The following is a 72,089-nucleotide window of genomic DNA, read 5'->3' on the forward strand; positions in this document are numbered from 1 at the left end:
GTTCCATCTATGAGTCCTGACCCTATGTCCTGTTCCCAAGGAGAGGACCCTGTTCTGTGTTCCTGTGCTCAAGCCCAAGGCTCTGTGTTCCTGTGCTCCTGTGTTCCAAGACCAAGTCCAGGTGCAGTGTTCCAGCCCTGTCCTAATCTGAGCTTCATGTCCTCATCCATTTCTGGTTCCTTGCCCAGCCCAGGAGTTCCTCATCCTGGTGCTGGATCATCCCCATCTGAATCCTAGGCAGTTTACCTCGGCAGTTCCCTCGGCAAGTATCCTCGGCAGTCATCCTGGCCCTGCGTCCTAGAAAGCGTCCCAGCCCTGCGTCCTAGAAAGGGTCCTGGCCCTGAGCTCCAAGGAGGAGTCCTGGCTCCATACCCAAGAGCCTAACCAAGCCGAGTCCAAGAGCCACGTTCCTGCCCTGGAGTCCCTCGTCCTGCCCAAGCCACGTCCAAGAACCTTGTCCAGTCCCAGTCCAGGCTTCATATTCCCAGTACTATCTAGTGTCTAGTCTGTTCCTAGCCCTGAGTCCTCGCCTGGATCTGGGTTCCGAGCCAGAGTCAAGACCCATGTTCCGGGTCCCTGTCCAGTCTCTGGCTTGGAGTCCTAGTCCAGGATCCTAATTCCTAGTTCCTCGTCCAGGTCCCGCTCTCCTAGTCTTAGTCCTAGCCCAGCTCCGGAGTCCTTGTCTCGTCCAGGGCCTGTGTCCATGTCCAGTGCCGTTCCTTCCCTTGCTTTCTTGACAAACCTAGTCCAGTTCCTAGAACTTCAGTGTCTGTGTCTTGCATTTGGGTCTGCTCCCAGCGTGCTGCCCACCCCCCTTGTAACAGCAACATTTTCTGCATGTTCATGATTGCACCCAGACAAACTTGTCTCTTCATTGTCATTGCTGTTTCAATGGTGCAGAGATCACTCAAATACTATAACTTCTAACTGGACTTGCCAACTCCAAGTTGTTTTTGAGGCATGGGGGAATCTGTGTTCCATTCTTACATGGAATGTGCAATTTAGGGCAAACATTAAAGGACTTCTTTTCAACTTCTGCAGCAAAGTAGCCCTTATGTTATGATTTTGGACACCCACTAGAAAGAGAGCAAGTCAAGATTGAGCAAAGTGGTCATTACTACACCATGACAACCAGTCATCATTTAAGTCCAGTTTTCTGCTGTGATCATAGTTGTGTTCAGAATATCCTGGAGAATGAGAATGTAGCTTCCAATGATACATGTGCAGTATTGCACGAAGTGTATTGTAGATAATATGAATTTCAAACTTATCCCATTAAAACTAATTATTTTGTTTATTATCCAAAAATTTGAATTTATTATCTTTTGTCTTTCATTAATTTTAAATTGATTGATCAAAACTAGTAAGAGAAAAAATTTCAATAGGAATAGCAATGTATTTTCTTCTCTGTATTATTTGCATCCACAGTTAATTTCAAATTAATTTGTGCTTAAAAGAGAAATGAGAACAACCAACACAAACAAGAGAAAATCTGCAGGTGCTGAAAATCCAAGTAACACATACAAAATGCTGGAGGAACTCAGCAGGCCAGGCAGCATCTATGGGGAAAAAAGCACAGTCAACATTTCGGACCAAAATCCTTTGGCAGGACTGGAGGGAAAAAAAAGCTGAGGAGTAGATTTGAAAGGTGGGGGAGGGGAGAGAGAAACACCAGGCAAAAGGTGAAACTTGGAGGGGGAGGGACGTAGCAAAGAGCTAGGATTCCATTCTACCATTCAGGGCTACAAACAGTCCTTCCAGGTGAGGCGACGCTTCATATGTGTCCTTCATATCGTCTGTTGGGGTCATATGGTGTGTTTGGTGCTCCCGGTGTGGCCTCCTGTATATCAGTGAGACCCGATGTAGATTGGGACACCACTTTGCCGAGCACCTACGCTCCATCCACCACAACAAGCGGGATCTCCCAGCGGCCACCCATTTTAATTCCACTTCCCATTCCAATTCCGATATGTCCATCCATGGCCTCCTCCACTATTGTGATAAGGCCATACTTAGGTTGGAGGAACAACCCCTTGTATTCCGTTCAGGTAGCCTGCAACCTGATGGCATGAACATCGATTTCTCAAACTTCCATTAATGCCTCCCCCCGCCTTCACCGTTTCCCATCCCCTTTTCCCTCTTTCATGTTATCTCCTTCCCCAACCATCACCTCCCTCTAGTGCCCCTCATCTCTTTTTTTCTTTCTTCCACGGCCTTCGGTCTCTTTTATCAATCAACTTCCTAGCTCTTTGCTTCATCCCTCCCCCCTCCAAGTTTTACCTATCATCTGTGTTTCTCTCTCCCCTCCCCTCACCTTTCACATTTACTCCTCAGCTTTTTTTTTCTCCTGTCCTGCCAAAGGGTTCTGGCCCGATACATCGACTGTACTTTTCTCCATAGATGCTGCCTGGCCTGCTGAGTTCCTCCAGCATTTTGTGTGTGTTGCTGAGAACAACTAAAGCAGCATAACAACATATATATGGAGTTAGGCTATGGTCTCTGAGAACTACAAATACACAACTCCATTTCATTTCTGAGCAGATCATCATTAAACAGGGCTGCTCATCAGATTGTCCTAGCGCATGTAATTTTACTTGTATTTTACTTACCATATGCAGTTAGTCATAAAGAATGAGAAATTATAACATACTTCCAGTAGCTGAGTTAACAAAGTGGCCTCAGATAATTTCTAGTGGTTTACCCTAGTGCCTCCACCACAACTTAGCTAAAAAAAAATCAGATCCTGATAATATTTCATAATGAACCATCTTGAAATTTATTTTCAAACAGTGGAGGTTTCTGAGTGAAGAGGCACAAATATTACTTGCCACTTATCAATCTACACCTGAATGTTGTCTGGGTCTTGCAGGTGCAGACTGCTTTATTTGCAAGTCAGAAACGGAATTGAATGTTGTGGAATTATCAGCAAACCACCACGTGTACGCGTCTAAAATGGAAGGAGGCTCATTGATAAAGCAGTTGAAGATGGTTGGGCTTAGAGCACTGTCCTATGGATCCTCCTGCAGTAATATCATGGGCAAAAATTATCGATCTCCCATAGTTACAGCTTTCTTCCTATGTCTGATATATGATTCCAACTATTGGAGTGGCTTTCTCTTGCTGTCCATTGATTTCAAGATTGCCAGTGCTCCTTGATGCTACATTTGGGTTAATTCAACCTTGATGTCAAGGCCACCTGAAATTTGGAGCCAAGTGATCCTGGCAATTGCCATACTGAGCACTGGTGAGTAATTCTCGAGGCACTAATGGGAGAAGTGACTTACTGCAAGGTCCTTATGTAGAGAAAATCCTGTTTTCACATCAAGAACATTGTCCTGCCTGTTATTCTCAGCAAGCCCCTTCTTTCCTCATTCAACAACACCCGATTATGGCAACTAAGAGGTTATGACTGTGGTGCTGTTCCTGCTGCTGTTGACGTTCCAATGGTGCCTTCTGCATGTGCATGTTTGAGCTGTCAAATCTGTTCATCCTGCTTATGCAATGGTTTGGGGTTTGCTGATCGTGAAGTTCTAAACTTAAACGAAGACTTTAAGCCCTGTCTGAGCATTAGTAGCCACCTACTCTTCAAAGGCTAGTTCACTTCCCTGTTTATCCTCCACAGCAAGGCTAGCTGCTAATTCCCACTATCTGAGTGGTGGGTCCCCCCTCCATACCAAGAAGGCGATGCTTCCAGCTAACAAAGTAGTTGAAACACAGTTCATTTGTTTTTAGTGATAACAGGTTTAAATTTAGATAAAATTCTTAAAATACATTTAAAACTCTTAGAGGATGTCTATCTTATAAAAGGTTTCAAATTACAAACAGTTTCTAAAACACAAAGGATTTTCAAAACACAGGTACAATTCCTATAAGCTAATAAGACATGCCAACAAATTACAGACAAATGAATCATTTGTTGCAGAAAAGGAAGGCAGAGGAATGGATTCTAGTTTACCTTGGTCTTTCTGTCATTCTTCCTGAGGAATGGATTCTAGTTTACCTTGTCTTTCTGTCATTCTTCCTGACCATTCCTAATAAGTCTGACTGCTCTCTCACATTTATGCTGTGTTTTTGCCACATAGGTGACTTCACACACATGACATTTTTTCAGGTATCTTTTCATGCAGGTGGTCTAAATACTTCTGGGTGCAGAGTTCCCAAGCACCCACAATTAATGTTGTGAAGCTGACTCTTTAAATACAAAATACACACCTCACTTCACTTCTACCATTCATTGTATGTGACAGGACTGCACCTAAACAATAAGATGAGGTATCACAGGCAAGCTTCACTGGACAATCTCAATTATAATGTCTGCCATCACCATTTTCTTTGCCATTTGGAAAGGCACCTCATACTGCTTTGTCCATTGCCAATTCTTCCTGCTTTGTAGTAGTAAGTTCAAGGAGTGGAGTACATTAACTAAGTTTGGCAGGAACATATTATAGTAATTGACAAATCCTAAAAAGGACCATGACTTTTGGTCTTGGGGGATCCACCAATGCTTGAATTTTCTCAGCATAATTGCGTGAATCCTTGTGCATTGATAGTGTGACCACAGTAATTGATGCTTGGCTTAAAGCTTTCACACTTGTGTCCTGCTCTGAGCCCACAATCTTCTAATCTTTTTCACACTGTTTTGAGATATTGCAGATGTTCCTTGTTATCCTCACCAGTAAAAGTGATGTCATCCAGGTAACACTGAGTGCCTGGGAAGGCTTGAAACACCTGGTCTGTAGCTTTCTGTGCATGTACAGATGCTACTCCAAAAATAAGTCTATTATAGCGATAAAGCCCTTTGTGAGTGTGTATGGTGAGAAACACTTTGGACTCTTCTTCCATCTCCATCTGTAGATAGGCCTCAGCTGTCCACTTTAATGAATTGTTTCCCTCCAGAAAGGTTTGCAAAGATATCCTTCATCCTAGGCAGAGGGTATTGATCTACTTTCAGTACTGTGTTGATGGTTACCTTAAAATCACCACAGATCCTCACAGACCCATCCTTCTTTGCTACTGGGATCACCGGCATTGCCCATGGGCTCCACTCAGCCTTGGAAATAGTTCCTTCAGCCTCCATGCGAACTAACTCACTGGTTATTTTATCATAGATGGTATAAGGAACTGGACAGGCATTGTAAAACTTGGGTGTGGTATTCTCATTTAACATAATTTTATCCTTGATATATTTGAGTTTTCCAATGCTATCCCTGAATGCTGTTGTGGCATCATCCAGTACCTTTCTTAATTTGCTTTCAATTGACTCTTTTGCAGGGATTGTGACATGCAAATGGTGGATGGATTTCCAATTGACTCAGCCAATCATGGCTCCACAAATGCTGGCCCTCCTGTTTCTACCACATACAAGCCCAATGTGGCCTTTTGATTGTTATATTGCACTGTTACGAATGCCATTCCCACAGGAGTTATCTTTTCTCCAGTATAAGCCCTGGAGAAAATAAATTTAATGCACAAGGAAGAGAAAAAGATATCAGCATTACATCCTTGCTTTAAATTTTAGTCTTCTTGAGATGAATGTTACATTACATTTGCCTTCCTTACCACAAAATCAACCTGCAAGTTAACCTCTAGGGAACCCTGAATGAGGACTCCCAAGTCCCTTTGACCCTCTGCTTTCTGAACTTTCTCCACATTTATAAAATATTCCACACCTTTATTCCTTCCACCAAAGTGCATGACCATACATTTGCTTATGCTATATTCCATCTTCCACTTCTTTGCCCATTCTCCTAATCTATCTAAGTCCTGCAGTAGATTTCCTGCTTCCACAACACTACCTGCCCCTCCACCTATCTTCATATCATCCGCAAACTTGGCCATGAAGGCATCAATTCCATTATCCAAATCATTAGCATATAAAGTGAAAAGAAGCAGTCCCAACACTGGATCCCTGTGGAACACCACTAGTCATTGGCAGCCAACAAGAAAAGACCCCCTTTAAGTTCAAATTTAATTATCCTCAACCATACATGGATAGAAATGTTCACAGACAAACAAAACAGTGCTACTCTGGGGCTAAGGTGCAAAACACAGTACCAACAGTCATACACAGACTCCAACATCTCCAGCTCTCCTGGGCGGCTGTCAACAGGTGACACTGCAGCTTGAGGCCTAGTTCTCACTACGCAGCTTCCCCACTGTTCGTCAATAAATCAGTGAATCAGACTTGCAGCATTCCACATTAACAATGTCTAGCAGTGTCTTGCAATCACAAGAAATGTGACTAAGATGATCACTTGCTGTTGGACTGCTCACCGCCTTTGCACACCGACTCCTTTGACACCCCTCTAGCACCAAGTCCAATTCCTTCAGTTTCTCCACCAACGAGCAACTCAGTGATGGGGTAGACCTGCAGTGATTTAAGTTCTTAATGTCCACCAGGATCTCGCAATCATAAAAATGTTTTAAAAAGTCAATAGCAATACATATTAATAGCATTACAATAACATCTTTACTCTCACTCTTTGCCTTCTGCCAGTGGCCTAATCTTTTATCTATGCTAGTATCTTTCATGTAATGCCATAGGTTCTAATTTTGTTTAACAGCCTCATGTGCAGCACCTTGTCAAAGACCTACTGAAAATCCAAGTAAACAACATCCACTGACTCTTCTTTGTCGGTCCTGCCTGTTATTTCCTCAAAAAAATTCCAACAGATTTGTCAGACAAGATTTCCCTTGAAGGAAATCAGGCTGGCTTTGGCGTATTTTGTGGTGTGCTACCTAGTACCCTGAAAGCTCATCCTTAATCATGGACTCCAACATCTTGCCAACCACTGAAGTCAGGCTAAACGGCTGATAACTTCCAGTCTTCTGCCTCCCTCCCTTCTTGAAGAGTGCAGTGACATTTGCATATTTTCCATTTCTCTGGAACCATTCCAGAATCTAGTGATTCTTGAAAAATCATTAATGATGCCTCCACAATCTCTTCAGCCACCACCTTCAGGAACCTGGGGGGTAGTCCATTTGGTCCAGGTGACTTATCTTCAGACCTGTCAGTCTCCCAAGCACCTTCTTGGTAATAGCAAAGACACTTAATTTTGACTCCTGACACTCTTGAATTTCTGGCATACTGCTGGTGGTCTTCCACAGTGAAGACCAGCATAAAGTACTTACTGCCATTTCTTTGTCCTGCATTACTACTTTTCAGCATCATTTCCCAGCTGTCCAGATGGTGCTTCTCTTTTATTCTTTATATATCTTTATAATATAGGTAGACAGAGTGAATGGAAGAAATCTTGACAAATGAAGTTTAAGGTGGGAAAGTGAAAGGTTATGCCCTATGGTGAGAGGAATCAAAAGGCAGATTATTATTTAAATAGAGATTGAAAAATGAGTAAAGTGCAGTGGGATCTACTCCAAATTTTGATTATAAATCACAAAACATCATCAGGCAAGTGCAGCAAGCAGTTAAGTCAAATGATACTTTGGACCTTATAATAAAGGAGGTGGAGTTTAGAAATTGGGATATCGTGATGGTGAGGCCATGTCTGGAGGATTGCACTCAGGTTTGGTCCCCATGCCTAAGAAACAATTTAGTAGCAGTGAAAAGATTCACTAAGCTAATTCCGAGATAAGAGGATTATCCTATCAAAGAGGGTAATCAGGTTTGGTCTGTATTCATTGAAATGTGTGCAGTTCAGGTCCCAATGTTGAAGTGACTGTTGTCACCAGTAAAAAAATAAAATAATGAAAATAATGGCCAATATTTATATTTAATATTTAATACACATACACTCTTACCTCTCAAGCATTCCTTTTATTTTACTTGTGCACAAGAAGAACAGATGGACACTATAGGAAGGATGTGAATGCACTGGACAGTACGGAGGACATATACCAGGATGTTGTCTGGGATGAAACGCTTCCATGAATGGGAAAGGCTGAATAGACTGTGCTTAGTTACCTAGGAGCAGAAGAGGCTGAGAGGGTACACAACAGAGAAATGAAAAATTATGAGAGGCATAGTTAGGATGATAGTGTTAAGCTTTTCTCCATCATGGAAGTATCTAAAACCGGGGGCATGGATTTAGGGTGAGAAGTAAGTGGGTTGAAATGGATCTGAAGATCCATTTCAGTCAGAAACCCATTCAATCTGGAACTGTCTGAGAAGATGGTGGAGGATAGTACTTCCACGGAGTTTAAGAACTATCTGTATGATCTCTTGAATCACTAAGGGACAGAAAGCTGTATATCAAGTACTATTAAATGATGGTCAACTTGGATATTGATGGCCAGCATGAAGATGTGGGCCAAAGGCCCTATTTCTATGCTGTACATTATAACATTGTGACTGCATGTCAAATGACGTGGTGCTAAGGAAGAGAGAAGAATACTGACCCAGTCTTATGGATAGATGACCTGAAATTGTAGCATTCAGTCTCCAGATCAAAAAGCTTCAATGTGCCCAGGCATTTAGTTTCAGACTTCCAACATCTGCAGTTCTTTGATTTGCAACTAACATTTATGGGTTATTTCACATCATTTTTTAAATTCTTCTGGTACAATTTGCCAAGATTCACTTTTTAAATCAATCAGGTGCATAGCAAGGAAATGAAGAGTTGAACTTGGGAGACCAGTCTTTATGCACTTCCAGAATAAATGTGAAGCACAAGGGCCAGTGACCTTTTAGGTATGTGAGTTGGCCAGTCAGAAGTTTGGAGCCCAGACTTCATGGTCCTGCCATTGGCAAGTCTGGAGTACGAGGTCTAGCATTCAGGGGCCTATCATCAGCGAGTGCTGAGGCTGATACCAAAGATTGATGCTTGAAGTCGATCTGATGTCCGCAAGCTGAGGTCCAGTGGCTGAAGCTCTGGCTCTGTGAGTCTGAGTTCACTGGGGAAGTCGGAGAAGGCCTGATACCTGCAAGCCCGTGAACCCAATGGAGGTTGGAGACCCAGGGTGGCCTGACCTGGGGTTTGAGGACTGTCTGTCTGTGTGAGTGTGTGGGTAGGTGAGTGGATGGGAGGGAGGAAGGAGTTTCGTTTTGCTGCTGTTCTACTGAACACTATGAGGATGCTAGATTGGTGCTGGAATGTGTGACAACACTTGCAGACTGCACACAGCACATTGTTAGATTGTGTTGGCTGTCAATCCAAACAACGCATTTCATAGAACATAGAACATAGAATAGTACAGCACAATACAGGCCCTTCGGCCCACAATGTTGTGCCGACCCTCAAACCCTGCCTCCCATATAAGCCCCCACCTTAGATTCCTCCATATACCTGTCTAGTAGTCTCTTAAACTTCACTAGTGTATCTGCCTCCACCACTGACTCAGGCAGTGCATTCCACGCACCAACCACTCTCTGAGTAAAAAACCTTCCTCTAATATCCCCCTTGAACTTCCCACCCCTTACCTTAACGCCATGTCCTCTTGTATTGAGCAGTGGTGCCCTGGGGAAGAGGCACTGGCTATCCACTCTATCTATTCCTCTTATTATCTTGTACACCTCTATCATGTCTTCTCTCATCCTCCTTCTCTCCAAAGAGTAAAGCCCTAGCTCCCTTAATCTCTGATCATAATGCATACTTTCTAAACCAGGCAGTATCCTGGTAAATCTCCTCTGTACCCTTTCCAATGCTTCCACATCCTTCCTATAGGGAGGTGACCAGAACTGGACACAGTACTCCAAGTGTGGCCTAACCAGAGTTTTATAGAGCTGCATCATTACATCGTGACTCTTAAACTCTATCCCTCGACTTATGAAAGCTAACACCCCATAAGCTTTCTTAACTACCCTATCCACCTGTATGTTGTGATGTGTGTGTATATCTGCTTGATAGATGAATCTGAATCTAAGACTGCAGCTTAACCTGTCAGGAACTTAATACATGCTTGCCCTTCCCATTCCTGAATTTAAACTACCCACCAAAATTCCCCAAACTGCGGGCAGCAGTCCAACCCACCTTCACCCACCACCTCACTAGGCATAACTTTTTGGCCTTCAATTGCACCGAATCCCAGACTCTGATCTGATTTCCCCATTGCATCCCGCAGCTGGAGAGGCTGCCCTTCCATTCACCTTAGCTTTAGTTCACCTTTTGTTGCCATTTTCCCTTTACGTTTGAGGGGCGAGAAACTTGTTAACAGTTTTGCCAGATTTACTGAAATTTAAACTGCTGTGTTTCATTGAAGTTGTTAATTGTCATCGTTGGTTTGTGTAAAGTAATCAAAATTTATATTTATAGAAAATGACAACTTAATAATCAAACAGCATCTCTAAAAATACAATGAAGAAAATACCAATTGTTAAATGAAAAATGCAATGAAAATCCATCAGTGAGATCTTTTGTTTTGTTTTGTTCAATTTTGTTTTAATTGTTTATTGAAGATATAAAAGATACAAAACTAATAAATCTGAGAGCAGTTACCTTGTAAGATGGTGATCAAAAGAAAATCACAAGCAATCTAAGTCACCAGACAACACCAAAAACAATATAAGGGAGGGTACACCTTCTCTTGGGTGGGAAGATGGAAAATTAATACAGTATTTATAAATTTTCATCAAGTAATGCTCCCCAACCCCACACCCCCAATACTTCTTTGGTAAAACTTTAGTGCAAAAGTGTACTAGGACCTTTAACTCCGAAGATAATAAAGTAAATAATTTACTTTAAACTTCAAATTCCACGCGAAACATGCTATTCTTCCATCGCAGATCTGTTTTTCTCAGTCACTTGTATGTAACCATTATAAAGTTATGCAGTCCCCAAAAATAGGAAGGATAATGAGAGATATTTTGAAAGTAGCAAGTTGGTGCATTCAGGAATCCACTAGCTGAAAAGCTAGTAGGAGCATTCGGAGGAACTTGTGCAAGTACATAAATAATGTTATGAGTATTGGGATAGCGAGGTAATAATTTCCTGCAAGGAACTAGAATGGGCATAGTGAGTTGGAAGGCTTCCTGTTGGCTTTAAAAATATTTTTGTATTTTCTTGGTATCGTATTAACCACACAGAATCCTGTTACCAAAATGACATAGAACATAGAAAACCTACAGCACAATACAGGTCCTTCAGCCCACAAAGCTGTGCCAAACACGTCCTTACCCTAGAAATTACCTAGGGTTACCCACAGCCCTCTATTTTTCTAAGCTCCATGTACCTATCCAGGAGTCTCTTAAAATACCCTATCATATCCGCCTCCACCACAGTCGCCGGCAGCCCATTCCACGCACTCTCCACTCTCTGCGTAAAAATAACTTACCCCTAACACCTCCTCTGTACCTTCTTCCAAGCACATTAAAACTGTGCCCTCTCGTGCTAACCATTTCAGCCCTAGGAAAAAGCCTCTGACTATCCACACAATCAATGCCTCTCATCATCTTATACACCTTTATCAGGTTACCTCTCATCCTTCGTCGCTCCAAGGAGAAAAGGCCAAGATCACTCAATCTATTATCATAAGGCATGCTCCCCAATCTAGGCAACATCCTTGTAAATTCCTTGACATCCACGTTCCTTCATGCCTTCTGCAAGCTCACTCTGTCCATGATAATCATTCCCAAATCGTATAACTCTATTTTCAATCATATTGCTTTCTTCCTTTTTTTTTGATGTTGAAATGATTCTGTTTTATAAGATGCTTTTCACTCCATTCTAACAAAACGCTGAATCCTCGTTTGTTCCAACATATCATCTAGCCTCCAACCATCCTTTAATTCAAAAATTCATGACTCTCATTATTGTTCCCCAAATCTAAGCTCAGTTTCCTCATATTCTTTCCAATCATCCCTGATCTAGCACAGAGATGGCCCAAGTTTTAGGACATGAGTGATTATGACTATTTGCATTGTTTCTCGTTGCTTCTCCTGCTGCCTTTAACACAATGACCCATTATCACGCTTTTAATGTGCCATTGATTAATTCAGTTGATTTTCTTTAGACAGCAAAGCAGACCATCAGCGCAGAGAGTCCCCTATCACCTCCTGTGGCAGTTACCCATAGAGTCCAAAAGTTGTATCGTTGGTCTCTTCATCTCGATGATATCATCCTCAACACGTGGTCAGTGTGTGCATGTAAAACGAAGACACATCTTTTCATCAGTATCAGATCTCCTTACATTTCCACTACGAATGTTGTCAGACAAGATGCAATTTCCTGAGCTAATTATGATTATTTTAAATGTATCCTAATTATTTAGATATGGCTTTGCATGGCAAAATTTCCAAAGTTAAGGATGACACAAAGCTTAAAAGTGGTAAAAATAGTGAAAAGAATGTTAATAATAGACTGCAGGGAACAAAAGTAGTGTGGAGCCTGTGTAAAAATAGTTGTTAGGCCACACCTAGAGAATCGCATCCAATTCTAGTCTTCATACTTTAAGGAGGACGTGTAAATCTGAAAGAAATAGATTCGCTAGACTGGTTGACTGATGTGGAATTTCAGGTCTTGGTATTAGTCTATGTTACATATGTGTGGAACAAGAACCACAATAAAGCCGTAGAATTAAACACTATTTTTGAGTTATGTTGGCCACTATACATGCTGGGCAACTTACAGCGCAGGAGTGACACACCGGGGCCGCCAAAACAAAAGCATGCAGACTTGGAAGCCTGCACGGAAAAAGAGAACCTTCCACATGTAGGAGGTCCAATCGATTCACCGCGCAATCAAAAGGTCCCGTGCACAATTGTCGCATTCTCACAATCGATCCAATACAGCTCAGGTTAAAAGAGCTGTGGCTGACCTTTTTGAAACAACAAATGTTAAGGGAAGATTTGATAGCAAATAGTAACATAATAAGGAGTTTAGAAAGAGTTGAAAGAGGGAAACTATACTGTGATGGTATTGGGTTTGCTGACTGCAGAGTTCTAAACTCAGGTGAAGACCTTAAGCCCCATCAGATATAAATAGCCAAGAAGTTATACTGTAACTACCTTCAAAGACTAGTTCACTTCCCAGTTTTCCCTCCATGGTGAGTTTAGCTGCCAACATCCACTATCTGAGCAGTGTGTCACTCTCATTCCTTACTGAGAAGATACTTCCAGCTAACAAAGTAGTTTCAAACACGGTTCATTTATTTTCAGTGACACATGTTTAAACCCAAACAACATTTTTAAAACACATTTAAATCACACAGAAATTTTCTATTTTATAAAGGACTTACAAATTACAAACCATTTCTAATATACAAACGATTTCCAAGCACAGGTACCATTCCTATAAACCACAAAGACATACCCCCGAGTTGCAGATGAACCAGAAATCGAAGGCAGAGGAATGGACTCTGGTTCAACCATGTTTCTTTCATGTTTCTTGATATTCCTTGCCCATTCTTAATAAGCCTGAACTCTTTATGTTTATACAGTTTCTTTGCTGCTTGGGTTACTTCACATATATTTGATATTCTTTTAAATAGCTTTTCACACAAACAGTCTAAAAGCTTCTTCGGGACACAGATCCCAGCTAGCCACAATTAATGCTGTAAAGTTAACTTCAGCAAGTATATAAATCTTCCAACATTAAAAAAAGTCAATTATTGATGAGATTGTCTCCAAATGGCCTGCAAACTTCCAGCATTGCCTATTTCTAAACAAACCAAATTAAATAACCCATTGTCTTATACTGCACTTCTTCAGCAATAAGACAGGTGCTATGGCATGGAAGTCTGTTCTGTAGACATAGATTGTTTGCAAAGCTGTGATTTCAAACTTCAAACTGATTACTGCTTCTCATTTATATTTTAAGAAATGAAGACTGGAACCTGCTAATGACCAGCACATAAACAATGATTATTAGTTGGAAGTTCAAATTACAGCTGTTTGATCTTTACAAGTGTCAGCTGCTGTGTTCAGAAAGCTAAGATTGAAAAAAACAACCATAAGGTCCCCTGGCCCAGGAAGCAAGTATCTATAACAATGCCCATTAGCAAAACAGGTCAAGATCCAGATGGCATAGCTTCAAATTTTTGGGCATAAGGGATGAGGTTTGGTTTTTTAAAATTTTTTTCTCCCTTCTCTCCGGGCATAAGGGATGTAAGAAATAATAATGTGATAAGTTATGGTTTGAAATTTATTGCCTGCAGAAGGGAACTGGATGGGCACTTGAGAAGAATAGTCTGGAGAAAGAATAGGGCTGGTAAAATTGCTCTGCAAGGTGGCAACAAGGTCTCGATAGGCAGAACGATCTGCTGATTCCAAATACTGTGATCTTTTTGCAAAATGTTTACCCTTAAAGTTAACTTAAATACCTCCAGTCTTTTAATCTGGTTCAGACTGCTTGATAACATTATATTCTACCTCAATTTAAATTTCAAACCTCACATTCTTCCACAATGGTCAACTACTTCCATTCATTTTACCTCAATTCATCTACAACTAAATGGATAAGAGAGTTCATGGATTATTTACTTTTAATTGAGTAAATGCATCTAAGGACTTTCTGGATAAGTTTTAAGGAAGAAAGGAACAGTTAATATCAATGGTGGCTCAGTTGACAGTAGTTTCAGATTCATCACATGTACATAGAAACATACAGGGAAAGGCAATGTGTGCATGAACAAACAATGCACTGATGTTTATGCTGGGGGCAGCCTGCAAGGGTCGCCACACATTCTGGCGCTAGCATAGAATCCCACCAGACGTGACACAACAACACAGAACAGAACCTGCCAAGTGACAAAGCAACAACAGCAAAACAAGCCACAAACAAGAGAAAATCTGCAGATGCTGGAAATCTGAGCAACACACACAAAATGGTGGAGCAACTCAGCAGGCAAGGCAGCATCTATGGAAAAAAATACAGTCGGCGTTTCGGGCCGAGACCCTTCAGCAGGACTGGAGAAAAAAAAGCTGATGAATAGATTTTAAAGGTGGGGGGAGGGGGGAGAGAACCACCAGGTGATAGGTGATACCTGGAGGGGGAGGGATGAAGTAAAGAACTGGGAAGTGATTGGTGCGATGAGGTGAGAGAGGGAAGAGGGGATGGGAAATGGAGAAGGAATAGGGGTGGGGTGTTGGGGGACATTACTGGAAGTTTGAGAAATTGATGTTCATGCCATCAGGTTGGGGGCTACCCAAACGGAATACAAGATGTTGCTCCTCCAACCTAAGTGTGGCTTTATCACAACAGTGGAGGAGGCCATGGATGGACATATCGGAATAGGAATGGGAATGGGAAATCCTGCTTGTTCTGATGGATGCAGCACAGATGCTCGGCAAAGCGGTCTCCCAATCTACATCAGGTCTCACCAATATACAGGCCACACTGGCAGCACCGAACACAGTAAATGATCCCACCAGACTCACAGGTGAAGTGTCGCCTCACCTGGAAGGACTGTTTAAGGCCCTGGATAGTAGTGAGGGAGGAGCTGTAGGGGCAGGTGTATCACTTGTTCTGCTTGCAAGGATAAGTGACAGAAGGGAGATCAGTGGGGAGGGATGAATGGACAAGGGAGTCGTGTAGGGAGCAATCCCTGCGGAAAGCAGAAAATGGTGGGGGAGGGAAAGATGTGCTTGGTGGTGGGATACTGTTGGAGGTGGTGGAAGTTTCAGAGAATTATTACCTGCTGTTTCTACCTCCTACCAAGATCCACAAACCCACTTGTCCAGGTAGACCCATTGTTTCAGCTTGTTCCTGCCCCACTGAACTCATATCGGCTACCTCGACTGTGTTTTATCCCCTCCCCCCCACTTCAGTCCCTTCCTACCTACATCTGTGACACCTCACACGCTCTTGAACTTTTCAACGATTTCAAGTTCCCTGGCTCCCATCATGTCATTTATACAATGGATGTCCAGTCCCTATACACCTCTATCTCCCACCAGGATGCCCTCAAAGCTCTCCGTTTTTTTCTGGACACAAGACCCAACCAGTTCCCCTCCCCCACCACTCTCCTCTGCCTAGCAGAACTTGTCCTCACTCTCAATAATTTCCCTTTGGCTCCTCCCACTTCCTTCAAACAAAAGGGGTAGCCATGGGCACTCGCATGGGTCTCAGCTATGTCTGCCTGTTTGTCAGCTACCCAGAACACTCTATGGTCCAAGCCTGCACTAGTGACCATTCCGCACTTTTCCTATGCTACACTGACGAGTGCATTAGTGCTGAACTCGTCGACTTCATCCACTTTGCCTCCAACTTCCACCCTGTCGTCAAATTCACCTGGTCCATTTCCAACACCTCCCTTCCCTTTCTTGACCTCACTCTCTCTATCTCTGGAGACAGCTTATCCACTGATGTCTATTATAAACCCATGGACTCTCACATCTACCTAGACTACACCTCGTCCCACCCTATACTTGTAAAAATTCCATCCCCTTTTCTTAATTCCTCCATCTCTGCTGCATCTGCTCTCAGGATGAACCCTTCATTCCAGAACGAGGGGGATGTCCTCCTTTTTCAAAGAAAGGGGCTTCCCTTCCTTCGCCACCAATGCTGCCTTCAACCGCATCTCTTCCATTTCATGTGCATCTGCTCTCACCCCATCCTCCTGCCACCTCTTGTCCTCACCTACCACCCTACCAGCCTCCACATCCAGCACATAATTCTCCTAAACTTCTGCTACCTCCAACAGGATCCCACCACCAAGCACATCTTTCCCTCCCCCTCACTTTCTGCTTTCCACAGGGATCACTCCCTACGCAACTCCATTGTCCATTCGTCCCTCCCCACTGATCTCCTTCCTGCACTTATACTTAGAAGCGGAACAAGTGCTACACCTGCCCCTACACCTCCTCCCTCATGACTATCCAGGGCCCTAAGCAGTCTTTCCAGGTAAGGTGACACTTCACCTGTGAGTCTTTTGGGGTCATTTACTGTGTTCGGTGCTGCCGGTTGGCTTCCTGTACATTGGTGAGACCCGACGTAGATTGGGAGACCGCTTCGCCAAGCATCTATACTCCATCCGCCAGAACAAGTGGGATCTCCCAATGGCCACCTATTCTAATTCCACATTCCTTTTCAAATCTTTTTTTTATTATTATTATCCAAGATTAACACGAGCACATTGAACTAAGCAACACTTATAATGTCTCAAGAAAAAAAACATTATTTTAAAGATTGAAAAAATTTTAGTGATTAAAAAAAAACCCTACTAATTCCACTTTCCATTCTCATTCTGATATATCCATCCATGGCCTCCTCTATTGTCGTGATGAGGCCGTATTTAGGTTGGAGGAACAACACCTTATATTCCATCTGGGTAGCCTCCAACCTGATGACATGAACATCGATTTCTCAAACTTCCAGTAATGTCCCCCAACACCCCACCCTTATTCCTTCTCCATTTCCCATGCCCTTTTCCCTCTCTCACCTCATCTCACCAATCACTTCCCAGCTCTTTACTTCATCCTCACCCCTCCAGGTTTCACCTATCACCTGGTGGTTCTCTCTCCCCTCCCCCACCTCTTAAATCTACTCCTCAGCTTTTTTTCTCCAGTCCTGCCAAAGGATTTCAGCCCGAAACATTGACTGTATTTTTTTCCATAAATGCTGCCTGGACTGCTGAGTTCCTCCAGCATTTTGTGTGTGTTACAGTAAAACAAGCTCTATTTCTCCCCCCTCTCCCATGCCAAGTTGATGGTATTTACACATATCAGAAGGTTATGGGTTAAAATTTCACTTCAGCATTAGGCTGATATAGTGACAGACGACATATTTTGGAAGATATTTTTAAACCAGGACAATCTCTTCACTTTTATTAGGATATAAATATTCCCAGAGCCTATTTTGAAGAAGAGGTGGAGAGTATTTGTCCAATTTTTATCCTTCAATGCACCTGACAACAGATTATTTGGTCATCAATACTGCCACATGTAAAACATTGTTCTGAAAATTTGGCGGGCTGATTTCAAACATTACAAGAGCAGCTGTATTTCAATTATGACTATAAAGCACAATGGGTTACTCTGAAGTCATAAAAGATGCTATATAAACACAAGTCCTTATTTTAAATGGACTTTACTTTTAACACAAGTCTATTGAAATCTTAGTCCTATGCACATACATATATATTTCAACATTGCTGACTGAAGTAAAACAGCACCAGACTCAATGAAAAGTAGAAATTTTCAACTGTGCCCAGAAGTGCATGGTAAGTTAGTTTAAGACACAGGGAAGGTCAGATCTTCCAGCTCACCCATCACTGTTTTATAATTTTCACACCAGTTAAGGTCAACATTGTCAAGCTGATTAGTATTTGGTGCCTTTGTTTGTTTCTTTGGCTGTAGATCTTGCAACCAACCAACTTGTCTTGTAGCAATGCTTGGCTTTGGTGCACATGCACTGAAATTACGCTGGGCTCTGTGAACACAACGTGATAGGAAAGAGAAACAAGCTTTCCTGAAGGTTTCGTTCAATAGTGTGTACACAACAGGGTTGTTGAAAGAGTTGAAGAATCCAATTGCCTGCACAGCACTGATCATGATGTTGGTGATGTGATCATTTTCATCCTGTAAATTATCTGTGAAAACAGAATTCCGTCAACAATCCAGAGCGAAGAGGTTGATCTGTGACTGAGTGATTGATTCTCAGCATTATGGAGCAATTTAGTAACAACAACTGCCATGGGATTCAGTAAGAAATAAACATCCACCTGTCCTGTAAATTTCTACTATAACAAAAAACACGGAAGTTCACAGTATCCATGAAGAGAGAAATATCATGAGAGTTTAATGTTCTAATTCTTTTCCTATGTCTGATGTTTTTATGGTGTATTCCCCAGCCCCAGGTAATATATTTAGTAGACTTCTGCTACAGTGACTTTCATGGCTCTTCTGCTCTTTAAGGTCTCGGGCTGCAACACGAAGTCTCATTCTCTGTGACCCATAAGCAGAGGATCCAACATAGTGCAAGTCCAACACATTGCTTTGCACGTGCCTAACAAACCGTTCGCACGATTAGTTTTATTTTCTCTGCACATTGGGTGTTTGATGGTCTTCTTTCATATTAATGGGTTCTATGAGTTTCTTTGTTTTGAGGCTGCCCGAACAGAGGCAAATCTTAAGGTTGTATAAAGTATACATACTTTGAACTTAATTTAGGAGATAGGGCTGCAGATAGGCTGGGATCAGAGGATAGGGGAGGTGTTGCTCCATCATAACATGTCAGTTGGAAGCAAAATCCAAGGCACCCTGCTTGAAAACCAGAAATGCATTACTGGTTTTGAACAGCACCATCAGCATACATCTGTATTTTGATGTAAAAGCTCAATTAGTGATTTCAATTAGTCCCAATCACCAAATTATGTATGATTTGTACACATTTTGGGCCATGATTTCTCAAGACCACTCATGGAGCTCAAGACACTCTAGGATGATCCAGACTTGGGACAGCGGCTCAAGTTATGCAAATAGCAGCTAATGGTCAAAAAGTCCAGATTTTTCTTTGCTTGGCTTTCTGTTATACTGAAGGAATTGGTAGTTTACTGACAGAGATATTCATTCTTTGTTCAAGACACAACAAGAATGTTCCAAAGCCCATGTAAAGTGTCAAAGTGATACCAACTCAGTTTGTATCAGGTAGGCATGGTACAGCCATCAATAGAAATTATGGCCTTTGCTGATATGCATACTGAGATAAAAATAAAAATGCTTCGATTTCTACCCCAAAACAGAGAAAAAGTAAATTCATTACAGATTCAACAGTTGAATTGGATCCCTTTTAGTTTATATGGCACTGCAATTCATTGAGAGAAAACAGCTGACAGTATTAGCATTAAAATTGGTTTTAATATACTAAAACCATGTGATTATACCACCAACTGTTGAAAGGGACCAACTGACAGGTGTTGAATCTGTTAGAGTGGGGATCTGATTATGTAAATTAGGATTAATGACAATTTTAGATCAGAATTGATCACTGCCAGCTCCCTCAGACCCCTCCCCCTGAGAGGTCATTGTTGCTTTAATGGCTGACCTTTTTAAGTCAAATATACAGTATCTAACTAGATTTTACTAGATTACAAAATACCAAAGTTAAAATTTAATGAAATAATAATCAATAAAACTAATTGAAAAGTTAAAAAAAGCAAATTTTGGCTTACTGTATTCAATCAGCATATTCACCACATGAAATGGAGCCCAGCATATGGTGAAGAGCACCACAACGGTTATCATCATAACTATAGCTCGTTTCTTCCTTCTTAAGAAGGATCAAAATATATTCAAGGTTAGAATTTGCTGTCAGACAAACTATTATTTATATATGTGATCCTGTATGTACATAACATATTGCTGTTCTGCTTGTCACACAACAGGAATGGTGTAGAATGCAGAGGAGATTGACAGGATGGTGCCTGGATTGGACGACTTCAGTTATGGTTTGAGATTGGACAAGCTGGGCATGCTTTTCCTGAAGTGAAGGATGAATGGCCTGATAAGGCATAGACAGGGTGGATATTCAAAAGCTTTTGTCTATGGTAGAGATGTCTAAAGTGAGAGTGCCTGAGATTAAGGTGGGAGGTAACACACACAAAATGCTGGTGGAACACAGCCGGCCAGGCAGCATCTATAGGAAGAGGACGAAGGGTCTCGGCCCGAGACGTTGACTGTACCTCTTCCTATAGTTGCTGCCTGGCCTGCTGCGTTTCACCAGCATTTTGTGTGTGTTGCTTGAATTTCCAGCATCTGCAGATTTCCTCGTGTTTGTGTTAAGGTGGGAGGCGGGAGTTTTAAACTTAGTTTTTTCTTCTAACATAACTCAGAATTTTTCCCTATATTTATTTATCATGCATTTCATTGTACTGTTGCTGTAATGTTAATAAATTTCACGACTTCTGCTGATGATATTCAATCTAATTCTAAAGTGGATCTGTAGAGAATGCTTTTACACAGGGACTGGTTGATGACTGGAAGTCAAAACCAGACAAGGTGGTGTACTCAAATACAGTCACTACATTTAAGAGGCATTTAAACTGTCTTGAAAGAGAAGGTAAAGAATGCTACAGGACTGAAATGGGCAATGGGATTAGTTGCCCATGAAGAGCAAGTTGGTTGGCATGGGCATTGCAGACTATAGGTCTAATCCTGTGTTATGCAACTCCATTACTAGATTGATAAAAACTTTAAAACAGAAATTATTATAAATGAATTATGATCTATAAAAAAAACCTAATGAAAAACTTTTCCACATGTATTAAATGTAATTGTTGAAAAAGGGAACATTCAATTTTGGGCACATAAAATTGTTCTGAAGTAAGTACAACATAGAAAGTAAATTTCTCCATTCATAGTAAATTTATTATCAAAAGTACATATGTGTCACCATATACAACCCTGACCTATGTTTTATACACAGTAAATTCAAGAGACACAATAGAATCATTGAAAGACTGCACCCCGCTGTACCCCTTTTATGGGAGAGATGTGATTAAACTGGAATGGGAGCAGAAAATATTCACGAGGATTCTGCATGACTAAATGTCCTGAGTTAGATGGAAAGGTTGGGCAGACTTGGTCCCTTATTCCTTGGAACACAGGAGGATAAAAGGGTAACCTACAGAGGTTTATAAAATCACAAGGTGCATAGGTAAGGTGGATGGTAGAGGTCCTTTCCCCAGTCCAACATTAGTAGGCATAGATTTTGGGTGAGCGGGGAAAGATTTAAAGGGGCCTGAGGGACAACTTTTACATGCAGGGAGCGGTGAATATATGGAATGAGCTGCCAGAGGAAGTGGATGAGGCAGGTGCAATAGTATCATTTAAGAGGCATTTGGATAGGTACATGCAGGGGTGGGGCTTAGAGGGATGTGAGCTGAACTGGAAAATTGGGATTAACTGAGTGGCTTGGACTTGTTGGGCCGAAGGTTCTTTATCCAGGCAGTATAACCTTTTCACTCTAAGACTGTCAGATAAGTATAAGGGCAGGAGAGGAGAGATAATAAGGAAGGATGATAATATGGGGGAAATTTACATTCAGTTAAGCACTCAGATAGACAATTTTGAGTGAATGTCCGGTTTCTATGCTGTAATTTCAGGTAGCATTTGGGAAAACTCACCTTGCAGTTTTGGAGGCTTTGTTTTGGTTCAGGTTTAAAACTGAACAATCTTCAACACGTTTCTTTATCCACAGCTCAAAGACAACTCTGGTATAAAGCAGCAACATTACCATGAGCGGCAACACAAAAAGTGCCACCAAATAGAAAGTGGTGAAGGCACGTTGGAGTGAAAGCGAATCCCAGTGTTCAAGACAGCAAAAGTAGTGAATATCATAGAGAAAATCATATTTGACCTATGAACAAAAAAAAAATCCTGCTTTTAAAATAGGAGTCCGCAGGTGGCTGGAATTTGGAACATAAAACTCAAAAACAAGAGAAAATCTGCAGATGCTGAAAATCAAATACACACAAAATGCTGGGGGAACTCAGCAGGCCAGGCAGCATCTTTGGAAGAGAGTAAACGGTGGACGTTTCGGTCGAGACCCTTCATCATTCCCAAAACGTTGACTGTTTACTCTTTTTCAGAGATGCTGCCTGGCCTGCTGGTTTCCTCCAGCATTTTGTGTGTGCTACTCTGGCAGAACTCAGCAGTTGTGGAGGAGAACTGGACTATCTAGCAACCCACCGAATTAATCCTAGACTAATCACAGGACAATTTACAATGACCAATTAATCTCTTAACCAATACGTCTTTGGACTGTGGGAGGCACCCAGAGGAAACCCACGTGTTCATGGGGCGGGACGTAGAAATTTCTTACAGATGGTGTCAGAATTGAACTCTGAACTCCAATGTCGCGAGGTGTGGCAGCATCGCGCTAAACACTACGCCATCGTGGTGCCTCAGGTGGGGGATTCGGAGGAGAGTGAGGGGTGGGGAAAGAGTTGGCAAATGATAGGTGGATCCAGGTGAGTAAGGAGAGAGACAATGGAAACCCCTCTCCCACTATTCCAATCTGTCCACCATTTCTCCTTTATTTGGCTTCATTCTTCACCTTTTCTATCAGATTACATAAACTACAGCCCTTTGTTGTCTCCACTTACCATTTCCAAGCCTTTGTCGAAACCTCCATCTTTCCCCCCACCCGACTCCACCTATCAATTAACCCTTTCTCTCTCAGATGCCCTTCTCCCTTGCCAGCACTTGCCCCACCTCTCTCCCTCACTTCATTATACAGACCTTCTCCCCTCTGTTCTTTCAGGTATCTGGACCCAAAATATTAACTGTGTATTTTCCTCCACAGATGTTGCCTGACTCGGTGAGTTCGTCCAGCAGCTTTTTTTTTTGCTGTTTTTTTGTTGCTTTTCTGAATAGTTGCTATTTCAAAATTTTAGCAATACATTTTAACAACAGGAATTTTACCGTCCAGCACAAGGTCCGGTATGTTCATCATTCCAGTCCTGACTGATATAGATCAATTCTTGACCTGACAAAGTCACAAATTTAAAATTTTTACCTTTGTTTCTAATTTTTCCAAAGTGTATTTCTCCCTAAATCTATGACATTCTTCAACAGCAGCAGGAGCAGAATTAAACCATTAAATTGTCACATTATTTCTCTTTTCTCCTATAGAGATGACACAATCTGAGTGATGATTTCTTAGAAACTAAAAAATATTCTTAATGGTCTTGAAAGGATTGATGCAGAGGTTATGTTTCCCCTGTATGGCTGCTCTAGAACCAGGGATTACAATCCCAAAAGTAGTGGACAGAGATGTGGAGAAATGTCTTCATCTCGATGGTAGTGAACCTTTGGAATTTTCAACTGAAGAGTTATAAGGAGGTATAGCACTGAGTATATTCAAGAAAGAGAGTGATAGATTTTTAGAAGTTAAGAGAATCAAGAAATAAGGGATTAGTGCAAGAACACACAACATAGGAAATTCTATGTCTACATTCACAAGATATATGCAGCCTATAGTGAACAGTACATATTAATGTGATATAGGGTGGATGCCTATTAATCTGTAAGTGTGATTAACATTAGAACACATGTAGTTGCAGCTGATAAAGTAACTAATTATAATGAGGTTGAAGATCAGTCACAATCATTAAATGACAAATCAAGCACAAAGAGCCAAGTGCCCAAATAGACTTTATGAAGACACTCATGGATGAGTGTTTACACATGAAATCATTCAGCGTTTTCCCCAACCAGAAGCCTCAGATGAACCAAGCGATCCACAGTCTGCTGAGGGCTACACCAGTGGTGTTCAGGTCTGCCGACCCAGAAGAGGTATGATCCTCCATAAAGCTATCTCACATGCAATCTCAGTGGCAATTCCAGACCAAACTTAAAAAGTAGAAGGATGCTTGACAGCTGTGGCAGGGCCTGAATGCTATCACCTCCAAAGCAAAACCAAGTAATATATGTGACAACAAAATTTCGCTCCCAAATGTGCTCACTGCCCTTTATGCTCTCTTTGACCGACAAAACATGGAGGCACCTTCACAAACTCCCACAACGCTCAACAACCGTGTGATTTCAGTCACTGAGGTCGATGTGAGAGTATACTTCTGGAGGGTGAACGCATGGAAAGCATCTGTGTACCCATGTAATAGCTATTCAACCGGATGGAATGTTTACCGGTATCTTCAACCTTTCACAATGGCAGTCTGAGGTACCCACCTGCTTCAAGCAGGCTTCAATCATACCAATGCCCGAGATAAATGTAGTAACCTTCCTCAATGTCTATCATCCAGTAGCACTTACGTCCACTGTGATGAAGTGCTTTGAGAGCTTAGTGATGAAACATATCAACTCCGGCCTGAGGAGTGACTTGGATCCGCTCCAATTTGCCTATCGTCACAATAGGTCAACAGCAGATGCCATTTCATTGACTCTCCACTCACCTCTGGAACATTGGAACAATGAAGATTCTCTTCATTGACTACAGCTCAGCATTTAACACTATCAGCCCTCCTAATCTAATCAATAAGCTCGAAGAACTAGGGCTCAATTGCTCCTTAAGCAACTGAATCCTTGATTTCCTCATTTTCAGACCTTCGTCACTACAAACCGGCAACGACATCTCCTCCACAATCATCATCATCAGCACAGGTGCCCCACAAGGCTGTGTTCTTCACCCCTTGCTCTACTCACTTTACACTTATTACAGTGAGGCTAGGTACAGCTCCAATGCCATATTTAAGTTACCTGATTACCACCCACTGTTGTTGACCAAATCAAAGGTGGCGATGAATCGGTATGTAGGAAGGAGATTGAAAGTCTGGTTGAGTGTTGTCACAACAACATCTCACTGAATGTCAGCAAAACCAGAGTGCTGATTATTGGCTATAGGAGGAAGAAACCGCAGGTCCATGAAGCAGTACTCATTGGGGGATCGGAGGTAGAGGCCAGTAACTTTAAATTCTTGGGAAGTATCATATCAAAGGATCTGTCCTGGGTCCAGCGTGTAAGTGCTATTTCAAAGAAAGCATGGCAGCTCCTCTATTTTCTTAGAAGTTTGTAAAATTTCCAGTAATCTTTCCCCTTCAGCCCGTAGAATGATTGCATTTCTTACTTTAATGGCGAAAAGATGTATCTTATAACATTGGAAAGAGCCTAATGCTCCAACTACATTTTTTTGGTTTTCCCAGACGATACTATGCTTAAATTTGGAGAAAATTAGAAGTAATCTTTATGATTCCTCACTTAAATTTGAACAGACCTGGAGATCTTTTATTCAATATTTTCATTTAATGCAATTTTTTTTCTCTTTTGTTCCATATTTATATTCCCTTCTTGCCTTTTTTTTTAACTGTTTTTAATGGAGGTTGGGTTTGAGGACGTGATTTTAAGTTCTTTAACTCTAGCTGTTTCCAAGTTAGCCCATTGCTTTGCTTTGTTTTTAGTTTAGTTGCACGGTGGGTTTTTTTCGGGGTCTTTTTTTGGGTTTTTTTTTTCCTTTTCTCTATTGAGATAAACATATATATATAAATCAGTATACTATTATTTTACCATATTATTTTATGTTTAAATTGCACTGTTTGTATCAATTTTTTCTTCTGTATTAATATCTCCTGTAATTTCTAACAGTGTGTTAGTGCCTTTATGGTTTACCCTTTGTATACTTATTCAATAAAAAGATTTAAAAAAGAAAGAAAAGAAGTTTGTGTGGACTTGGCATGACATCTAAGACCTTGACAAACTTCTATGAATGCACAATGGAGAGCATCCTGTCTGGTTGCATCATGGCCTTGTAAGGAAACACCAGAGCCCCAAGAATAGAAAAACCTACCAAATTAATGGATACAGTCCAGTTTATCACGTAAAAAGTCCTCCCCACCACTGAGCGCATCTACAAAGAGTACTGCCACAAGAAAGCAGCATCCTTCATCAAGGACCCCCACCATTCAGGCTTTGCTCTCTTCTCACTGCTTCCATCAGGAAGGAAGTACAGAAGTCTTAGATCTCACACCACCAGATTCAGGAACAGTTCAACCATCATGCTCCCTCACTCACCACAAAACTGAACTGTTTACTGAACACAGCCTGTGAACTCACTTTCAAGGGCTCTTTAACTCACATTCTCAGTATTATTTATTTATCTGTCTATTTATTTACCTCTAGTTATTTGTTTGTTTATTTATTTTGCACTGTTTGTCTTCTTTTGCACATTGGTCGCTTGTCAGTTTTTGTGCATAGCTTTTCATTGATTCTATTGAACTTCTTTGTTCTACCATGAATGCCTGCAGGAAAATGAATTTCAGAGTAGCATCTGGTGATATATACGTACTTTGATATTAAATTTACTTTGAAGTCTCCCAGCCCCACACCCCTATTTCTACCTCTCAATTATCCAGGGCTTCTCAAAATTTGTCTCTTTAATGTAGCTTTTGATCACAAACCATTTTCTGCTATGGCTTGGTAACAAAAATTGTTTGTTGGAACTGCTCTAACATTATGTAAAGGTGTTCTATTGATTCAAAGACTGTGATATTGTCAGAAAATTAGTATGCCTGAAAAAAACATTGTTAACGAATCAAAGCAACACACAAAAAATGCTGGAGGAACTCAGCTGGCCTGCAGAGTCCTTTCAGCATTTTGTGTATTGCTTGGATTTCCAACATCTGCAGATTTTCTCTTGTTTGTTAGAGAATCAAAAGCATTTTTTAAATTTAGAGTTGAGTATCAATGTAAAGAAAATAGGATTACTTGCCTCAAATTGCTGAACGTACAACATAGGAGATCCCACGATTAGAGCCACTGCCCATATAAACCCTGAGAGTGAAAAATACAGATTAATATGACATATTAAGAGGATTTCAATCAATTTGTTAGGTCACTGAAACACTACAACACCAGTAGATGCTGCAGGTACTGTATGTCCATTAATTGTGCTGTTATCTGTATGATACATGATTAAATGTAATAACAGGATTCCAGTTAGGTAACTTGCTCGCAAGTAACAATTGTAGAAACTGAGTGAGTTCTAAGTATAAAATCAGGGAAATTTAGAAAATATAGCAAATTTTTAATAAATCACTTTAAAAACACAATCACTTGTTACAGAAATTTCACAATCTTTTAACACTAGTTGCAAATTCCATTTGACTAAATCATGCGATGTTCAAAAACCAGCAATACTGAGGATCAACTTTACAAAATTCCATCATTCTGCAGTTTTGAAAAAGATTTTCATGTTTGTTTTCCAAGCTGCAAAGGGAGAAAAAGATTTAGAAATATATTTTATATTAGATTTAAGACAGTAGGACATGTTTAATATGCATCTATGATGAAGGCAAATTTTGTTTATCCAAGAATGCTGATAATACAACACCAGTTTAAAAAGTCCTGAAGAATCTGCAGAGAGGCTTCAGTGGATAAAACTGGTGTCAATGAACAGGTGAGAATGTAGCAAATGCCATGTGGAAAAATGTGAAGTAATCACTTTGATTAACGAAAAGGAAAACAGAATATGTGACAATTGATAAGTATTGGTCTTTTGAGAGAACTGGGTTTTGTTGTATACTGAAAGGGTGTCCTTGAAATAGCAACATAGAAAACCTACAGCACAATACAGGCCCTTTGGCCCACAATGCTCTGCCAAACATGTACTTTAGAAATTACCTAGGGTTACCCATAGCCCTCTATTTTTCTAAGCTCCATGTACCTATCCAGGAGCCTCTTAAAAGACCCTATTGTATCCGCCCCCACCACAGTCGCTGGCAGCTCGTTCCACAACTCACCACTCCTTTCGTAAAAAAACCTACCCCTGACATCCCCTCTGTACCTACTTCCAAGCACCTTAAACTGTGCCCTCTCATGTTAGCCATTTCAGCCTTGGGAAAAAGCCTCTGAGTATCCACACGATCAATGTCTCTCGTTATCTTATACACTTCTATCATGTCATCTCTCATCCTCTGTCACTGCAAGGAGAAAAGGCCAAGTTCGTTCAACCTATTCTCATAAGACATGCTGTCCAATCCAGGCAATATCCTTGTAAATCTCCTCTACACCCTTTCTATAGTTTCCACATCCTTCCTGCAGTGAGGTGACCAGAACTGAGCACAGTACTCCAAGTGGGGTCTGACCAGAGTCCTATATAGCTGCAACATTACCTCTCAGCTCCTGAACTCATATCATCTTCATCCATGGTTGATGAAGGCTAATACACCATATGTCTTCTTAACCACACAGTCAACCAGCACAGCAGCTTTTAGTGTCGTATGGACGTGGACCCCAAGATCCCTCTGATCCTCCACACTGCCAAGAGTCTTACCATTAATGTTATATTCTGCCATCATATTTGACCTACCAAAATGAACCACCTCACACTCTTCTCCATCTGCCACTTAAAAAGTGAAATACTGAAGTTAACGTGCAGGCACAGCAAGGTAATTATTACAAGACATTTTGGATATAAAAATTAAAACATCTTAATGGCAGTATGCAGAGTGCTGATGAGAGAGGACTAGGAATGTTATGTATAGATCAGTTATCCCCACTTTTGTGAGGATTTATGTATGAATCTCAACAAAGGGTCGGGGGGCGGGGTGGGTGAGAGGTGGTTAAGCAGATTGGCCCATGCTTTACCGAATTTAAAAGAACAAGAGATCATTGAAACATTAAGAATTCTGTAGGGCTTGACAGGGCAGATATGTCCTGTCAAGCCCTTTGGGACAATGGATTCCCAAGGGAGGATGCTTACTCTGTCTGGTTAGAGTGTTTCTGGAACCAGAAGTTAGAATCTGAAAATAAAGGGTCAGCTGATCAGGACAGAGATGAAAAAAACTTCACCAAGAAGTTAGCAAATCTTTGGGAATCTCTAGCCAGAGAGCCTGAAGAATGCTCACCCCTCAGTATTTTCAAGACAGAGACCAGTACATACTTAGATATCATGAAACTCAATAGATATAAGCTGCCCAGAAGCATGATGCGAAATAAGAGATCGGCCATTATCTTATTGAATGATAGACTAGGTACAAAGGTGAGAATGGCCTACTGCTGTTTTTAGAGGGGTTTTACATTAGGGACAAGGTAACTTAGAAAATCCTGATTTTCTGCAAAGGGAAAGAATTCAGAATGCATTGAATGTAGTGTTATGAATTAGCAGTAATAGATATGAAACTGAGACAGGGTTTATAAACAAACCACGAGATTTATTAACCCCTGCTCAAAAACATTGAAAAGTAAACAAACGACTAACTTAAGCGGAAGTTAACAGTTAGGCGATCATGTCGAACAAACAGCCAAACTTATAAACTGTTCTTAATGAGTTCTCATCCAAGCACAGTCTTAAAATGATAAATTCAAAAGTCCAAGTGATTTATACAGTCATTAAGGAGAGACTTTCCCAAAACAACGATTCCTTCGAAGGAATGACGAATCTGCCGATCACAGCCAAGAGATGCCTTGTCCGAAGAAATACAGTGTCTTAAAGGAACTGACCTTTTGGCTGGAGGGTGGTCACTGCACAAACCTTCCTGACCTTGCAGGGGTTTAACTCAAATGTGTATGCCACAATTCCCGAACGAAAATTCAAAAAGGTCGATCATTCCCAAGATGATGAATAACGTTAACTTTACCCAATCCTTTTGGTCCGGATAACGCTGGTAATGTCTTCACTCTCTGATACTGGACTGTAAGGGGAAAATAAACGTGCAACAAACAAAACTGGTGGCGTCACCAAAACATCCGACCGGCAACAACAACGTTGCACCAAAAATAAAAATAAGAACTGCGTCACCGTGGCGGGCTTTTTCCTTTACACCATGCCATCACGTGAGATCACATCAGCCCATTATCACAAGCCCATTACATCATTCCCATAGCATGAGACCATTACATCATGCTCACAAGATAATTACATCATAGTCACGAGATACTCAAGGAACAGGTAACAGTAGTATATTTCCATTTTCAAATGGCACTGTAAAAGCTCCCAGATATGGGGAAAGGGGAACTATACTTAGATAAATTGAACTACGTTGCTTTGCATTCCAGCCTCCTGCCTGAACTTTCTACAAGTAAATCCTACGGGACACAGTTACATGGGCCAAATACAGTGGACTGAGTGAAGAGACTTCAATCTGAGCAGCAACTATGGCTCAAGTGGTCTTCTGCTGAACTCCCATCCCACAGAGTACGCTGGTCATCTTTGACAGGATGTAGAGCCGACGTGGGAGCTTCGCTTTCCAATAACCAGAGTCATCAATAAAATTGCTTTAAACTATGAAAATATAATCATTATTTCAAAACTAGAATGTATTAAAATCACTAAAACATTAAAATAATATAAAACCACTTTCAAATATGCTCCAAGTTTGCAAGTGTGACATCCCAGTTAGATAAAATACAGTTTGAGGCTGGAAGTTATTTTGCCACTTTATAAACTTTCTATGGGTCTAGAGATAATTAGAAGCTAGCAGCTAACCCCAGAAAACTGCACTATTCTGTCCGTAAGTTTGAATACAGGGCTGGTACAAAGATGATGGGATTATGAGTTGTGATAAGGAGGCAGACTGGCTTCAGGAAAATGTTAACAAGCTAAACAAATGGATGAAGACAGGGCGGATGGAATACAATGTGGAAAACTGTGAAGTTTGGAGGATCTTTGCATGCTGTCAGGATCTGGTTTAACTTAGACAAAAATTTGAAAGAGGCAAGCTGCAGTCATTTCTACCTGAATTTTGCTTCAGGTTTGCATAATACCCACACACCAGGTACATGGGCTGATGAAGCCAATATTGTCTAAATGAGCAATCTGCATTGACTTCGATAATGCTGCATCACCTCTAATGTAAGGTTTAAAAGCAGGAACACTCTCTCTAACAGAATTGTGAGTACACTCACTCCTCAGGGACTGGAGTAGTTTAAGAAGGCAGCTCATCACCATATTCTCATAGGCAAAGAGGGACAGGCAGTTAATACTGGGTCAGCCTGTGAAGCTCACATCCCTTGTAACAGGACTGAACAGAGTCGAAATGGTTTTATGAAGAGGAAGTCACGTTTGATCAATCTGCTGGAGTTCACTATGGCTGTGACAGATAGAGTATATAAATATGTGGTATAGATGAATATCCAATTTTTAAATAAGTTATAAGACCATAAGACATAGGAGCAGAATTAGGCCATTTGGCCCATCGAGTCTGCTCCGCCACTCAATCGTGGCAGATCCTATTTTTCTTTATACTCAATCCCAGTTCCTGGCCCCCCTCCCCGGTATTCTTTGATACCATGTCTAAACAGGAACCTATCAATCTCTGCCTTACATACACTCAATGACCTGGCCTCCACAGCTGCACATGGCAACAAATTCCACAAATTCACCACTCTTTGGCTAAAGGAATTTCTCAACATCTGTTTCGAAAGGATGTCCCTCTAGCCTGAGGCTGTGTCCTCTTGTCTTAGACTCTCCCACCATGGGAAACATCCTTTCCACATCTACTCTGTCTAGGTCTTTCAACATTCGAAAGGTTTCAATGAGATCTTCCCCCCCCCCCCCACCATCCTTCTAAATTCCAGCGAGTACAGACCCAGAGCCATCAAACGTTCCTCGTATGATAAACCTTTCATTCCTGGAATCATCCTTGTAAACCTCCTCTGGACCCTCTCCAATGCCAGCATATCTCTTCAAAGATGAGGAGCCCAAAACTGCACACAAAACTCAAGGTGAGGCCTCACTAGTGCCTTATAAATCCTCAGCATCACATCTCTGCTCTTGTATTCTAGACCTCTTGAAATGAATACAACCATTGCATTTGCCATCCTCACCACCGACTCAGCCTGCAAGTTAACCTTTATAGTGTTCTGCACAAGGACCCCCAACTTCCTTTGCATCTCAGATTTTTGGATTTTTCCCCTGTTTAGAAAATAATCCACACATTTATTTCTACTACCAAAGTGCATGACCATGCATTTTCCAACATTATATTTTATTTGCCACTTTCTTGCCCATTCTCCTAATCTATCTAAGTCCTGCTGCATCCTACCCGTTTCCTCAACACTACCTGCCCCTCCACCAATATTCATATCATCTGAAAACTTGCAACAAAGCCATCTATTTCATCATCTAAATCATTTATATACAGCATAAAAAGAAGTGGTCCCAACACCAACCCCTGCAGAACACCACTAGTTACTTGCAGCCAACCAGACAAGGATCCTTTTATTCCCACTAGCTACCCTCTTCCAATTAGCCAGTGCTCTAACCATGTCAGTAACTTTCCTGTAATACCATGGGCTCTTAATTTGGTAAGCAGCCTCACGTGTGGCACCTTGTCAAAGGCCTTCTGAAAGCCCAAATATACAACATCCACTGCATCCCCTTTATCCATCCTACTTGGAATCTCCTCAAAGAATTCCAACAGGTTCATCAGGCAGGATTTTTCCTTTAAGGAAACCATGCTGACTTTCTCCTATCTTATCCTGTGTCACCAAGTACTCTATCACTGCATCCTTAACAATTGACTCTAATGTCTTCCCAACCACTGAAGTCAGGCTAACTGGTCTATAATTTCCTCTCTGCTGCCTTCTTACTTTCTTAAAGAGTAGAGTGATATTTGCAATTTTTCAGTCCTCTGGCACCATGCCAGAGTCCAATGGTTTTTGAAAGATCATTTCTAATGCTGCCACAATCAGAACCCTAGGGTGCAGTTCATCTGGACCGGGTAACTTATGTACTTTCAGGTCTTTCAGCTTTTTGAGTACCTTCTCTGTTGTAATAGTAACTGCACCCACTTCTCTTCCTTCACACACTACAACATCTGGCACACTACTAGTGTCTTCCACAGTGAAGACTGATGCAAAAGACTTATACACAAGAGGCTGGCAAGTTTAGAGCTCAGAAGTTTGGAATCTGAGAGCACAGTTTGAGAATAATGAATGGGCCTTTTAGGACTCAGCTGAGAAGAACTATTTTCATTCAGACAGCTGTGAAAGCTCAGTCACAGTATTCATTGAAAACAGAAATCTGGTCATTTTGGGATACAGGTGCAATGCTGGAAAATGGCACTAAGGCGCAAGATCAGCCATGATTTTGATGAATGATAGGGTAGGCATGAATGGACTGATGGCCTACTCCTGTTCCTCATCCTCATGTTATGTTCTTATGTTGCTGATTTAGTATCCTTCTATTTATTTATTTATTGAGATGCAGTGCAGAATAGGCCATTCTACCCTTCGAGCCACAGCACCCAATAATCCCTGATTTAATCTGAGCCTAATCATAGGACAATTTCACAATGACCAATTAACCTACCAAACTGTATGTCTTTGGACTGTGGGAGGAAATCAGAGCACTCGGAGGAAACCCACGTGGTCATGGGGACAACATACTAACTCTTTACAAGCAGTAGTGGGCTAGCCAGTTGTCTACCCATATTAAAATGTTATTCACAATGTTATAAATTCTTGTCTTGTGGCAAAAATCTTTCATGTGCCACTTTGTGAATCTGGGAATCCAAATAAAACAGTTGGAAGAGAGGGAGACTTTTCTGGTTGGCTGACAGTGTCTGGTAGTGTTCTGCAAGAGTCTGTGTTGGGACTGTTTCTTTTCATGTTATACATCAATGATTTGGATGATGGAATTGTCGGCTTTGTGGCCAAGTTTGCAGATGATATGAAGATAGGTGGAGGGGAAGGTAGTGTTGAGAAAGCAGGGAGTCTGCTGAAGGACTTGGACAGATTAAGAGAATGGGCAAAAACGTGGCAGAAGGAATACAGTGTAGGGACATGTACAGTGATGCATTTTGATAGAAGGAATAAAGACGTAGACTATTGGAGAGCAAATTCAGAAATCCGAGGTCAAAGGGACTTTGAGTCCCAGTGCAGAGTTCCAGGGATTTTGAGCCCTAATCCCTAAAGATTACCTTGCATGTTGAGTCGATAGTAAGGAAACCAACTGCCACATTAGCATTCATTTCAAGAGAACTAGAATATAAAACCAAGAATGTAATGCTGAGGCTTTATGAGGTTTTGATCAGACTGCAATTAGCATACAGTGAGTAGTTTGAGGTTCCTTATCTAACAGAGGATATGGAGGCATTAGAGAGGGTCCTGAGAAGGTTCACAGAATGATCCCAAAAATGAAAGGATTAACATATCAGGCTAACAGCTGTGGGCCTGTACCCACTAGAGTTTAGAGCAGGGGGTCCCAATCTTTTTTATGCCATGGACTCCTTTCATTAACCAAGGGGTCTGTGGACCCCAGATTGGAAACCCCTGGTTCAGAAGAATGAAGGGGTATCTTATTGAAACCTATCAAATATTTAAAGGCCTAGATAGAGTGGACATGGAGAGGGTGTTTCATTTAGTGGGGAAGTCTAAGACCTGAGGGCACAGCCTCAAAATACAAGGACATCCATTTAGAACAGAGATAAGGAGGAATTTCTTTAGCCAGTGGGTGGTGAATCTGTGGAATTCATTGCCACAGGTGGCTGTGGAGGCCAAGTCATTGGGTAAATTTAAGGTGCAGATTGATAGGTTCTTAATTAGCAAGGGTATCAAAGGTTACAGGGAGAAGGCTGAAGAATGGGGTTGAGGGAATAATAAATCAGTCAAGATAGAATGGCAGAGCAGACTTGATGGGTCAAATAGCCACAATGTGCTCCTGTGTCTTATGATTTTACCTCTTCCTTTTATCTGCTCTGCTCATAACATCAAAGAGCTCTAATGAAGTTACATTTCATAAAAGTTGACTTTGCTTGATTGTATTACAGATTTCTGAATGTCCCAAAACTATGCTGTTAGCAGTATTTCCCTAATGACAAACATTGAACAAACTAACTTATTGCTTCCTGGATATTTCAATATGTGTGAAACATGTGTGGTTTTCCAATCAAAGTAGGACCTTTATAAAATGCTGTAATTTTGGAAGATCACAGACACTATCTACAATGCATCAACTATCTCCACAGCTAACAACATCTCTAAGCTACATCACATCAGGACACAAAGCATCAGGTCCAGCTCCTTGTAAATATTTGGTGCTATCAGTATGTCTACTGTCTAGCAGGTTAAGCTTATTTTGACCAAACTGCAAAATTAACCAGAACATACAAATTATGTTGCTTCCAATATTTATGAATTATTTAGAGGACATTTAATACTGACAGCACTGAATGTCCCTGTATTTATTCTTTTACAATGCAATAGTGTTGTTATCTTTGCTAAATTCTGCCCTTCCTGTAGAATAGTGGTTCCCAAACTTTTTTGGGTTAATGCCCTCTTGGCTCCCAGACCACATCCCCAGTGCCCCCCTCTCACTTTCTGGCCATTACATAAAAGCTATAAAGAAAATAAGAAGTGCAAATTCAAAGCAGTGACAAATAATTGCAAAAGCTATTCAAATCTATTTAAAGCTACAGTTAAAATTATTTCTTTATTTAATTACAGTTGAAACAATTTTCATCAATATTTTTAAAATTTCACCAATATTTTATATACATTAGTAGTCCAACGATTCACTACTTTATTGCTCTTTCACCTTTCAGAGAGATGGATGGGCTTGGCACAGTGATATCAGCTTCTCAACATCAGGCTGAATATCACTTAGGAGTAAAATTCAGAATTGGCTTGCACTTTGGAGACAGGGGGTAGTGGTGGAAGAACATTATTCTGGCAGGAGGTCCTCTGCCAGTGTTGTTCCCCAGAAAACAATGTTGAGACCTCTGTGTGTATATATAAATGACTTGGATGAAAATGTTGATGGATTAAGTTAGTAAGTTTGCAGATGACATGAAGAGAGGTGGATCTGTGGACAGGATAGAGAGCTGTCAAATGATAAGCAGGACTTGCCCAGAATTTCACATTGCCTCTCTAAGGACCTATGTAGCCACCCCATTGTTTGGTGCCTGGTCTGCCTCCATTGTCCTGGAGGTACACCCTATCCTTGTTATATGCGAGGGATGCGTTCCTCGAAGTTGACGCATAATGTGAGATCGCATAACGTGAATAATTATTTAAATGGAGAAAATAGGGTTGCATTCCAGAGGGCCTCCTAAATGTTTTATCTGTAATTTATTCACATTTTTATACCAATACCACATAAAAGCAGTACTACAAGACAAAAAAATTACCAATTTAAGGTAATATTCAATATAATTAATCATAGAAAGTTAACATCCTCTGGTGTACAGTACTCACCAACAGTGGCAGGTGTGTTCGTTCCGGGAGATAAGTGGTTGTTGTGGTGTTGAGCAGCTTTACATGGATAAAGTGGATGGTTGTGGTCGTCAGGATAATATCAAGCACAGCAAGGGGTGAACGAAGACTCACAGAACTCTTAGAAATGCCAGCAGCAGCAGATTACAGCGATTTGCATAAAACGGTGAGGGTTGTTTGCTTGGCAGCATTTTGTTTTAAATTTGCTTGTAGGGAAGAAGGGTTGATGGCAGGGAACGACTGAAATGCTGACTCCGTCTCTTTATCCTGACAATTTATTGGTTTATATATCTAATCCTGACGAATCTATTCCTGACTTGCTAAAATTATTTAATGAATTTGGAGATTTTTCAGGATATAAAATAAATTTCAGTAAAAGTGAATTGTTTCCTTTAAATAATTCTGCCTCTATATATGATAATACTCCTTTTAAAGTCACAGATTCTTTTAGATATTTAGGTATTATAATTACTAAAAATATAAGGATCTTTATAAAGCCAATTTTGTTCCTTTACTAGACTCTATGAAGTATTTATTTAGTAGATGGAATCCACTTACATTTTCACTTGTTGCTCGTATTCATATAGTTAAAATGATGATTTTACCAAAATTTTTACATTTATTTCAGAATATCCCTGTTTTTTTGACTAGGAAGTTTTTTGATCGGATTGATTCTCTTATTTTATCTTTTATTTGGAATAATAAAAGACCAAGAATTAGTAAATGTCACTTACAAAAATTGAAAAAAAATGGAGGTCTTGCTTTGCCTAATCTAAGAAAGTATTACTGGGCTGTTAATGTGCGATACATGTCCTTTTGGTTATATTGGGTTGATAACAGTGATCGGCCAATTTGGGTAGGCCTAGAACTGAAAGTTGTAAAACAGTTTTATTTAACCTCGTTATTGGGAGCTGCTTTACCTATACAATTAGCTAAAGTTGCTAATTTAAACCTATATCCTGTGATTAAGTATTCTTTACAAATTTGGCTTCAGTTCCACAATTTTTTTAATCTTAAAAAATTTAAACTTTGTAGTTTAATTTATCGAAATTACTTTTTAAGCCTTCTTTGAGTGATCCAATTTTTTTACTTTGGAAAAATAAAGGTACTAATTCTTTTTTGGATTTATTTAAAGAAGTTAGATTGATGTCTTTTGAACAATTAATTGATAAATATTCTCTTTCATACTCACAATTTCTGCAATACCTTCAAGTTAGACATTTTTTACAAAAATATTTAAGTAATTTTCCTTACATATTGGAGGCTGACTTGTTAGATACTATTATGAGTATGAATCCTTCGATCAAGGCTTCTATTGGAAGAATTTATTACAATGGGATAAGCGTCCTTTATCTAAGATTAAACAGGATTCGGAAAAGGAACTCAATTTGACTGTTATGACGGAGGTTTGGATGCGGATTTTGAAGTTGGTTAACTCTTCTTCAATTTGTGCTAGCCATTCATTGATTCAGTTTAAAATTGTACATCGTTATCATTTGATGAAGGAGAGACTTTCTAAAATCTTTTGTAATGTTGATAGTTATTGTGATAGATGCAAAACTGAGATAGCTACACTGACACATATGTTTTGGTCTTGTTCTATATTGGAACAGTTCTGGAAGTCAATTTTTTCAACAATTTCTAAAGCACTTAAAATTAATCTACAACCTAATAAATTAACTGTGCTTTTTGGAATAATTCCTCAAAATATTCATGGTATTTCTGTGTCTAACCAACATGTTATTGCATTTGTTACATTGATAGCTAGGAGGGCCATTTTGTTGAAGAGGAAGGATACATCAGCTCCCACTTGGTCACAATGGTTCTCTCAAGTGATGCTATGTCTTAGTTTGGAGAAAATTAGAAGTCAAACCTTTGAACCTTTATTTGTTTTTGAGAAAAGATGGGGCTCATTTGCTCGTTATTATCGTTTGAGCTAATTGATAGATTTTTTCCACGATCTAATTGTAAATTATTTGGTATATTTTCTTTTCTTGCTGGCGGTTTGATGTTTATTTTTAGAAGCTTTTTGTATGATGCATGGCTCCGGGGTTGTACACCTAATGGGTTTTTTTTCTCACTTTTTCTGCTTAGTAAGTTTTTTTTGCTATCACAAATTTTTTTTCAATCTTTAAGATATGTCTTTTTTGAGACATTGTAAGTGTTGTTACTTCAGTGTACTCGTGTTATTTCCTTTTCTATAATATAACAATGAAAAGATTTGAAAAGAAAGAAATGCTGACTCTGTTCTAAACTTGAGTCCATGTCCATCGCCGTTTGTGCCAAGTGTTCCGACTTCCACCATTCCCTCACTGTTGGTAAACTCCCGGGATTTTCAAAATCGTCTGTTGCTTGCAGCATCTGAGAGATAGTTCATCATGTAAAAAAATATGCACGCCTTGAATGTGGATCAAACCTTGGTCGAGTGGTTGAATCAGCGATGTTGTGTTAAGCGGCAGGAAACGCATTATTATGTTAGGGTGAATGCTGTCCAAATGTTTAGGATGGACTGGTGCATTGTCAGGCAACAAAAGAACTTTAAAGGCAAGATTCTGTTCCTGGCAGTAGCGTCCCAGAGCTGTGTTACCTTCAGCTGATGCCGCACTGTTTATAATTTCCAACTTTTTTTCAAGTGTTAAAGCGGTTCTCTGCCACTCGGCTGACGGCCCAGGACATGACATCGGACGCTTAGGAGGCATGGTTAAATATTTCAAGTGCAAAATCACTGCACCATAGGTAAAACCAGCAAAAGTTTAAGATCGCGCATCCACACCTTGCCAAAACCAGTGCGAGAGTGGCGGGAGAGAGAGATTGTGAGGCGCGCGCACCTGACTTGTATTGGCTGGAAAGCGGTGCTTCTCATTCCAACAGTGAGACTGTGAAGCATGTGCACGTGACTTGTATTGGCGGGAAGGCAGTGCTCCTCGCATAACTGTAAGTTTTGAATGCATATAACGAGACATTGGTAGAAATAGGTTTCTCGCATAACTGTGAATCCGCATAGTCTGAAGACGCATATAACGAGGATAGGGTGTATTATCACTGCAGCTGCCATGTTTTAGCCAAGCGATCTACAAATAGAAAATTGGCTTCGGACATGCCCTAGCACATCTGATGGTCTTCCAACAGTTCATATTACAGGAAGCTTTTTCTATTATCTCTGAATATCATCAATGATTGTTAACATTAATGATTACACACCATTAAAATAATTTAAACAATTCATAATTACTTCATTAAAGAGTTTATTTTTACACATTTGCCTTATGCACGTTAATTGTATCAGGAAATAAAACATATAGGAGGCAGATGCCTGTGTTTGACTGGTCTCTCATTTGCTGCTCCCAGAGGAAGGTGCCTGCATTTGACCAGTCTCTCTCCCTCCCTCTTCCTCTCTCTCTTGAACTTGATGCAGCCGGAGTCTTGGGTCTTGGGCAAGGTTTAATTGATGTGGTTTGTAGATTGAACCCTGCAGGTCATGTTATATGTGTTTCTGGTTCCTGGCTACTCCTCTAATTTATTGCTACTTTATGCGATTTTGATTGGGGCAGACTGGCTCTACGGCCTGTGGTCAACAAATCATGCAGCCCTAAATTGAACTGAACTGAACTGAAGTAAACATTCCTAGACTGCTTCAATTACTCTGTGGTTTGATGTTTTATATCCTATGTTTTCTGCTCAATTTTGCTGTTTGCGCAATTTGTTCTTTTTTTATATGTTGGCTGCTGATGTCTTCTTTGAAAAGGTTCCATAGTGTTTCTTTGTTTTGTGGCTGTCTGCCAGAAGATGTATCTCAGATGTATTCTGCATACATACTTTAAATACACTTTGAACTTTGAATCGATTAATCTTAGAATCAGAAAATAAAACATTTGGTTTCGTTTAAAATTTTACGGGAGATCAGGAGCACATTCAAGAAAATATATCGGCCAATGTATTCAATGCATTGGCAATGCTGGTGTAGAGAGTGAAGGTCCAGATACACAGTGCACCTGGCTCTTCAACTTAGTGCAAGCATAAGCTGTTGTTGGGTCAGTTCTGCCCATTGGCAGACTGCAAAGTAATATGCAATTCCAATGTATTCTATTTCTTTGATGAATTGCTATCAACTAACCAAGGTAGTCCAGTGCCTTATAATACATTAGTTCCTCCTAATTTAGTTGCCTGGTTCTGCTGTGTTTCAACTAGGCTGAGTTGGAATCTCTCAGCTGCTTCTATGTCAGAACATTCAAGCCCAAGTCCAAGTCTAGATGAGCATTCCGATACAGCAGAGTTGGAGCAAGTACAGCAGTATTTTGGGTGAACCAATGAGGCTCTAGCTTTATTCCCATGCTCCTTTTGAACATAAGGATCTCACTGCCTACAAGGAATATCAGACCAGTCTTTATCAGTATTCTTTCCATGTTCAGCAAGTTCAACAAAAAAAACTGTTAATTCCACATTATCTTTCTGAAGGATTTTGTTAGTTCTAATTTTGCCTGCATAACATTGATTATTTTAAAAGACCTACCAAGCATGATGTGTCCCCTTGTCATCAGATAATGCTTCTTCAGTGGATGTACAATCCCTTCATATCTCTCCACAGCAATGCACAACATTGCTAGAATGCAGCTCGTGACAGCTGTAGTCTGAACGAAAGGAACCATCTTGCAGATGAAAGTCCCTAGAAATCATTTAAAATATTGGAAAATATTGACAGAATGACTATCCAATGGAGTTAATCTGGTTATTTTGATAAAAATTAAAATGCATGCACAAATACACAACACCCAGCCAAAAAGAGATACTCCCATACGCCTTCAAAGTCTGCACATTTACTGCATCTGTCTGAAGAGGAAATCACAATGGAAATTATGCAGCAATGAATGTCAGATGGCTACAGACAAAGACAGTCTGCAATGGTGCTTGTGTAACTCTGAGACAATTTCACAGTACATTGGTGACCATTTCTCAACTAATTCCTGATTTTTCCCTGACATGTAAAAATTTATTAGACTCCATCATTCCCCAGCTTCCAACCCTTCCCTTCCATAACCCTTTCATCTGCATTTTTGGTGATATTCACTAACACACAGAGTTAACATGACTAACAGCTCCATTCCATTCTCCTAGGTTTCTTATGCTTTTACAATTCAACTCTCCATAAGAATACTTCCTATATATTCTCCTTGCCCTATAATAGGGGTGCCTAAAACAAAGAGGGCATAGGTGGAGGGTAAAGGGTAAAAGGGGATCTGAAGAGGAATTTTTCACAGAGGATGTCTAATGATTTTAATACACATTAATTTTTAATTTTTGAAACAATATATACTTTTAATTATTTAAAACAATATCAACAATGACGCTGATTATTGGCGAAACTCCCACCACAGACTTACCTCCACTCAAAAATTATAGAGCACTCTGAGACACAACACTTTAGCACAAATAAGAGAAAATCTACAGATGCTGGAAATCCGAGCAACACACACAAATGCTTGAGGATCTCAGCAGGTCACGCAGCATCTATGGAAAAAAAATAAACAGTCGACATCTTGGGTTGAGACCCTGATGACGGGTCTTGGCCCAAAACATTGACTGTTTAAATTTTAGCACAATGCCACTCGAGCTGTAGTTGCTGCTCAGGTTGAAGAGATTGGTCGACTATATCTGGCCCAAATAACTGAGTACTGGTGGGAACTGCTTGCAGCAAGTTCAAGAGGTAGCCTATGGCACAACTCAACAGAGCTCAATTGGTTAAATATGGTTCCCCTTTCCTCATTTCTAGTTGCTTATCCAATACCTTTCAGAAATCAGAATCAGGTTTATCATCACTGCCATATCTCATGAAATTTGTTGTTTAGTGGCAGCAGCACAGTGCAAGACATAAAATCTACTACAAGTCACAGAAAGCAAATAAATAAATAGTGTGAGAGAGAAATAGTGGGGTAGTGTTCTTTTTAAATGGACTATTTAAAAATCTGATGGCAGAGGGGAGGAAGTTGTTCCTAAAAGATTGAGTGTGAGCCTTCAGGCTCCTGTACCTCCAGCCCGATGGTAGTAACAAGAAGAGGGCATATCCTGGATGGTGAGGTTTCTTAATGATTGATGCCTCCTTCTTGAGGCACAACCTCTTGACGACGGTGGGGAGGCTTATGCCATGATGCAGCTGGCATTTAACTCTCTGCAGTCTCTTGTGATCCTCCACACTGGAGACTCCAAACCATGCGGGGGTGCAACCAGAATCTTTCTTTGTTTCTCAATAAGAGCCTACTTCACAGGGTTAATACAATCTGTTCCTGAGTGGGATCGTGACAGCTAGTTACACCTAAGTGACATTAAGAAGCACTGTGAGTCAAATATGCTGCAGGTCCGCAGTCCTACAAAAATAATAAAGAGCTTCTGCTGTGTCTCCTTTGGTCTCTAATGAAATCAAATAGACTAAAGTTGGCATTACTTCCTGTGTTGAAATTATATACACTCTGGCTCCAAGTAAGTATCTTGGTGAGATTAGAAAAGGATTCTTCTATGCTCCTGGTTATCTCTTGTGATTTGTCAGGGGTTTCAGAAAATGCCCCATGCATCCCGTACCTAATAAAATGGCCACTGAGCGTACGTATGTTCAGCTGTAGCTCGTCCACTTCGAGGTTTGACATGTTGTGCATTCAGAGATGCTCTTCTGCACATCACTGTTATAACATGAGATTATTTGAATTACTGTCACTCTCCTGTCAGCTCGAACCAGCCTAGCCGTTCTCCTCAGACCGCTCTCATTAACAAGGGATTTTTGTCCACAGAACTGCTGCTCACTGGATGTTTTTCTTTCCATTTTTCGTACTATTCTCTGTAAGCTCCAGAGGTTGTTGTACCCCGGTTTCTGAGACTTTAAATCACCCTGCCTGGTACCAACAATCATTGCACAATCAATGTGACATAGATCACATTTCTTCCCCATACTGATGTTTGGTCAGAACAACAACCAAACCTCTTGACCATATCAGCGTGCTTTTATGCATTAAGTTGCTGCCAAATATTTGGCTGATTAGATATTTGTATTAAAAAGCAAGTGTACAGGTGTACCTAATAAAGTGACCACTGGGTGTATGTTCCCTACCATAGTCATTTTCAGAGCCCTCTGAGGCAGTACAAGTGTGTGACCTCTGCCTCCAGGGTGTTAGGACACTGCCTTTCATTTGACTCTGGCAGAAGTGTAGCCCACTAATGGCACCTGGCTCAATATGTAAAACATATCCCTCGAGTACAGATCCTTCTGTCTTCAAGTTCTGTCCCCCCCACTCTGCCCCCTGACCCTCAGCACAGGTGCCCCTCAAGGCTATGTCCTGAGCCCCCTCCTCTACTCTCTGTATACCCATGACTGTGTTGCCACCCACAGCTCCAATCTTCTAATTAAATTTGCTAACGATACTACATTGATTGGCCTTATCTCAAATAATAATGAGGCAGCCTACAGAGAAGTAATCTCTCTGACACAGTGGTGCCAAGAAAACAACCTCTTTCTCACAAAAAAAAAAGGAGCTGGTTGTGGACTACAGGAGGAATGGAGACAGGTTAACCCCTATTGACATCAATGGATCTGGGGTTGAGAGGGTGAACAGCTTTAAGTTCCTTGGCATACACATCACTGAGGATCTCACATGGTCTGTACATACTGGCTGTGAGGTGAAAAAGGCACAACAGCGCCTCTTTCACCTCAGACGGTTGAGGAAGTTTAGTATGGGACCCAAATCCTAAGAACTTTCTACAGGGGCACAATTGAGAGCATCCTGACTGGCTGCATCACTGCCTGGTCTGGGAACTGTACCTCCCTTAATCGCAGGACTCTGCAAAGAGTGGTGCGGACAGCCCAGCATATCTGTAGTTGTGAACTTCTCACATTTCAGGACATTTACAGACAGGTGTATAAAAAGGGCCTGAAGGATCACTGGAGACCCAAGTTACCCCAACTACAAACTGTTCCAGCTGAAACCACCTGGGAAACAGTACCGCAGCATAAAAACCAGGACCAACAGGCTCCTGGACAGCTCCTTTCACCAGGCCATCAAACTGATTAATTCACGCTGAGACAATTGTATGTCAATGCTATAGTAACTGTCCTGTTGTACATACTATTTATTACAAATTACTATAAATTGCACATTTAAATGGAGGTGTAACATAAAGATTTTTACTCCTCACGTAGGTGAAGGATATAAGTAACAAAGTCAATTCAATTCAACCTGCTGGCATGAACATCAATTTCTCAAACTTCCAGTTATTCCCCCCAACCTGCCCCCCAACTCCTTCTCCATCCCCTTTTCCCTCTCTCACCTCATCTCACCAATCACTTCCCAGCTCCTCATGTATGTGAAGGATGCAAGTAATAAAGTCAATTCAATTCAAGTTGTCATTTTCTGAGCTGGTGCTTTGCAGTTTCAGAAGCAAAGAAATGGTCATTTCCTCTTCAATTCCACTGGCTTCGCCAATAGTCCAAAACTTCCAAAAGTTCTGTCATCCCACACCAATATACCACCTCAAAACTATCATCCCATTAAAACTAATCAATAAGCTTGAAGACCTAGGTCTCAATACTCCCTTGTGCATTAGGTCCTTGATTTCATCACTTGCAGTCCTCAGTCAGTATGGATTGGCAACAAGATCTCCTCCACGATTTCCATCAACACAGGTGCACCACAAGCCTATGTGCTTAGCTTCCTGCTTTCCTTGCTTTATACTCATGACTGTGAGGATAAGCACAGCTCCAATGCCATATTTAAATTTGCTGGTGATACCACTACCATGGGCTGAATCAAAGGTACTGATGAATCAGCATGTAGGAGGGATGTTGAGAATCCTGCTGAGTGGTGCCATAAGAAAAACTTCTCAATCAATGTCAACAAGACCAAGGAGCTGATGATTGACATCAGGAGGAGAAAACCGGAGGTCCATAAACCAGTCTTCATCGAGGGATCAGAGGTGGAGAGGGTCAGCATCTTTTAAATTTTTGGTGTTATAATTTCCAGAGGATTTGTCCTGGGCCTAGTATGTGAATGCAATTATGAAGAAAACACAGCAGCACCTCCTTAGGAGTTTACGAAGATTTGGCATGACATCTAAAACTTAGACAAACTTCTATAGATGTGTGATGGAGAGTATGTTGACTGATTGCATTACAGCCTGGTACAGAAACACCGATGCTCTTAAATAGAAAATCCTACAAAAAGTAGTGGATATGGCCCAGTCCATCATGGGTAAACCCTCCCCAATATTGAACACATCTACATGAGTGCTGTCGCCAGACAGCAGCATCCATCACCAAGTGTCTCCACCAACCCCAGGCTATGTTCTCTTCTCACTGCTGCCATCAGAAAGAAGGTACAGGAGCCTCAGGACCCACACCACTACGTTCAGGAACAGTTATTACGCCTCTGCCATCAAGCTCGAAACAGAGGAGATAACTTCACTCGCCCCATCACTGAACTGTTCCCACAACCTATGGACTCGCTTTCAAAGACTCTTCATCTCCTACTCTCGATAGTTATTGCTTATTTATTTATTTATTTATTTATTTATTTATTTATTATTTTCTCTGTTGTATTTGCACATTGATTATTTGTCTGTCCTGTTGGGTGCAGTCTTTCATTGATTCTATTGTGTTTCTTGAATTTACTGTGTATGTATGTCCACAAAAAAGCCAAATCTCAGTGTGTTTGTATATGGCGACATATATGTACTTCGATAATAAATTTACTTTGAACTTTGAACCTCTTTTCATACTTGCTAGTTGCAGGTCCACTAATAGCATTATGACTTTGACTGAGTTCACCAGAGCAGGTTGCAATCCAATTGATGAGTCTCTATCCAATTTTGGGTCCCGCAATACTGGCCCTTCTGGTGGTAAATTCCAGTTTTACAGCAGATTGTGCCACACGTCCCAGATGATCAAGGTGTCTCATTGAGTCATGCAGCATAGAAACAAATATTTTAGACCAGTGAATCGTCTCTGACCATCAGGCAGCCATTTTCATATATTCCATGTTACTCTCCCATTATCCTCATTAACTCACCCTAGACTCTCCCACTGAACTACTATATGTGCAAGAGAGGCAACTTACTGCTCCACTTTTCCAGGTCACTGGAGCTATGGAGAAGCAGCAGTACCAGCTGCATCACTGTGTCACCCAGCAATCTGCAGTTGTTGTTCTCCATTCAAACGAATGGGTTCAATGATTGTGTGCCAGGCCTAACTGGCCACGGGTTTAGTACTGAGACTAATTTCCCAGCATAACTGTTCAGAAAACATGGAAATTCACATTCCATTTCTTGGCCCGGGGGAAGGCTCAGCACAGTCTTGTCATCTGTGGGAAGCAATTTAAGGACGCTCATATCAGGGGATGACAGATTTACAAAAGGTTACAGTACAGAAGGAGACCATCCAGACAACCAGCTCGTCTGCGTGGGCTGTGTTGAAGAGCTGCTCGTATTTCCCTCCTCTTTCTATAGTCTTGTAAATGCATTCGGTGCCCTACTTGACATCACTGTTGAATTTTCCATGACAATGGGTAAAAGATACATGAGAAACATTGTCCTTTTGAGTTTAAAAGGGGTAAGGAGTGAGCTCAGTATAAGTGCTGCTGATGGATGGTGTACTAGGAGAATGGGGAAACACAGAAACAAAAAGAAAAGCATGGGTAGACAATTCGGCCATTCCAGTCTGCATCTCCTTCCATATGATTATGGCTGCCATCCAGGTTTCTGCTTTCTTCCCCTGTCTCTCAATCTTATAAGCTCTAAGAACTACATCTAATTCATTTGTGAATATATTTAATACTTTGGCCACAGCTGCTTTCTGTTGTAAGTAACTCCATGGGCTCATCACATTTCTGGTGAATGAACTTTTTACGTTGGCTCAGTTCCAAGAGATTGACCCTGAACCCTTTGGTTGTGACTCCTGTTTCTGGTCTTCCCCACCAGTGGGAACATCCTTCCAACATCTAGTCTGAACAGTCCTTCAGGATGTTGTTTCATTGAGGTTCCCACCCATTCTTGGATCTAGCAAATTTATTGTTTAAATTACCTTAATTCTTTTCACTGCCATCCAAGAAATCATGGGAAAAAGCAGCCAAATTTATTTAAGAGGACATTGGCAAACTGACTCAGGTGAGTTTAAAAGGAGATGCGTCCAATAAGGGTAAAATGATTATCAGAAAAAGCAGCATGTATATTTATAAGGTAGGTGGTAAAAAGAGCAAAGGAAAGTGAAGCAAAAAACAAATTGCTGAAGGAAACCAGCAGGTCAGGTAACATTTGTAGATGTTTGAAGAATTTTTTTCAAAATGACAGCGACAGGACTTCATTAGACCCAAAGGAGCGCTGTGAAACATTTCCCCATATTTTGAGAAGAGCAAAAGAGTTCAAAGGTACAAGTGAACTTAAAAGTGCAACACACAGGGGACTAGAGAAAGCAGAGCTGCAAACCAGGACAGTTTAAAAGGAGACCTGTAGAGAGGGTGATATGAATTTACACTGTGGGAGATTGAGGGAGGTTAATATTAAGAAAGGAAGAGTGTTAAGGGGCCAGGCAGAATGGACAAAAGCTCCACTCAAATTTGTGAACAAGTATTTGCATGCCAGAAAGGATAAGCAATAGTGCAGGAGTCGTGATAATCAGAACATATCAGGAAGTTAGAAAAAAGGAAAATGATCAGATAAAATTAAAGCTTTTCTTTCTGGAGTTCACAACCTTCATAAGATGGATGAGTTGACAGCACAGATAAAAATAATCGGACGTGATCCGATAACAAATGGAGATACGATTGCAAGATAAATGAACCGGAGTGGGAACTGAATATTCCGATGTATTTGACATTTCAGAAAGATAGAACAGTAGAGTCACTCTGTTAACAAAGGAGAAGCACTGTACTGGTGAAGAAAGATACTGGCTCAGAGGTTCAAGATGTATTATCAGTGTGGGAAGAGTTAAATAATAAGGATAGAAAATTACTGTTGGCAGTTGTACATAATCCCCCAGCAGTGGGACAGAATGTATGTCAGTTAGTAAATGAAAGACATACAATAATCGTGCAGAATGGAGATTAGACAGATCAAATTCTCAAGTCCAGTCTTGAGTTCATAGACTGTATTTGTGTTGATTTCTTAGAGCAACATGTTGACAACTAAAAAAGGAGTATTCTTATTATATCTGTCATTGTGTAAAGAGGTGCAAAAAATGAATGAATTCGTTAAGAATCCTCTGAGAAAGAGCGAATATTCAGTTTGAGAGTAGGAATCTGAACATTGACCCTAAACTTAATTAATTAATAACAGTTACAATGTTAAGATGGCTGAGATGCCTAATGTGGACAAGGCAAATAAATTAGTGATGTTAGGTCAGCAATTTAAGAAATGCAGAAGAAAGGCATGATGTAAAGGATGCACCACCTGTGGCTATCCAAGGAGTTAAGGTTGGCATCAAGTTGAAAATGAAAGGCACACAGTATTGCAGAGGTTAGTGCCCTATTGCAGGATTGGGAATGTTTTGGAAGTAACAAAGGATGATTTAAATAATTGGAAAGAGCAAGAAGGTAGAGTATGAGGGTAATCAGCAAGAGTATAAAATCAAACAATTCTGCAAAGGAGGCATAAAAGGCTGTTGATGCTGGAATCTAGGACAAAAAGAAACATTGCTGGAAGAATTCTGCTGTTCGGGCAGCATCTCTGGAGGTGAAGAGTTGGCTGATATTTTAGGTTAAGACCATTAGGATTGCATCAGAGCTTTTACAAAGTGTATAAAAAGGGAAGAGATTGGCTGAAGTACGTATCAGTTCCTTAGTTATGAGGCTGTGATATTAACAATGATTATCTAGGATTAGTTTTCATCACGCAAGACACTAATGTTATCCCAGAATTATCATTAGACTCCTCAGCACCCACAAACTCGAGTGAAAACAAGGGATCCTCTACTTTGATGGATTGCCTAAGAAAAAGTTTGCTGTTATCTACCGAATTTCATGCATCCTGTAGTGGTCCCAGGTAACTGGAAAGCTACAAATGTAACACTAATATTCAAAAAAGGGCCATATTAGAACTCCAAAAACTACAGGTTAATTGGCCTAACAACTGATATTGGAAAAATGCTGAAATTTATTATTAAGATGATAACAACAGGTAATCGCAAAGGGGCTTCAATACATTCTAAATGGAGAGAGTGGACAGCCAATAGTAATGGTGCACATTGACAATAGTGACTAAGAGAAAGAAATGAAGTTCTGCAGGCTGAATGTGAAGATACTGAAGAGCAGGATCTCAAAATTAGAAATTTCTGCATTAGTCTTATGTGACAATAAGAATAGAATTAGAATGAAATGGACAAATCACAAATTACTTAAAGCAGGGAGATTTGATAGATGTGTTAAATTCTGTTTAAGGTTTCAAATAGATTTTCTAATGGCTGAGTTTATATTAATTGACAAGAGAGCCTGAGCTGCATCATGGTCAGCACAGACATTTTGGGCCGAAGGGCCAGTTTCTGTGTTGTATTGTTCTATAATTTTATGTGTGAGGGCAATTTGATGCATGTATTGCCTGATTGAGTGATAGATATAGATACGTCAAATGAGAATTTGTCACAATTTAGCTACTTAAGAAAAAGGCGAATGGGTCTATTGGGATTTCTCCTTGACAGTGCGGATGGCCCAAGTGAACTGTAAACACAAAAGTCTGAAGAAGTGGAAGGATAGTGGCCAGAAGAAGAGAGGCTTCTGGGGAGCATCCGCACTAATGTTTCCTTTCCAGTCCTTTCTATGTTATAACTTGTTTTACAAACTAGATTGCAAGAATAAGTAAATTGAAAGAAATCAGCAAGGCTTATTCAGCTACCATTATAACCTGGCAATCCACTTCAAGATGTAAGAACCTAGATTCAGAGGTGTAGCTGGCCTACACAAATGCAGTGTAAAATATCTAGCGTTAAGTATCTGAGAGATTTTTATGGCATTTTAGTTGCAAAAGATGCATAAAAGGGTCAGCAAGTGCTGCAATATAATTGATTTGAAATCAATACCAGTTCTGTTTTTGCTGTTGGATCCGTACTGTTCAGAGATTATTGAGAAAGAGAAACTTACCCCCAATCCAGTTGATGAAGATGTTTTGCAGCAGGGTGAATGGAATGCAGAAGAAGGTGATGAACAGGTCACTGACCGCCAGCGAACGAATAAGGATGCTGTAAACCGTTCGAGACTTTTCCCGTCTCACTGTGCACAGCACCAGGCTATTTCCAAAGAGAGCAAGTAGGAAAATCACACAATAGGTCACAGTAAGAGCTACCTTACTGGTGAGCGGTAACTCAGGGACACGGATCAGCGGCTGCAATTTGTATGTCTGAATAAATTTTTCGCGAGAGATGTTATAAAAATTCAAGATCTGGTTCAGAATTTGGGGCGTAACATTAAAAGAGCGGAAATTTTTTAAGACTTTCATTTCTATTCCCCCCTCCTCCCTATAGTTGCAATTAGTCGGTCAGTAAGGACGGTCTCTTTTCACAGATAGCTTCCTTTAAAAGCGAAGACAGTTCAGGTTCTCGCCGGTAATCAAGACAAGTTCGACTTGGAAGGAAATGGTTACACACTTTTATACCTTCAGTCTGTGGATGCAGACGTAAATATGCGGTCACTTGCCTTCCCAGGTGCTGCACCCCAGAAGGAAAAAGCATACCACACGTGAGTGTTACCAACTGAAAATGTAATTCAGATATTCTCCGTACGGGTGACCATTGTTTTTATTGCTCTGCATAGTAGGAAGATTGATCGCAATTGTTTTGAGGAAATGAATGACAGGTTTGCTCAAACTAAATTCCCCGCCAATTCCTCGGTGCTGTCTGTAAAAGTAAATATTTGTCCAGAAACGTTAAGACCAAACGATATTTACTATTTTATTTTCCAGCGTCTGCAATATTTTGGCCAGATTACAAACCCAGCACCCGAGTGCCCTCATTACCATCCCGGGTGACTTCAACCAGGTTACCATGGCTAGAACACTGCCCAACTTCACGTAGTTTATGAGCTGTACAACCGGAGGGGAGAAGACTCTGGATTTGATGTACACTAACGTTAAGGATGCATACAGCTCCTCTCCCCTCCCCCTACTGGGAAGGTCTGATCACAACCTGGTGCATCTAAAACCCTGCTACGTGCCTCTGGTGCAGAGTAAACCTGCAACCTTGAGGACAGCGAGGAAATGGTCGGAGGAGGCTTATGAGGCACTCCAGGGTTGTTTTGAGGTGACAGACTGGCAGGCAGTCTGTGAGCCACATGGAGAGGATATTGATGGGCTCACAGAGTGCATCACTGATTACATCAACTTCTGTGTGGACTGCAATGTTCCGACAAGAACCGTCCTTTGTTATTCAAATAACAAGCCATGGGTAACGAAGGACATTAAGGACATCCTGAACGCTAAAAAGAGGGCGTTTAGAGATGGAAATAGAGAGGAGCTGAGGGCAATACAGAGGGACCTGAAAGCCAGGATCAGGGAGGCTAAAGACAGGTACAGGAGGAAGCTTGAGTGGAAACTCCAGCAGAAAAACATGAGAGAGGTCTGGAGGGGGATGAGGACCATCACTGGGTTCCGGCAAACTAGCAAAAGAGGAACTGAAGGCAGTGTGGACAGGGCCAACGAACTTAACCTGTTCTTTAACAGATTTGACATTGTGGCCGCTGCCCATCCCCCACATGAGTCATCACATATTCCAACCAACACATATTCCAATCTCCCCTCCTACCCCTCCTCACAGTCCCCCACCCTGCTCTCATGACTATACCCCACACGAAACCACCATGGTGGGCTTCACAGCTGAACAGGTGAGAAGACAGCTGAAACGTCTCAACCCAAGCAAGGCTGCAGGAACAGATGGTGTCAGTACCAGGGTGCTCAAAGCCTGTGCCCCTCAGCTATGTGGAGTACTTTGCTATATCTTGAACCTGAGCCTGAGGCTCCGGAGGGTTCATATGCTGTGGAAGACGTCCTGCCTCGTCCCTGTGCCGAAGACGCCGCGCCCCAGCGGCCTCAATGACTACAGCCCGGTGGCATTGACCTCCCACATCATGAAGACCCTGGAGAGACTTGTTCTGGAGCTGCTCCAGCCTGTGGTCAGGCCACATTTAGATCCCCTCCATTTCGCCTACCAGCCCTGACTAGGAGTTGAGGATGCCATCGTCTACCTGCTAAACTGTGTCTACACCCACCTGGACAAGCCAGCGAGCACTGTGAGGCTCATGTTTTTTGACTTCTCCAGTGCGTTCAACACTATCCACCCTGCTCTGCTGGGGGAGAAGCTGACAGCGATGCAGGTGGATGCTTTCCTGGTGTCATGGATTCTTGATTACCTGAGTACGTGTGCTTGCAACACTGTGTGTCTGACAGAGTGATCAGCAGCACTGGGGCTCCACAGGGGACTGTCTTGTCTCCTTTTCTCTTCACTATTTACACCTCGGACTTCAACTACTGCACAGAGTCTTGTCATCTTTAGAAGTTTTCGGATGACTCTGCCATAGTTGGATGCATCAGCAGGGGAGATGAGGCTGAGTACAGGGCTACGGTAGGAAACTTTGTCACATGGTGTGAGCAGAATTATCTGCAGCTTAATGTGAAAAAGACTAAGGAGCTGGTGGTAGACCTGAGGAGAGCTAAGGTACCAGTGATCCCTGTTTCCATCCAGGGGGTCAGTGTGGACATGGTGGAGGATTACAAATACCTGGGGATACAAATTGACAATAAACTGGACTGGTTGAAGAACACTGAGGCTGTCTACAAGAAGGGTCAGAGCTGTCTCTATTTCCTGAGGAGACTGAGGTCCTTTAACATCTGCCTGAGGATGTTCTACGAGTCTGTGGTGGCCAGTGCGATCATGTTTGCTGTCGTGTGCTGAGGCAGCAGGCTGAGGGTAGCAGACACCAACAGAATCAACAAACTCATTCGTAAGGCCAATGATGTTGTGAGGATGGAACTGGACTCTCTGACGGTGGTGTCTGAAAAGATGATGCTGTCCAAGTTGCATGCCATCTTGGACAATATCTCCCATCCACTACATAATGTACTGGTTGGGCACAGGAGTACATTCAGCCAGAGACTCATTCCACCGAGATGCAACACAGAGCGTCATAGGAAGTTATTCCTGCCTGTGGCCATTAAACTTTACAACTGCTCCCTTGGAGGGTCAGAAACCCTGAGCCAATAGGCTGGTCCTGGACTTATTTCCTGGCATAATTTATATATTACTATTTAATTATTTATAGTTTTATTACTATTTATTTATGGTGCAACTGTAACGAAAACCAATTTCCCCCAGGATCAATAAAGTATGACTATGACTATGACTATGACTATTTTAATGTGGGCATATCCTGCACTTGTTCATGCTCTCCAGAAAAGAACCTTCTCATTTCTAAAGTATGGTGTTCTGCTTGACCCTATCAATATTTTAGATCCTGGGTAAAGCATGTAATCCATACAGTAATTTAGAAGAGCCTCCCGCTTAGTAACTATTTGCATTCCATAAGACCATAAGACATAGAAGCAGAATAGGCCATTCGGCCCATCGAGTCTGCTCCGCCATTCAATCATGAGCTGACCCGATTCTTCTAGTCATCCCCACTCCCCTGCTTTCACCCCATACTCTTTGATGCCCCGGCTAATCAAAAACCTATCTATCTCTGCCTTAAATACACCCAATAACTTGGTCTCCGCAGCTGCTCGTGGCAACAAATTCCAGTTCATATGGTTAATACAAGTTGTTTTTTTTAATTGATAATTGCCAGCGAAACAGCAAAATCTCTTCAAAGAAAATTAAGCTGTAAAATTAATTTGGTAATTCCATGAGACAAAACAAGATAAATTCATTTCAATTTGACAACAATCCTATTGATATAACTTACGGCATATATACAGCAAAGGGGAGAGGGGCAAGAACTTTCTGGATATAGAACATAGAAACATAGAAAACCTACAGCACAATACAGGCCCTTCGGCCCACAGAGTTGTGCCAAACATGTCCCTACCTTAGAAATTACTAGGCTTACCTATAGCCCTCTATTTTACTAAGCTCCATGTACCTATCTAAAAGTCTCTTAAAAGACCCTATCGTATCTGCCTCCACCACCATTGCCGGCAGCCCATTCCACGCACTCACCACTCTCTGTGTAAACAACTTACCCCTGACATCTCCTCTGTACCTACTCCCCAGCACCTTAAACCTGTGTCCTCTTGTGGCAGCCATTTCAGCCCTGGGAAAAAGCCTCTGACTATCCACACAAGCAATGCCTCTCATCATCTTATACACCTCTATCAGGTCACCTCTCATCCTCTGTCACTCCAAGGAGAAAAGGCCGAGTTCACTCAACATGTTTTCATAAGGCATGCTCCCCAATCTAGGCAACATCTTCGTAAATCTTCTCTCCACCTCATCTAAGCACCTTGCTCTAGGGAGATACCAATCGATATTTGGGAAATTAAAATGTTCCATCACGACAACTCTGTTATTATTACACCCTTCCAGGATCTGTTTCCCTATCTGCTCCTCGATATCCCTGTTACTATTGGGCGGCCTATAAAAAACACCCAGTATTGACCCCTTCTTGGTCCTAACCTCTGCCCATCACAGTAGTAGCCAAGTTGGTGGCACTGAGGCTGGCTTTGACGCTCAGCAGGTAAAGGAGAAGACAGGCAGGATGGCGGTGATAGGAGACTCAGTAGTTAGGGGAGACAGATAAGAGATTCTGTGGCCACAAAAGAAATGCCAGAATGGAGTTTTGCCTTCCAAGTTCCAGGGTCAGGGATGTCTCAGTGCAGCTGGAGAACATTCAAAGGGGGAAAGGTGTGGTGCATGTCACTAACCACCGAGCAACCTAGCAGTGCAAGTTTGCTGAAAGTGACATGGCAGGTAGATAGAGTGGTAAAAAAGGCATTTGACACGCTGCCCTTCACCAGTCAGGACAATGAGATTTTGTGCTGCAGTTATATAGGAGATTGGTGAGGCCACACTAAGAGTATTATATACAGTTTTAGTCACTCTTTTATAGGAAAGGTGTTATTACACTAGAAAATGCAGAAAAGATTTACAGGGATGTTGCCTGGACTTGGGTTTGAGTTACAAGGAGAGGTTACATAGACCAAGAGTTTATTCCCTGGAATGTAAGTGACTGAAGAGTGACCTGATCTAGCTATATGAAGGTCATGGACATGGTGAAAGTGCATTATCATTTTCTCCAAGAGGGGTGCTAAAAATGAGAGGGCATAGAGCTAAGATCAGAGATAAAATATTTAAGAGGGGCATTAGGGGCCGATTCTTCAAAAAAAAAGGGTGGTGCATATTGGGAATGAGCCAATAGAAATTGTGGTTGAGGCAGGGAACATTTAAAAGCTTTCTTTTAAAAGTTGCGATTGTTGCTAAAGCCACATCGACGGGAGGTTTATATGACTATGACTCATTGAGCTAAAAGACATTTTAGTTTAATAAATTAATAGCACCAAGTAATAGCAATCTTGCATTCTGAAGGTCTGTTTACTTAGGATTCTGAAATTATGCATTGCAAGAAGAAACAGTTCCAATTTTCCTGGTATTCCATATACTTACATTTAACTGATGGCTCGATGAACATGCTGGAGGTGAACAAACTAGGTGACAGATGAAACTAGACAATACCTGATTCATGGGCCATTCAGAAATTTGACAGATCTGATGGGAAGAAACTGTTCGTAAGCAGTTGAGTTGGTCTCCAGACCGCTGTACCTCCTCTCCAATTATAGTAACGAGAAGAGGGCATGTCCCACGTGATGAGGATCTGAAGAGATGGATGCCACCTCTTTGAGACTTGCATCTCAAAGATGTGCTACTTGATGAGGAGGATTGTGCCCATGTTGGAGCTGGCTGAGTATCCAGCTTCTGCAGCGTCCTTCAGACCTGTGCTTTGGATTTGCCATACAAGGTTGATGCAACCAGTCAGAATGCTCTCCACCATGCAGCGATAGAAATTTGCAAGAGTCTTGATGACACACTATGATGATCTCATCAATCCTCTAAAGAAGTAGAGTTGCTGGTTTGCTTTCTTCATCATTGCATCAATAAGTTGGACCAAGGATAGATCCTCTAAGAGTTTGATGCCCAGGAACTTGAAGTTGCTCACCCTTTCCACCACTAACTTCTCAGTGAGGACTGGTGTGGGTTCTTCTCACTCCCTTTACCTGAAGCAAACAATCAGCTCCTTGGTCTGGCTAAAACTGAGTGCAAGGTTGTTAATGTGACTCTACTCAACCACCTGATCTACCTCACATCTATACTGCTCCACGTTGCCATCTGAGATTCTACCATCAACACTTATAGATAGCATTTGAACTGTGCTTAGCACATTGTTATGAATGTTGAGACAGTACAGCAGTGGGTTAAGCATTGATCTGATTGTCAGCAAGAAAGAGATGCTATTACTGATCTGCACTGACTGAGGTCTCCCAAAAATGAGAAGAGTGTAAAAGGAGACGGTTATTTCTTCATTGATTTGATCGGGACATGACTGTGCAAGCGCATGGATGTCAGCCAGTGAGAACAGCGAGAGAGAAAGGAGACAGCTTTATAGAGTGGGTGTCAGAGGAGCTGGCGTCAGAGTAGAGGAAGACAGAGTAGGAAGGCTTTGGTTCAATGGGGCTTCAGCGATAATGGGTCACGGCGAGGTAGGTTATCTGTATAGATTACAGACAGGAAGTATGTGTGTGAGGCTGGTGTTCTGTGCTCGGTGTCAGATGTGGGGAGTCTGGGAGACTCCCAGCCTCCCGGACAGTGACATCTGCACCAGGTGCGTTGAACTGCAGCTCCTGAGGGACCACGTTAGGGAACTGGAGATGCAGCTCGATGACCTTTGTCTGGTCAGGGAGAGTGAGGAGGTGATAGAGAGGAGCTATAGGCAGGTAGTCACACCGGGGCCTGGGGAGACAGATAAGTGGGTAACAATCAGGAGAGGGAAGGGCAGGAGTCAGAGGCTAGAGAGCACCCCTTGGCTGTACCCCTTGACAATAAGTACTCCTGCTTGAGTACTGTTGTGGCGGACGACCTACCTGGGGGAAGCAACAGTGGCAGTGCCTCCAGCACAGAGTCTGGCCCAGTGGCTCAGAAGAGTAGGGAAAGGAAGAGGATGGCAGCAGTGATAGGGGACTCTATATTTAGGGGGTAAGATAGGCGATTCTGTGGACGCAGAAAGAAGCACGGATGGTAGTTTGCCTCCTAGGTGCCAGGGTCCGGGATGTTTCTGATCGCGTCCATGATATTGTGAAGTGGGAAGGAGAACAGTGAGAGTTTGTGGTACATATTGGCAGCAATGCCATAGACAGGAAAAGGGAAAAGGTCCTGAAAGCAGACTACAGGGAGTTAGGAAGGAAGTTGAGAAGCAGGACCACAAAGGTAGTCACCTCAGGATTACTGCCTGTACCATGTGACCGTGAGTATAGGAATAGAGTGAGGTGGAGGATAAGTGCGTGGCTGAGGGATTGGAGCAGGGGGCAGGGATTCAGATTTCTGGATCGTTGGGACCTCTTTCGGGGCAGGAGTGACCTGTACAAAAAGGATAGATTGCCCTTGAATCCAGGGGGACCAATATCCTGGCGGGGAGGTTTGCTAAGGCTTTTGGGGGGAGTTTAAACTTGGATTGCTGGGGGCGGGGGAGTGGTAACCAAACTGAAGAGACGGAGGAAGAGGCAGTTGGCTCACAAATAGAGAAAGCTTGGAGACAGTGTGAAAGGGAGGATAGACAGGTGATAGAAAAGGGACACGCTCATACTGATGATTTGAGATGTGTCTATTTAAATGAAAGAAATATTATGAACAAAGAGGATGAGCTTAGAGCATGGATCAGTACTGGGAGCTATGATGTTGTGGCCATTACAGAGACTTGGATGGCCCAGGGGCAGGAATGGTTACTTCGAGTGCCAGCCTTTAGATGTTTCAGAAAGGACAGGGAGGGAGGCAAAAGAGGTGGGGGCATAGTGTCAGAGATAGTGTCACGGCTGCAGAAAAGGAGGAAGACATAGAGAGATTGTCTCTATGGAGTCTCTGTGGGTGGAAGTTAGGAACAGGAAGGGGTCAATAACTCTACTAGGTGTTTCTTATAGATCACCCAATAGTAACAGGGACATTAGGGAGCAGATAGGGAGACAGATTCTGGAAAGGTGTAATAATAACAGGGTTGTCGTGGTGGGAGATTTTAATTTCCCAAATATCAATTGGCATGTCCCTGGAGCAAGGGGTTTAGATGGGGTGGAGTTTGGTTGGCGTGTTCAGGAAGGTTTCTTGACACAATACGAAGATAAGCCTACAAGAGGAGAGGCTGTACTTGATCCGGTATTGGGAAATGAACCTGGTCAGGTGTCAGATCTCTCAGTGGGAGAGCGTTTTGGAGATAGTGATCACAATTCTATCTCCTTTACCATAGTATTAGAGAGGGATAGGAACAGACAAGTTAGGAAAGCGTTTAATTGGAGTAAGGGGAAATATGAGGCTATCAGGGAGGAACTTGGAAGCATAAATTGGGAACAGATGTTCTCAGGGAAATGTACGGAAGAAATGTGGCAAATGTTCAGGGGATACTTGCGTGGAGTTCTGCCTAGGTACGTTCCAATGAGACAGGGAAAGGATGGTAGGGTACAGAAACAGTGGTGTACGGAGACTGTTGTAAATCTAGTCAAGAAGAAAAGAAGAACTTATGAAAGGTTCAAAAATCTAGGTAATGATCTAGAAGATTATAAGGCTAGCAGGAAGGAGTTTAAGAATGAAATTAGGAGAGCCAGAAGGTGCCATCAGAAGGCCTTGGTGGACAGGATTAAGGAAAACCCCAAGGCATTCTACAAGTATGTGAAGAACAAGAGGATAAGACGTGAGAGATTAGGACCTATCAAGTGTGACAGTGGAAAAGTGTATATGAAACCGGAGGAGATAGCAGAGGTACTTAATGAGTACTTTGCTTCAGTATTCACTACAGAAAAGGATCTTGGCGATTGTAGGGATGACTTACAACGGACTGAAAAGCTTGAGCATGTACATATTAAGAAAGAGGATGTGCAGGAGCTTTTGGAAAGCATCAAGTTGGATAAGTCAACTGGATCAGACGAGACGTACCCCAGGGTGTTACAACAAGCGAATGAAGCGAACCCAAGTGCAGAACACAGGCATGGAGATTTAGTTCGGATGCAGACACGGACGTGAACATCGGACAGCAAACAGGAGGAACCTTGACATGGAAAGACGGGGTTTCGTAGGTAAACCTGAAACTGGAGTAAAACTTAGAACACATAGTTCTAAGCAGCTGGGAAATGTTAATCACCACACAGGTAAAACCAACAATCTGGCAGCTAGGGTTTGTAACGCCAGGGTTCTTATGCTGCAGGTCCTGATGGAGACCAGGTGTGTCGTCATCCATGAAAATTAGAAGCAATTGGGAAATTAACGTTTGGAATTGTGGCACAATCAAAGGAAATTAGAGGAAACTAGGGAATAAACGATCAGGACTGTAAAAGTACCCCCCACACACACACACAACCGGACCCTCCAGGCGAACCACCAGCCTTATCCGGATTGTCACGATGGAAATCACGAATGAGGGAAAGGTCCAGGATGAAAGACCGGGGAATCCAGGAGCGTTCCTCTGGGCCGTATCCCTCCCAATCAACCAGGTACTGGAGGCCTCTGCCTCGGTGGCGCACATCCAGTATTCGCAGACAGTGTATGCTGGGTGGTCGCCAATGATCCGGCAGGCGGAGGGGGTTCAGCAGGAAGGCACAAAGGGCTGACAGATACCGGTTTCAATTGGGAGACATGGAACGTAGGATGAGTGTGCATGGATTTGGGCAGTTTGAGTCTGACTGCCGAGGGGATAATTATACTCTCAATCTCGAATGGTCCCAGGTAGCGAGGGGTGAGTTTCTTGGGTTCACTCTTGAGGGGAATGTCTTTAGAAGAGAGCCAAACCTTCTGCCCAGGCTGAAAATCAGGTGCAGGAATCAGATGGTGATCGGCAATCCTCCGGTTGCGGTTGGTTGAGCAGAGCAGGGCCGCGCGTGTGTCTTTCCAGATCTTGTGGCACCAGTGGAGATGGGCCTGAACAGAAGGCACAGCAAGGTCATCTTCGTGAGCAGAGAACAGAGGGGGTTGATAACCGAAGGAGCATTCGAAGGGAGACATTCTGGTGGCAATGCTGACCAGGGAGTTTTGGGCGTACTCTACCCAAACGAGATGGGTGCTCCGGGAAGACGAGTTGTTGGCGGTTATGCAGTGCAATGCTGCTTCCAAATCCTCGTTTGCTCATTCTGTTTGACCGTTCGTCTGTGGATGAAAGCCGGATGACAGACTTACTGAGGCTCCAAGGGCATGACAAAAAGATCTCCAGACTTGAGAGATGAATTGGGGACCCTGGTCAGAAATAATGTCAGAGGGAATCCCAAGAAGGTGGAAGACGTGATGGACGAGAAGATCGGCTGTTTCACGGGCTGTAGGGAGTTTGGAAAGAGCTACGAAGTGCACGGCTTTAGAGAAGTCGTCCACCACGGTGAGTACGACGGTGTTCCCATGTGAAGGGGGTAGTCCCATAACGAAATCCAGCACAATGCGAGGCCAAGGGCGGCTAGGGACTGGTAGGGGACGAAGCAACCCAGCAGGTGGTCGGTGAGAGGCTTTTCCACGGGGACAAACAGAGCAGGCAGAGACGAAGGAACGGGTGTCCGTGTCCACGAAGGGCCACCAGAAATCTCTCTTCAGAAGGGACAGAGTCCGATTGATTCCAGGATGGCAGATGAAACGAGAAGTGTGCCCCCACTGGAGAACTGCAACCGAACAGAATCGGGCACAAAGAGGCGATTGGAGGGTCCATTGCCTGGGTTGGGTTGAGTCCGACTATGGACTCAATCTCCCAGGTGAGGGCAGCCACTACACGGGATGGTGGAAGGATGGTCTCGGGGCTGGGAAGGTCCTCCTCGGAAACGTATTGACGGGAGAGAGCACCGGGCTTCCCGTTCTTGGACCCCGGACAATAGGTGAGGGTGAACCTGAACCGGCCAAAAAATAATGTCCAACGGGCTTGGCAGAAATTCAGACGTTTGGACGTATGCGAGGTTCTTGTGATCGGTCCAGACGATAAGCGGATGGTCCGTTCCCTCCAGCCAGTGCCTCCACTCCTCCAAGGCAAGTTTGACAGCCAGTAACTCTCGGTTCCTTACATCGTAATTTCGTTTGGTGGGGGACAGACGGCGAGAAAAGAAGGCAATGGGATGAAGTTTTTGGTTAGGGCCGGAACGTTGGGAGAGGACCACTCCCACTCCAGAGTCGGAGGTGTCGACTTCCAGAATGAATTGACAAAGGGGGTCTGGTTTGACCAGGATGGGAGCGGAGGTGAAACGCCTCTTCAGCTCCAAGAATGCTGAGTCAGCTTCGGGGGTCCCAGTAAAAAGGGGTCGTAGGTGAGGTGAGTCGAGTAGGGGGCGCTGCCACCCAGCTGTAATCCCTGATGAAACGACAATAGAAGTTTGCAAACCCCAGAAATCGCTGGAGTTGCTTGCATGTCATGGGTTTTGGCCACTCTGCCACGGCCCGGATCTTTTTGGGATCCGCTCTCACTCGCCCGCTCTCGATGATGTGCCCTAAGAAGCTGACTGAGGGGACATGAAACTCGCACTTCTCAGCTTTAACAAATAGTTTGTTCTCCCAAAGTCTCTGCAGAACCTGACAGACATGGTGGGTGTGTTCCTGAAGACTGCTAGAGAAGATTAAAATGTCATCCAAATAAACAACCATTAAACAGTTAACAAGGTCTCTAAGGACATCGTTTATCAGGCTTGGAAGACAGCGGGACCATTGGTGATTCAGTGACCAAGAGGGGTGTTGAATGCTGTTTTCCACTCATCTCCCTCCCTTATTCTGACCAGATGGTAGGCATTTCATAGGTCCAACTTGGGGAAGATGGTGGCTCTGTGACGTGGTTCGAAAGCAGAGTTGATAAGGGGCAGTGGATACTTGTTCTTTATGCTGATATTGTTCAGGCCACGGTAGTCAACGCAGGAGCGCAGTGAACCGTCTCTCTTCCCCACAAAGAAGAAAGCTGCGCCAACGGGGAAGGATGAGGGTCGGATAATGTCCGCCGTGAGAGATTAATTTATGTAAGCCTCCATATGTTCCCTTTCTGGCCGGGACAAGTTATGTACAGCTGACTGGTGGGTCGAGGGGCTCCGGGGAGAAAGTCATTAGCACAATTGTAAGGTCTGTGTGGAGGCAGGGGAAAGCCCGCTGTTTACTAAACACTTGTCCTAGGTCGTGATACTTTGCTGGAACCTTGGATAAGGCAGAATTTTCAGAGGCAGACGAGGTCGTGGTTACTTTCACAGGGGACAGGGCCAACTGTAGACATGTGGAGTGACAGAACGGACTCCAGCTGGCTATCTTTCCGGTGGACCAGTCGATGTGAGGGTTATGGCAGCCCAGCCAGGGATACCCAACTACTATAGGAGTTTGAGGAGAGGAAATTAAGTTAAATTGTACCTGCTCCTGATGGTTCCCGGAGAGAATAAGAGACAGGGGTGGTGTGCAGTGTGTGACTCGGGCCAGAAGTCTGCCATCTAGTGCCCGGGCTTCCAGAGGGGTACTCAACGGCTCCCAAGGAATTCCGGCCCGGGAAGCTATGTCTTCATCCAGAAGGTTTCCCTCAGCACTGGAGTCCACTAGAGTTCATAGAGGCTGGAATTGTTGGTTGTAACATAAAATAGCCAGGATCTGCATCCGGGTTTGGGGGACAGAAGGGAATGTTGTCTGGCTCACCATAGCCCCCTTTCTACTGGTGAGCCTTCCCTTTTAGCCGAAGGAGACAGGTAGCACAGAAGTGGTCGGGCTGGCCGCAATAGAGACACTCCCCTGCTCTCAATCTCCGAAGTCGCTCTATGGGAGAAAGAGGGTTCTGTCCCAGCTGCATGAGTTCCTCTCCCTAGGCGGTGGAAATGGCCGGGCTGGGAGCTATTGTAGGAGCAGGAGGAGAAGAGAGGCTTGTGCTGGTGGGAGACGGTAATGAGTGCCGTGGAGTGGCCAAAGGTGGAGGGTGACCAGATCTTTCCCTATGGCGTTCTCAGAGACAATTGTCCAACCTGGTGGCTAGGGAGATTAAGGAATCCAGGCTGTTGGTGTCATCTCTTGCCGCCAACTTGTCTTTCACCCTGTCGCTGAAACCATTCCGAAATACCCCTTGGAGTGCCTCGTCGTTCCACCCCGAGTCGGCCACTAACGTCTGGAACTCCATGGAATATTCGGCAATGCTGCGTGAGCCCTGACAGAGAGAGAGTAAACGCCTAGTGGCATCTTTACCACGGACAGGGTGGTCAAAGCTCTTTCTCATTTCCGTGATAAACATGGGGAAAGAAAAGCAGATCTCCGGTTGATTAACCCAGACAGCTGTAGCCCACACTAAGGCACTTCCCAGCAACAACCCCATGATATAAGCTATCTTTGACTTATCTGTGGAGTACGTGGATGACTGCTGGTTGAATACCAAGGAGCATTGCGGTAGGAAGGCCCGGCACTTCCCCAAATCCCCAGCGTAGGGTTCTGGTTCAGGTATGTGCGGCTCTCTTGGCGGGAGTGTTGCCACTACAGACTGTCTGGGCTGGTTTGACAGAGTTCCGGGAGTGGATGGGGTAAGATGAGTGGATACACAGTCCACCTGGTCACCGATCTTTGTTACGTAAGCAGACAGGGAACGGAGGTTCTCCATGACCTCCCGGAGAAGTTAATTGTGCAGACCCAATAGGGAACCCTGGCTGGCGAGGGCTTGTTGCAGGGTATCCGTGTCCGCTGGGTCCATAGTGGCCAGATCGTTCTGTTACGAGTGAATGAAGCAAACCCAAGTGTAGGACACAGGCACAGAGATTTAGTTAGGATGCAGACACAGACGTAAACGTTGGACAGCAAACAGGAGGAACCTTGACATGGAGCCTTGACACGGAGAGACAGGGTTTCATAGGTAAACCCTGAAACTGGAGTAAAACTTAGAACACACGGCCCTAAGGGGCCTGGAAACATTAATTACCACACAGGTAAAACCAATGATCTGGCAACTAGGGTTTGTAATGCCGGGGTTCTTATACTGCAGGTCCTGATGGAAACCAGATGTGCCGTCATCAAAGAAAATTAGAAACAATTGGGAAATTAACAGTCGGAACTGTGACACAATCAAAGGAAATTAGAGGAAACCAGGGAATAAACGATCAGGACTGTGACACAGGGTACTATCAGAGGTAAGGGAGGAGATTGCTGTGCCCTGGCGATGAACTCTGCATCAACAATGCGGATGGGAGAGTTTCCGGAGGATTGGAGGGTTGTGGATGTTTTTCCATTATTCAAGAAAGACATAGCCCAGGAAATTATAGACCAGTGAGTCTTACTTCAGTGGTTGGTAAGTTGATGGAGAAGATCCTGAGGGGCAGGATTTATGAACATTTGGAGAGGCATAGTATGATTAGGAATAGTTAGCATGGCTTTGTCAAAGGCAGGACGTGCCTTATGAGCCTGAATGAATTTTTTGAGGATGTGACTAAACACATTGATGAAGGAAGAGCAGTAGATGTAGTGTATTCAGAAGGGCATTTGATAAGGTACCCCATGCAAGGCTTATTGAGAAAGTAAGGAGGCATGGGATCCAAGGGGACATTGCTTTGTGGATCCAGAACTGACTTGCCCACAGAAGGCAAAGAGTGGTTGTAGATGGGTCAAATTCTGCATGGAGGTCGGTGACCAGTGGTGTGCCTCAGGGGTCTGTTCTGGGACGCGTGTTCTTCGTGATTTTTATAAATGACCTGGATGAAGAAGTGGAGGGATGGGTTAGTAAATTTGCTGATGACACAAAGGTTGGGGGTGTTGTGGATAGTGTGGAGGGCTGTCAGAGGTTACAGCGGGACATTGATAGGATACAAAACTGGGCTGAGAAGTGGCAGATGGAGTTCAACCCAGGTAAGTATGAGGTGGTTCATTTTGGTAGGTCAAATATGAAATAGTATTAATGGTAAGACTTTTGGCAGTGTGGAGGATCAGAGAGATCTTGGAGTCCGAGTCCATAGTACACGCAAAGCTGCTGCGCAGGTTGACTCTGTGGATAAGAAGGCATACGGTGCATTGGCCTTCATCAATTGTGGGATTGAGTTTAGGAGCCAAGCGGTAATGTTGCAGCTATATTGGACCCTGTTCAGACCCCACCTGGAGTACTGTGCTCAATTCTGTTCGTCTCACTATAGGAAGAATGTGGAAACTATAGAAAGGGTGTAGAGGAGATTTACAAGGACGTGGCCTGGATTGGGAAGTATGCCTTTTGAGAATAGGTTGAATGAACTCCGCCTTTTTTCCTTGGAGCAATGGAGGATGAGAGGTGACCTGACAGAGGTGTATAAGATGATGCGAGGCATTGATCGTGTCGATAGTTAGAGGCTTTTTCTCAGGGCTGAAATGACTACCATGAGAGGGCACAGTTTTAAGGTGCTTGGAAGTAGGTACAGAGGAAATGTCAGGGGTAAGTTTTTTTACGCAGAGAGTGGTGAGTACATGGAATGGGCTGCTGGCGACGGTGGTGGAGGCGGGTATGATAGGGTCTTTTAAGAGACTCCTGGACAGGTATATGGAGCTCAGAAAAATTGAGGGCTATGGGTAACCCTAGGTCATTTCTAAGGTAAGGACATGTTCGGCACAGCTTTGTGGGCTGAAGGACCTGTACTGTGCTGTAGGTTTTCTATGTTTCTATGTTTCTAAAAAGGAAGTCAAGAATCCAGTTCCAGAGGGAGGCACCGAGGCCTGTATTTTGAAGCCTGGTGATCAATACAGAGCGGATGATGGTGTTGAACATCAAACAGCCATCAATAAACAGCAGCCTGGTTTTGCTGCTTTATGGTGTTGCAAAGCAGAATGAAGGATCAGTGAGCTGGATCCTAGATCTAATTCCCAATAAGATTATGGGCATCTGATTTACTAACACCAATTTTGTACTGTCATCCAGGGTCAAAGCTGACTTCTTGGTTCAATGTGCTGTAGGCACTTCTCGAACAAGAGATGAAACCCCTGCCTAGTTATTTCCCTACACTATCCAACAGAGACCAGACATCTCACTATAAGACAGCACATGCTGTGAAATCCTTTGGAATATCCTCAGGCTTATGAAAGAGCTGAAGACAGTGTTTCTCTTTCCTGTGCCTCAAAATATGTTATCTCCACTGTTCAATGAGACATTCAGGAAAGAGTATTGTGATATTGTATCTTTCATCATATTGAAAGCCAGCTTTAATTCTTGCATCTTTATTGTGGCTTCTTGTGAGCTGTCAGAGGCACACAGCAGCTTGCATGGAGAGACATGTAACCTTGACAAGAGTAAAGTCTGCTTTTATGATTTGAGTTTATTTTGCCCAGGATATATTCGGGGAGAAACTAGAAAAGTGCATGAGTGACAAAACAATTTAAAGTTAAACTGATGGGGTCAGATAAATTAGTTCATATTGTGCCCAAACACCAGCAAGGTTACCGGGTCGGTACAGTGCACAGCATTTGGTGCTGCTGCCTTGCAGCTCCAGCCACCCAGGTTCAATCCTGACCCCTCTACTATCTGTGTCGAGTTTGCACGCTCTCCCTGAGGATTTTGCTTGGATCCTCCCACATACCAAAGAAATGTTAGCAGACGTATAGGCAGCTGAAAATTACCTATTAGTGCAGGGAAAAAAGAGTTGAAGAGGAGATTTTGGGCGGGTCTGGAAGAGAATAGTGTGCAGTAATATAGGGAAATAAGCAAAAGGTGAGACTAATGAGATTAATCCCTTTAGAGCAGGTGTGGAGCTGGATGACTGAGTACCCATTTCCTGAGTATAATATTTGGTGGTGTGACAACAGTAAGCCCATCAATGTTGCCTTACTGAGGATATCAGATTTGTGTTGTAAGGAGCGAACCACCACAAGTACACCATCTTGGTGTAATTTAGATGGGGCGTTGTTGGTTGGCTGCAAGCTACTTTAAACTCTGACAGCAGAGTTTGACTTTTCATTTCTGCTTCTGCTGCATTGGAAGCTGACCCATTAATCGTTTGACCCTCTGTTATCATCAGGAGCACTGAGCATCAGAGTTAAGTCATTGAGTCACAGAAATCTACAGCACAGAAATAGGCCCTTTGGCCCATCTAGGCCGCGCTGAAATGTTTAAACAGCCTAGTCCCATCAACCTGCACCTGGGCCATACCCCTCCATACCCCTCCCATCCATGTACCTTTCCAAACTTCTCTTAAATGTTGAAATCAAAATCATTTCCACCATCTGTGCTGGCAGCTTGTTCCACACTCTCACTGATCTCCAAGTGAAGAAGTTTTCCCTCATGTTCCTCTTAAACATTTCACCCTTACACCATGACATCTAGTTGCAGTCTCACCCAAACTCAGTGGGAAAAGCCTGCTTGCACTTTGGGGGGACCGGCCTGGGTAGTCCTCACATGGTGAATGATAAGGCTCTGAGGAGTGTGGTAGAACAAGGGGATCTGGAAATACAGATCTAAAACCCTCATACCCCTCAGAACTTTGTATACCTTTATTAAATCTCCCTTCAAACTTCTATGTTCTAGAGAATAAGGTTCTAGCCTATTCTATCTTATCTTATAACTCAGGTTCTCCAGTCCTGGTAACATCTTTATAAATTTTCTCTGTACTCTTTCAATCTTATTTTCGTCTTTCCTGTAGGTAACAAAAACAGCACACAATACCCCATATTAGGCCTCACTAACATCTTAACATAATATCCCAACTCCTGTACTCAGTATTTTGATCTATGACGGCCAATGTGCCAAAAGCTTTCTTTACGACCTTATCTACCTGTGACGCCACTTTCCATGAGTTAAGCACCTGCATGCCTGGATTGCTTTGTTCTACCACACTCCTCAGTGTCCTACCATTCACTGTGTAAGACCTCCTCAGGTTCTCAGGTTGTTCCTCCCAAGGTGCAACACCTCACACTTGTCTGCATTAAACTCTATCTCCCATTTTTCAGCCCATGTTTTCCATCTGGATGTATATATCACCACATCCCAGCCTGAGATTCATTTTCTTGCTCACAATGACAGTAAATACAAGAAACATAACAGAATCTATGAAAGAGCACACCCAACAAGGCAGACAGCAATCAAGGTGCAAACAAAAACAACAAACTGTGCAAATATAAAATTAAAGAGAAATAAATCAATACATAAACAAATAAACAGGCAAGCAAGAACATGAGATGAAGAGTGCTTGAAAGTTCAGTGGGAACAGTTCAGTGATGAGAAGAGTGAAGTTATCTCCTCTGGTTCAAGATCCTAATGGTTCGTGGGTAATAACTGTTCCTGAACCTGGTGGTGTGTGTCCTGAGGGTCCTGTACCTTCTTCCTGGTGCCAGCAATGAGAACTGGATGCTGGGATCCTTGTTGGTGGATGCTGCTTTTCTACTACAGCAATCCACGTAGATGTACTCAATGGTGGGGAGAGATCTACCTGTGAGGGACTGAGCTACACTCACTACATTTTGTGGGCTTTTGTGTTTCCATACCAGGCTGTGGTGCAACCAGTCAATATACTCTCCACCAAGCACCTATAGAAGTTTGTCAAAGTTTTAGATGATGTGCTGAATCTTCACAAACTTCTAAGAAAGTAGAGGCACTGCCACGATTTCTTTGTAATGGCACTTCCATGCAGGACCGAGGAAAGAAGCTCTGAAATGATAACACAGAGGAATTTAAAGCTGCTGACCGCCTCCACCTCTGATCCTCCAATGAGGACTGCCTCATAGACTTACGGTTTCCTCCTCGTGAGGTCAATAATCATTTCCTTTGTCTTGCTGACATCCAGTGAGAGGTTGCTATTGTGGCTCTACTCAACTAGATTTTCAATCTCCCTCCTCTATGCTGATTCATCACCACCTTTGATTCAGCCAACAATAGTGGTATTATCAGCAAACTTAAATATGGCATTGGAGCTGTTCTTCACCTCACAGTCATAAAATTAAACGAGCAGAGCAGGGAGCTAAGCACACAGCCTTGTGGTGCACCTGTGCTGATGGAGATCGTGAAGGAGATGTTGTTCCCAATCCAAACTGACTGGGTCTACAAGTGAGGAATTCGAGGATCCAGTTGCACAAGGAGGTATTAACGCCAAGGTCTAGAAGGTTATTGATTATTTTTGAGGGGTGATAGGATTGAATGACGAGCCGTATTCAATGAAGAGCATCCTGAGGTAGGGATCTTCTCTGTCCAGATGTTCTAGAAGTAGCAATGAAATGCCATTTGCTACTGACCTGTTGTGATGGTAGCCAAATTGGAATGGATCTAAGTTGTTTCTCAGGCAGGAGTTGATAAGTTTCATTTTCAATCTCTCAAAACACTTCATCAGAGTGGATGTAAGTGCTACTGTTGATAGTCACTGAGGCAGGTTTCCACATTCTTCTTAGGCACCGATATAATTGAAGCAGGTGGGTACCTCAGACTGCTGAAGCGAGAGGTTAAAGATGTTGGTGAACACTACAGCCAGCTGATCAGCACAGGTCATTAGTACTCAGCTAGGTACCCCATCTAGTGGGATGTTTTCCATGAGTTCACCCTCCTAACGGATGTTCTCACTGCAGCCTCAGAGACTGAGATCACAGGGTATTGGGGGAGAGTGCTGTGAGAGGGAGTTTGTGAAGGTGACTCCATGGTTTGATGGTCAAACGGAGCATAAAAGGCATTGATCTCACCTGGGAGCGAAGCCTTGTTGTTACTTATGTTCAAAGTTGCTGGTGAACGCAGCAGGCCAGGCAGCATCTCTAGGACGAGGTGCAGTCGACGTTTCAGGCCGAGACCCTTCGTCAGGACTAACTGAAGGAAGAGTGAGTAAGAGATTTGAAAGTTGGAAGGGGAGGGGGAGATCCAAAATGATAGGAGAAGACAGGAGGGGGAGGGATGGAGCCAAGAGCTGGACAGGTGATTGGCAAAAGGGATACGAGAGGATCATGGGACAGGAGGTCCGGGAAGAAAGACGGGGGGGGGGGGGGACCCAGAGGATGGGCAAGGGGTATACTCAGAGGGACAGAGGGAGAAAAAGGAGAGTGAGAGAAAGAATGTGTGTATAAAAATAAGTAACAGATGGGGTACGAGGGGGAGGTGGGGCATTAGCGGAAGTTAGAGAAGTCGATGTTCATGCCATCAGGTTGGAGGCTACCCAGACGGAATATAAGGTGTTGTTCCTCCAACCTGAGTGTGGCTTCATCTTTACAGTAGAGGAGGCCGTGGATAGACATGTCAGAATGGGAATGGGATGTGGAATTAAAATGTGTGGCCACTGGGAGATCCTGCTTTCTCTGGCGGACAGAGCGTAGGTGTTCAGCAAAGCGGTCTCCCAGTCTGCATCAGTCTCGCCAATATATAAAAGGCCACATCGGGAGTACCGGATGCAGTATACCACCCCAGCTGACTCACAGATGAAGTGTCGCCTCACCTGGAAGGACTGTTTGGGGCCCTGAATGGTGGTAAGTGAGGAAGCTATGCTCTGTCCGCCAGAGAAAGCAGGATCTCCCAGTGGCCACACATTTTAATTCTACATCCCATTCCCATTCTGACATGTCTATCCACGGCCTCCTCTACTGTAAAGATGAAGCCACACTCAGGTTGGAGGAACAACACCTTATATTCCGTCTGGGTAGCTTCCAACCTGATGGCATGAACATCGACTTCTCTAACTTCCGCTAATACCCCACCTCCCCCTCGTACCCCAGCTGTTACTTATTTTTATACACATATTCTTTCTCTCACTCTCCTTTTTCTCCCTCTGTCCCTCTGAATATACCCCTTGCCCATCCTCTGGGTTCCCCCCGACTTGTCTTTCTTCCCGGACCTCCTGTCCCATGATCCTCTCGTATCCCTTTTGCCTATCACCTGTCCAGCTCTTGGCTCCATCCCTCCCCCTCCTGTCTTCTCCTATCATTTTGGATCTCCCCCTCCCCCTCCAACTTTCAAATCCCTTACTCACTCTTCCTTCAGTTAGTCCTGACGAAGGGTCTTGGCCCGAAACGTCGACTGCACCTCTTTCTAGAGATGCTGCCTGGCCTGCTGCATTCACCAGCAAATTTGATGTGTGCTGCTTGAATTTCCAGCATCTGCAGAATTCCTGTTGTTACCTATGTTGCTTGGTTTCACTTTGTAGGGGGTGATAGCATCCATGCCCTGCCACGGCTGTTGTGCATCCTTCAGTTACTCAAGTTTTGTCTGGAATTGCCACTTCGCATGTGAAATGGCTTTCTGGAGATCCTAACTGGACCTCCTGTATTTACCTTGATCACCAGACGTGAATGCCACTGATCTGGCCCTCAGCAGATTGCAGATCTCATGGTTCATCCAGGGCTTCTGGTTAGGGAAGACTGGATGATTTCGTGGGGACACAGTCATCTATGACTGTTCTAATAAATTCCGTGACAAACGTGGTGTATTTGTTCAGATCCCCTGATGAGTACTTGAACACAGCCCAGTGTACCACTTGAAGCAATCCCATAGCCGCTCCTCAGCCTCCTGTGATCACCTCTTCGTTGCCC

The 72,089-nt window shown here is 42.7% G+C and overlaps 1 protein-coding gene across 1 annotated transcript; it reads right to left on the reverse strand.

Moving 5' to 3' along the window:
• Positions 1-18,061: 18,061 nt before the first annotated feature.
• Positions 18,062-50,953, reverse strand: LOC140212257 (pyroglutamylated RF-amide peptide receptor-like). The gene is made up of 6 exons (XM_072282975.1): positions 50,599-50,953; positions 41,010-41,162; positions 27,054-27,115; positions 21,955-22,187; positions 20,002-20,099; positions 18,062-18,420 (listed from the first exon to the last, which is right to left on the reverse strand). Exons 1-6 carry the CDS (start codon positions 50,951-50,953, stop codon positions 18,062-18,064), a joined length of 1,260 nt encoding a protein of 419 aa, XP_072139076.1.
• Positions 50,954-72,089: the final 21,136 nt, after the last annotated feature.

Source organism: Mobula birostris, chromosome 18 (genome assembly GCF_030028105.1).
Source record: "Mobula birostris isolate sMobBir1 chromosome 18, sMobBir1.hap1, whole genome shotgun sequence".
Lineage (NCBI taxonomy): Eukaryota > Metazoa > Chordata > Chondrichthyes > Myliobatiformes > Myliobatidae > Mobula > Mobula birostris.

Coding starts and splice junctions, on each gene's coding strand:
- LOC140212257 (XM_072282975.1), bottom strand. CDS start 50,953: ATGAAAGTCTTAAAAAATTTCCGCTCTTTTAATGTTACGCCCCAAATT. Junction 20,100..21,954: donor AAAGCCTCCAAAACTGCAAG/GTGAGTTTTCCC, acceptor ATCCTTCTTAAG/AAGGAAGAAACGAGCTATAG. Junction 18,421..20,001: donor GAATATGCTGATTGAATACA/GTAAGCCAAAAT, acceptor CTGTTTTCACAG/ATAATTTACAGGATGAAAAT.